The sequence below is a fragment of the Stigmatopora argus genome, chromosome 2, assembly GCF_051989625.1.
Source record: "Stigmatopora argus isolate UIUO_Sarg chromosome 2, RoL_Sarg_1.0, whole genome shotgun sequence".
NCBI lineage: Eukaryota > Metazoa > Chordata > Actinopteri > Syngnathiformes > Syngnathidae > Stigmatopora > Stigmatopora argus.
Genome location: NC_135388.1, coordinates 17,951,222 through 18,023,310, shown reverse-complemented (window position 1 = coordinate 18,023,310; position 72,089 = coordinate 17,951,222). Strand labels below are relative to the sequence as shown.

At 38.3% G+C, this 72,089-nt stretch overlaps 3 protein-coding genes and 1 long non-coding RNA gene across 5 annotated transcripts in view; 1 reads left to right on the top strand and 3 right to left on the bottom strand.

Moving 5' to 3' along the window:
* Positions 1-15,117, bottom strand: part of glceb (glucuronic acid epimerase b) — a 16,695-nt gene extending 1,578 nt beyond the window's left edge. The window contains exons 1-4 of the mRNA XM_077594813.1: positions 14,901-15,117; positions 8,119-8,636; positions 6,539-6,784; positions 1-158 (exon numbers count right to left, since the gene is read on the bottom strand). The exon at positions 1-158 is cut by the window's left edge and continues 135 nt beyond it. Coding sequence (XP_077450939.1) covers positions 1-158; positions 6,539-6,784; positions 8,119-8,626 — 912 coding nt within the window. The 5' untranslated portion in view covers positions 8,627-8,636; positions 14,901-15,117. The remainder of the gene's footprint in view (positions 159-6,538; positions 6,785-8,118; positions 8,637-14,900) is intronic.
* An 11,033-nt stretch (positions 15,118-26,150) lies between these two features.
* LOC144066930 (uncharacterized) lies at positions 26,151-29,955 on the bottom strand. The gene is made up of 2 exons (XR_013297791.1): positions 28,547-29,955; positions 26,151-27,395 (listed from the first exon to the last, which is right to left on the bottom strand). It is a non-coding gene; the product is annotated as an uncharacterized LOC144066930 (long non-coding RNA).
* anp32a (acidic (leucine-rich) nuclear phosphoprotein 32 family, member A) lies at positions 28,775-35,330 on the top strand. 2 transcript variants are annotated; one of them, XM_077590340.1, is made up of 7 exons: positions 28,775-28,940; positions 31,548-31,697; positions 31,780-31,902; positions 33,980-34,175; positions 34,312-34,394; positions 34,634-34,718; positions 34,828-35,330. In XM_077590340.1, the coding sequence occupies exons 1-7, from the start codon at positions 28,887-28,889 to the stop codon at positions 34,899-34,901; spliced, it is 765 nt and encodes a 254-aa protein (XP_077446466.1). In that variant the 5' UTR covers positions 28,775-28,886; the 3' UTR covers positions 34,902-35,330. The 2 variants fall into 2 exon arrangements, with proteins under 2 accessions (XP_077446466.1, XP_077446458.1); XM_077590332.1 differs by having other exon boundaries at positions 34,273-34,394.
* Positions 35,331-36,457: 1,127 nt separating this feature from the next.
* coro2ba (coronin, actin binding protein, 2Ba) lies at positions 36,458-60,759 on the bottom strand. The gene is made up of 12 exons (XM_077588012.1): positions 60,586-60,759; positions 47,388-47,588; positions 44,452-44,568; positions 43,650-43,799; positions 42,618-42,782; positions 41,907-42,023; positions 41,712-41,816; positions 40,131-40,227; positions 39,030-39,142; positions 38,865-38,955; positions 38,616-38,755; positions 36,458-38,475 (listed from the first exon to the last, which is right to left on the bottom strand). Exons 1-12 carry the CDS (start codon positions 60,598-60,600, stop codon positions 38,341-38,343), a joined length of 1,446 nt encoding a protein of 481 aa, XP_077444138.1. The 5' UTR covers positions 60,601-60,759; the 3' UTR covers positions 36,458-38,340.
* Between the last annotated feature and the right edge of the window lie 11,330 nt (positions 60,760-72,089).

Here is a 72,089-nt window from a genome sequence, read left to right as displayed (position 1 = left end):
GAGTTGAGTATTGGTAACATAGCGGATGGTGAAAGGGGAGCCCTTCTCTGTAGTGTCGAGGATCACAGACAAGCTGCCATTGGAGGTGAATTTGATGTCCAGGCTGAGGATGAAGTCTTTGCTGTTATCTAATGAGAGTGACACTGCCTCCAAAGACTCTGTTTAGGGAGGAAGTGATGTGTTAAATTGTAGGATAAGAACCAATCTATAAAAAAAAATCTAAAATGGATTTGTTGCAAGGGTATTAAGTGTGATCTTCCATTATTATTCGTTTCATTTAATTTATTTTTTCCTCAAACTTTGATTCAGGTTTGTGAGACTACTCGCATTGAAATTTGCCCAAAATATCTTTAAGTGATTAAATTGGTCTTGTTTGCTTGCTTTGCAAACAGCTGGATTCTCATTAAAATATGGCTGAATGGATTGAATTTGAATATAAAATATTTAAATCTAAATCATTTGCTATGAATCAACCTGGTTGTCTCCACAGCTAATGCACCTATCAAGAAGAAAAATTCAGTTGGGTATTTTCATCACTCTCACGTAAATCGTCGATGCACCGCCAAATCAACCAACGCCATGTATACACCTTGTCTGACTTTAGGGCTATTAAAATTTGCATAGATCATGCCAGGAAAGTTGATACGCTTTATGCATGCAAGCACACCCAATGTTACACTGACTCGCTTGAAACTTTGTGATGCATCGTCGTGTCCAATTAGGACACAATCGGCATAGGTGGTAGAGTAAAAACAAAAAGTGGAAGAGAAAATCGGGACTGGTGATGAGACATAATTATTACAGAAAACGGCCAAAACATTTGGTATATACTACCTTATAGTCACAACTTGGGACCCCTCTGCCACAGCACCAGGAAAAATGCACATTGTTTACCGTCAATCTAAATGGTTCTGAAATCCTTAGAGATTTTTTCCTAAATATGTTGAAGCCATTTATAAACTGGTCTAAGTTTGGCTGACTCTGGGGTAGATTACCTGTAAGTGTGGAAAAAGAATGACCTAAATTTCAAGAATACGAGTGATCTCAGATGACAACAGACTATTTCTACTCCCTTTTAGTGTTCCTAAGAACAAAACAGGACATGTCAAAAACATGACACACATCGTTACAAATCAAAGAACAATGGAAAGAACAATTTCCTCCACAATATAGTTCACTTATTTACTATTTATAACATTATTATTATAACAAAAAGAATAAAAAGGAGAGCAATATCGGCAAATTATGAATTCAAGTGGCAAAGCAGAAACTTTCCGTTCTGAATTTTCAGCCTAATGCTCATGTGCTGCTACCCCTCTTTCTCTGAATTAAGTCATTTTAAAGTCAGTGCAAGTAGATCAGAAGGTTTTGAGAATTCATTTCAATCCCCAGAAGTGCCAGCAGTTCTCAGAGTAATCCCCTCTTTGGAAATAATTCCTTGTGCTGCACAGCCAAAAAAAGATCAGAAAATTTCTCAGATGAAGCCCCTTAAAACTAGGTGAGGAAAAAAATGGTAAAAAGTAATAAAATAAATGGGTCACATAGCATGTATAATTGAATAAAGCCAGTCGGAAAGCAAACAGGATGGAAATGGGCCTAATGAGAAGACAATTGACTATAAGAGAAAGATTTTTCACAAAGCATACGCCAAGATAGTAGAACAAGGCGAGGGCCAGATACAAAAGGCACTCATCAGAGGAGAAATGAAGAGGAGGGAGAGACAGTCTGGCAGGAGCCTCTGGATGACTACGATTCTTTAATGCACTCATAAATCCATTACTTAAGGAAAATGCAGAGACTAAGTGGATTTGTACTGTGGCCATGTGATTACTGTGCCATCAATAAAGGATGGTTAAAGAATATAGACGAGATTCCACTTCACTGGAGCTGTTTAGCAGAAGGTGGCGGAAATGTCATGTAGTTATGCCCACTTTAAATTTAGCTGAGCTGACCATGTTCACAAGTATGTTAAGGCAGCCTAAATATCCAGATGACAACAGTCAATGTAGATGGGACTCATGGACAAGGCAGGACAGCTCTAGACTAGTGCCATTTAAAACTAATTACTTATACACTTAAATACACTTATAATTACTGCTGTATAATTTGTCATTGCGTGTAGAGTACGGGTGTAGATTTTCATTCTAACCGAAGAAAAGTATACATTTTCAGCAATCTAATGTCTTAAAAGTGAGTTTTCCACAGCGACGCACTCGAAACAGAACAAACAAATTTAAATTAAGTTAAATTAACATACAGACACTCAAAAATACGTTTAATGTAACTTTACACAACTGAATTCTAATTTTGTTTTATTATTTTTTTTACCTTTGTTCTCCGGGTTGACTCCACCCGGACATTCAGCGGGAGTTTGTAAAAGGAACGCATCAAGAGTTGTTTGTTATTGCCTTCCCTTCAAAATATTTCGAAAATGATGCGCACAAATTTCCTCACAATATGATAACACGCGACCACTTGCCAGCTTCTCAGGGTGCCTCTTTTCTACAAAATCAGAAAACTCTTTTGCCACTTCGCTAGCATGTCTTTGATATCCTTTGTTGCCAGGCGGCCCCCCTCTTCCACCTACTCCACGCTATGAGTTCCGCAACACCTCCAAATGTTCACTCTCCTGTAGCTCGATTAAATCCTGTGTCATCAGTTCTTCATGGTGCTCGGCAATTAGATCATTCACATCTGCCTTGTTAACCTCCAGCCTTTGCTCGGAATTTTCCTCGTATCTCGAGCATCTCGTAGGTAGAGCTGCTCGTATCTAGAGGTACCACTGTACAGCCAATAAGTATATTGCTGAGATGGTGCTTGCTAGTGATAAAGGGCAATTCCACATAATTTCTTTGGAGAAATTGGTTTTGGAATAAAATCAATTTGGACAGTGACCAGCTTCATTGAATAGATTACTATGCAGATCGGTTGCAATGTCAAATGGCATAATTAAATTAGTGAAGGCTTGATCTTAAAATGTTTAGGGGGAAAACGGGACGGGAGTGGGATATGTGCTAGCAGTAAAAATATCCCCCCGTTTAGAATTGTGCAATGATTTTTTTAAATTCACTTATCTTCCATGTCGCTTGTCTTTACGAGTAAATATCAAAAACCTGTCTGATTATGTTGTGATATGTATATTCTGGTTAATCTCTGTTGAGGGACTCCCAGTAAGGGCTACTCATGGAGTTGCTACCTGTAAACCAAACAATCTCGAATTTCCTCATGTTCTCCTAATAAACTCAACAACCACAATATATGATTCGTCCAATTGATTAAGTACAATGTATAAAATGGAAGGTAATTAAGACTCGCAATATGTATTGAAAATATTTTCATTAATAGACTGTTATAATGGCAATACCTACTAAATTATTGTCATAGTGCGGGCAACAATGGAAGTGACGAGTGACAAAATTGGTCCCCCATGGTATGCATCAGGGGTAGGGAACCTATGGCCATATGTGGCTCTTTCCATGGGTGCATATGGCGCTCCACTAACCTCTGAGGTAAGATCTGGAAATCACTAGTGAGATAGCGGAGTCCCGAATGCACTGTGGTGTTGACGCTACCTCTACCACCACTTTAATCATAATTTTGTTTTTTATTACTCTTCTGCATGCATATCATTGATAACACTTTATTAGCAAAAGCATAACAATGTTGTTAAAAGAATTCAGACTTTGTACTTTAAAAGTGGTGAAATGACAAAAAATATAATGTATTTTTACCTTTCAATTCTGAGAATGGCTCTCAAGAAATAACGTTAGAAAATATGAATTGTTTATGGCTCTGTCAAAAAGGTTCCTTGGTATATATTATTGGCACTGATGTGTGATATTCAGAGTTCCTTTTTATGACAATATGCATTTTTATGGCATGTCTTTTTTATAGTCAGATCTGACAAATGTTAATTACAGAATTTCTATTGAAGTAATTCAAAAAAATTCTTTAAAAATAAGAATGGTGCAGTGGATTCTGGCTGATTCAACCAACTGGGGAGCAATAAAGGTAGTCAGTGGTGGAGAGTACAAAAATCAGCAGCAGCTCAGTTACTGGGTTATCAGAGGAGCAACAATTTATCCTCTTGTCAGAGGAATTGAGATGGTGGGCAACACTTGCACCTAAGATAAAGTAACATAAAAAAGCAGAAGCAGACAACAAAAAGTGCCGATATCAGTGGAGGAAAACAATATTCCAAATTTAAAGAATGTTTTTTGATGAGATAGCAGACTATGGACTTGTAACAGATGGAGTAAGTGTGATTGCAAATTGCAATGTCTTGGCAGTAAAAAAAGGGCTGACAAGTAGTGGAGAAATCAGTAAACACTGCTAGACGAAAGCCTGAAATTTGCAGCTAGACAAAAGAGATAAATAGAGGCTAAAGAGTGCTGAGAAAACACTTGGGAGTAATGATGAAAACGCCAAGGCAAGAGAGCAATGGTTGTGAGTTGAGCCATAAACCAAGGTGAGCAAGGACAGGAGAGGGAGGGAAAAAATGTAGAGCTTGGCAACTGCAAAGAAAGTGTTGATGATGAAAGGCTGAAAAGGGAGGAGAGGGAAGTTACAGTACAGACAGCAGCACACTTGAAGACAAATACAGAAAAACAGCAGGTACTTTCGAGAATCATGGGAGCTCGCTTGCACACTAAGGTCTGCGTGGAAAAATGTCAGGTCACAATTTCCCAATACAACCGCTTAAAAGGCTCTATTACAGGGGCCACTTTACTGAATCCGAAAGAACAGTGTGTACAGAGTCGGAACCCGTCCTTTTCTTTCTAAAATAAACACACAAAAAAACGCAAAAAAAGTGATAATCTAATTTCACTTTTGGCCAGCGAGCCAGAGCCTGTTACCGGAAGCGAAGATACGTTTATTTTTGCGCCCTTATCTATTTAGTTTTATTGCTGTTGCGACCAGCATTTTATTTTGTATTTTTTTAAGCACATAGAACGAAGTGGACCACCCAGTGAGAAGCCTATTCTTTTGTTTTGCTCAAAACGATTCACTGAAAACTGCTTTGACTAATTAAAAATGATGTGTTGGCAATGAAAAGTTGTTAACAATGACACCTTATAGGTCAGTGTCCCTACTTGTGCTGCCAAGTCTACTGCTTTTAATGTTGTTTTTTCCCCTACCCGTCATTCCTCTTCCTTCAAAGCGGAGAGAAAGGCCACTTTTTTTTCACTCTTCCCAACCCATTGCTTTCATGTTCACACTGTTTCTAGAGTGCCGTCAATGGCGAGTCCAGAGGCAGCCTGGCCTATATCCCTCCAATGTAGTATGTGATATTATAACTGTCCAGTCGGGCCGTACGTGGAAGGCATTTCATTGTACTCATACAACCGCAATAAACTATCAATTCAGCGGAACAGAGACACCAAGGCACTAGCCGGTGTTTTGCATTCTAATTCGTCACGCGATAAAGACAATGATTAGTTGACTACTGTCAGAATCCTTACCTTGAATTATGCCATCAATTTCAACTTTGCTAAAGCAAAGCGATAAATTAATTTTTGTTTTACAATTTGGAGAGCTGATGTTTCCACTGAATGATTTTGCAACCGAAAGCACAGAACATAACTACTACATGCCATAGCCAACGGACCAACTCCAACACCTTTCCCTCAATGATGCTAATCAGACACATGGGGTGTTTTAGGAATGCCCAAAAACACAGCACTTATCACATCAACATTGCAACATGAGGCTTGTACTTTCACTGTTGGCAACATAAGGTCTGCATGACCACAAAACTGCATTCGAGAAAGGCTGTGTGTATGCGCAACAATTTAACTTTGGGCTAAATGCTGCATTTTCCTTATTGTGCACGGTATCTTCTTTGTCCGTTCTTTTTATGATGTTAGGTTTATTTTCCATGGCAATTGCTACTTTTTTTGGCTAAACCAAGAAGACCCTGTTATCTCCTTTAGGCCATATTGTGGGGGAAAAAATAGAACGAAAAAAGCAAAATACTCCTGGTGCACAAACCCAGACAAGCACTAACCATTAGCTAAGCAGAAACTATGGCGCAAGGGACTTAATGGCATATGAGGCACGGGCGTCGTAAAGTTAAAACGTCATAGGTCTAGGACATTGTAACCCGGTAGCATTGTGAGAAATTATAATTTTACTATAATGGATAATATTACTTGTTAGTTATAAAATATGAACTCATCAAGTCGTTTTCATTGACTACCATTTTTACACTATTGGTGGCAGAGCTCACTTCCTAATGTCTATGCATAACAGGTGGCTAACTGTCAATACTTTTGAGTGTCAAATTAGTTTTGCACTTATTGTAAATTGTCTGTATTTCTTTGATTAACATTATTTCTATGAATCTGCTATAATGCTATGAGCTCAGTGCATGCAAATAGTCTTCGGCTATCGAGACATTGTATCTGTGACCCACAGCATGCAGACAAACTATTCTGTCTTGAGGGCGTAACTCATATTGAACATCCTACAGCCACAGTTAACAAGTGATAAGCTCCCTACCCCAGGGTACGCCTGGGCTCGTGGAATGCTTACATACCTGGAGCACTGAACTGGCGAACTGAGGAAGCACGGCTTTTGTCCTGGACACGGCTGAGACTGCAGCCCTTTGGCACACTCCACATTGCTGTGCTGGCCCGGTTATCTCTCTCCTCAGCTGTATCATAAACAACCAGGTGGGGTGGTCGCTCTGTCAGATTTTTGCTATAATGACTCAAGCCATACTGAGCAATTTGGATGGCATAGAAGTAACCCTGAGGACCCCACTGAGTGGACAGAGGCACACCTTTAGAAGAGAAAAGAGTAGAAATGTTAACAGGACACCGTGACATTTTTTTTCAGAATCTTCAAATGCAGAAAGCCTTGTTATATAGTTCTCAGGCAAACCTGACAGTAGTGAAATTAACACCAGAAGAATGAACTCTTTGTAGTTAGAGTTCAGTCTTTTTTTATTAACAGTTTGATATTTCTTGTTTCCCAAATAGATTAGATTCTTTTCAGGACCTATGCTTCACTATGCACTGAATAAAATGTTTGTCATGACGGTGTATTTGGATTTCTTTCATTTTTTGTTGTTGTATTGTGCTAGTGTAGCTGATCATATAATGCCAAAGCATTTGCAACTAGCAGTGTGGAGCGAAACGTCGTCATGTGTCGCTTGTGTTTACGGAAGAAAATATATTTCTGTTGGAAAATAGAGGCTGTTACACCTTTGCGGATTTTATGCGAGCGAAGCCATCAAGCCATATCTTCGTGTGGAGTGAAGGAGCTTATCTGACTTTGCTCCTAGGTGTCTGTTTGTTTTGGTGAACAGTAGTAACACATTGCTTATCTTAGAATTACTTATTTTGTCGTATCCAACTTATATCCACATGAAAAAAGCCCTCCTCAGATGTGAAAAGAAAATGGACAGTTTTTACTCAAAGCACGCATCACATTATAATGATACACAAGTCATTGAAACACTGCCCTCCGCCGGTGACGTAAAACCTGACTTTGTCTACCAGATGGGGCACGAGAGCCCATTCTATTGGCTGGTGATCACACTTAGAAAAAAGAACTCAAGAAGAATGGAATCAAGTGTATGGTGAATCTGATGATGATGAATCAGACTTTGAAAAAATTAAAATACTATGATGATGAATTATACTTTAAGAATTTATAATTGTAAAATCAATTTGAGAATTGTGTTCATACTGGTAGTTTTACCAGGTTTCTGTACCATATGTTGGGAATAAATGTTTTGTCAAGGCGACAGGTGCTCAGCATTTGCCAGTTACCAGTCTAATCTTTAGTCACAAATTATGAGTGCGTGTTATACTCGAATAAATACGGTATCTATATATAAGATCATTTTTTATCTATGATGATGAGAGGATGATATATTGTGATTCAATTCAGTAATATCTTTGTACCCAAGGATTATTTTGCTGTTGAGGGCTTTCAAATAGGAGAACATTACAAAAATTTGCTCTTTATTAGCCGTATCAAGTGGTCTGATCATGGGATTAAACCAGAACCGTGTTGTCTCCAATTTAACAATGAAAGACCAACTGAAGTTATACACTGTCTGAAAAGTAAAACAACAACAACAATAACAATTTCTAAAAATAGCCTTACCTTCCACTCCACTTATGCACTTGACACGGTCCCGGACCTCCACATTGTAGCCCTCAAATGACATAAAGACGCCATCTGGGTGATAGGGCTCCCGTTGTGCATAAACCTTTGAGTAACTATGCTGAAACTCAAAGCGTTCATAGCCATCATACTGTACCATTTTTCCATACACCTCAAAGTATTTTTCCATCCAACTGAAGGGCATATAGATCTCTCCACCCTCACGTCTGCCTTTGATCGTGGATTCATCATTGATAAGGCAGTCAATGTCCTCATATTTGGTTCCTCCAACAACAGGTGGGGGTTCCGGAGGTTGTGGAGGGTGTTGTTGGCTGCCCAAGCTGCTGTCTGTCTCCCTTGGACTTGGTGCCACCAAAGCAGCTCGTGGTAAAAAACGTATGGAGGTGTTACTAGAGCAACGATTCCACAACAACACAGTGATGAGCGTGAAGAGTGCACAGATGACAATGAGGGTCTTATAGTTGACCCGAGCAGCCAGGCAACGCATGGTCACAACTCTGAAAGAAGAACAAGGGAAAAAATTAATTCAATAAACAACATTGGACTCCCAAAGGAGCTGTTGTAGATCCAACATAAATCTTACTGTGCTACCCATCAGCAATAAAGCGGAAGCCATATATGTCAAACTATGTTAAACTGAATTCTTTAAATTTGAGAACAAGACACAAACATCTTGTCAGTAGCTTGACTTGATAGCCAAATTTAGCATTGTAATTAAAAAAGCTGAACTTATCTGCTGGGAAAGGAATAATCAATCCGTCTCCGTGATCTTTCTCTAGCATATTGCAGAGCCAATAAAAATCAATTGCAAAGCTTTCACTGAGACAATAAATGCAAATTGCTCATTTAAAAAAAAAGTACACAAAGAAAGGAAAAATCATTAGCCAAATTCAGTTTAATCCTAAGAGATGCTAGTACTGCAGCAATAATCAACTTAAAACTGCATTGCTGTAACCAAGATGAACCAGGACAATAAATGCAAATAGCTCATTTAAAAAAGTACACAAAAAAGGGAAAATGAGTAACCAAATTAAGTTTAATCCTAAGAGATGCTAGTACTCCAGCAATAATCAACTCAAATCTGCATGGCTGTGACCAAGATAAACCCTATTCGATAGTTTCTTGTTTTATGATTCAGTGTACAGTACATTTCAGCCTGCATGATTTTCAAGCATCCAGGCCAAACACCTTTGAGTGTGTAGAGATTTGAATAAACTTTTCTTTTACCACAAAATTGTCCCTTTAAGTGTTTAGCAATTACACCACACAAGTCTGGGCTTCTTTTTGTTGCTTATCCATTATTTAATAACATAAAAGTGTGCATTTCCTCTACAAGATAACTCTGAATTCACAGTTGATTCGAGTAATTCTTCGATATGTTGACTTATCCAAACCCAGTTGGTTTTCAATATACTAGGCCAAGAATCATTATATTGTTTTAAACAGGTGACACTGTTTAATAAAGCAACTAACAGGCTGCCACTAAAACTTTCCACTGAACAAGTGTTTGTTAACTACTTCACTCCCAGCCATTTTTAACATCAACATCTTTTTTCAAGCACCACACAATAGTGTTCTAAAGTTACATGAACACAGAACATAAGATTAGATTCACGTCTTTTGCCATAAGGATGTTTTGTTTCTACATTCTTTAATTCTTTAGTCGTTATGAGCAACCGAACATCAATGTACCACTTCTATTTCAAACCTTACTTTGTTTCACTTCCATAAAAGCATGTATGGTCCATTGCCGTGCATATTAAGGTGGGTGGTCAATGAGATTCTCACATTTGATTGGCTAAAACAGTACTGTCTGACAACAGCTATTTAATCTACTTCCAAGAAATATTACCCTTCATTTACATTTTTCGCCACTATTATACAATGGAAAAATTATTATTTTTTTCACTTTACAAAACATGATTTTTTTCCACTGGGATGCACATGATATACAGTACTGTGTTTTCTTTCATTGCATCTTTTCAGCAGCATACTTTGTGACACCACTGTTGCTACTGGGCAGAATATTGGCACTAGTCGACTGCCACGTCCTGATGGCTATGGGTCTGTTTATTGTTTTTACGCAACTGAATGGGCAGCATTTTTACAACCGTCCAATGTTGTCAAGTGCAAATGTCACTGGCGCTGGTCTGTATAAGATAGTGGGGCTGAATGGATAGCTGGAGGAAGGAAGGATGAGGAGTAGTGACCATTTGGAAACCGTAGAAAATGAGGAATGTAATTCAGTGTTTTCAAAGTAGAGTGAGGCTGATCTACCGTAACTTGTGTTTTGCAGCCTGAAAAGACCATACACCAGTGAGTGTTGTTAAACATGCCAATGACTGTTCCTGACATTTTTGTGAATTTTGAGAATTGAATACAGTGACCCAACGGTCATTTGTGATACTGTATCTTTCATCTTTGGCATTATAGTAGTGTTTTTAGTGTTGTTTTGGGGGAAAAAATGATTGAGAAGCGTCTTTTATGTTTTGATGCATATACAGATTCTGATTCAAGCAAATACCCCCCAACAAAGCTACAGATACAATAGGACTGACTTACCCCAAGCTGTAAATGGGAATATTTTTTTAAATGCATAAGCAACTAGAATTAGTTTTAAAACAATGTACACCTATATGACCAGAAAGTCCATCAATCTAACCATGCTGATGACAAGCTCTGAACTTCTGTTACATCTTAATGGGATTCTGAAGAAGAGGGCTGTACTCCAGCTGCCTTTCATACTACAACAAGACTTGCATCTTCTGAGCCTTGTTACTTCAGTGAAAAAGGCACTGACTACTTTAGAATATTAAGCAGCTCATGCTGTTGGGTGTTCAAAAATTATTTTGGCAGAGAGCAGGAAGATTTAAAGAGCCTTTGAAGGTATATATATTGCTTTGTGTAGAGCAGATATGAATGAAAATATGAATACAAAGGACCCAAGGATGGATGAGGGTGGAAGAGGTTTTTTCCTTCCTCTCAAAAGTCTGCATAGACAAATATCACCATTCATCAGAAAGACATGCTCTTAAAAATGTAAAAACAAATTCAGGCTGATCTTTACTAACTAACTAGCATTTTTCCAATGTTTATCCTATTTAGGGTTGGGAGTCTGTTGGGTACTGCTACTGCCGTTTTCTGGCTTTAAAATGTTTATATAGAGATTTTGACCACTAATTTTAAATGAGTCTACATTATTGCCGTTATGTTTATGATATATTAACACCCAAACAACTGCACATACGGTGAAAATGTTACAAAGATCCTCCTATACAGCTGCAGACCAAGCCCCACAATCATTTTTTTTTACTTTGGAGCCAGCAAACAAGTGTGTATCTTTATTTTCCGGATTCGCTGTTGCCATCAAACATGAGGCCAATCCACGAAACAATTGCTGTAGATTTCTGTACCAGTTTCTCTGTGTAAACAGCCCCCAGTTGACGATATTCCAGATTGAACCAATAAAAGGGGATGGTACAGAGAAATAATTAGGGACAGAGCTTTGAAGCACGTCGGGGTTTGTGTGTATGCTGCTCTTTTTCATCATAGCTGCCTTCAATGTACGGGTCTAAAGAAAACATTTGTCAAACTGTGTCTCTCACAGGAAGCCTTGGCTCATGTAAAACACTGCTAAAATATAACACAATAAATAATCATCTCACTGGTCAGAAAGAGACACTGACTGTGGCAAACGTGGATAGTGTATTTATTGTTTTTTTGGCGGCGTACCATGGAATTTTCCAAATTTAGAAGCACTACTCAAATCCCCAAATTCACAATTCGGGATCCTAGGGCATTCTCAATATTAAATGTTTTTATGTGGTTACCACTCGCTTGGTGTCCTTGGAAAAGGATGTTGTTGCAGTTTACTGAATGTTCGCTTTCTTCTTGTTGCAACGAAAGGTAGATTCATTTTAGTCATAATGGCATGCTTACTTGGGGATAGTTATTGCCCGCCTTCACCATATCAAGCAACATCACTTTTTCGGTCACTGGCATGTTAAGTTTTTTCTTGAACTCATTGGATGCCTTAGATAGCGCAGGACCCCGATAGGCATTTTTGAAGAGTGATCTGAAATCCAAACAATGCTGGAATAGGCTAGGTGTGGTGTTCCTCCACGAGGTGATGTGCGCGATGCGAAATCCAATCCGAAAAAAAACAGGAAATGGCAAGATGTCGTCCTTCTCGGCCTTTTATAAGTTTTTAAGTTTCGCTTCTTTGGCGCTCAGTTGGGTGGCGGTGCCTGACTTCCGCCATTTTTCCTTTCCCGTCTTCCACTTTGCGAGTTTCAGGGTGAATTTTGATATTTCTATGAACATTTTTTATTTGGATACGTAATATAAAAATACCGCTGTACTGAGGCGGTAAATGTTGAAGCCGCGAAGTGGTGAAGGATGACAATATTCATTGTGCACCCTTAGTCCTTATGTGAATCTTTTAGACTGCACCAAAGAGAAAATACCGACATTCACAGTACACGAACATGGCCAAACGTTCCAAATACCATTTTATAATGAAGAGATGAGTGGGATTTCACACGCCACCCCATCACAAGTCAAATTATAATCCATGAAAAATGCCATATCAGATGATTACTGAGAAAAATCAAGCAAAAACATAAAAAGACAATAATGCCACATGACTGTAAATGTTAAGGCAAGGTTTGGATTCGGTAAGTACAAACGGCAACTCAAACACTGATGTGGTGTTCCAACTAGTAGGTAATGGCAGATTAGTCATGCATCAATAAAATAAATACTGTATTCTTGAGTCACACTTACTTTTCATATTTTGGATGGGACTCCAACTTATACTCAAGTGCGGGTTATACGTCTTATTTTTTTTCACTCTGACGGCCAACAAATTGCTGTTTTTTAATGTTGGAAACAAATTTTTCCCTTTCATTGTGCATTGAACTTTGGCTAGTGCAACTTATAGTCTGAAAAATATTGAAAGTACTTTTTTTTTTTTAATTGTTCTTCTGCACCTACCAATCTCAGCACAGAGCACTGACAAAAGCCATCTGTAGGTTGTCACTGAGCAACACTAGGCCTAGACGCTATAAATAATGCAGCATTTAAATTTATACATATGATTTTGCTGTGCTTCAGTACAATACTTTTGTCACAGCCTGTTCCTGTCTTTGTCACATTTTCCCCCGCAACACCCACCCTCTGTTCACCATCTAGCCAGCCGAGAGGCACTTGACTCTGCAAAAAGGGGTTCCTCTTGCCCGGTTCTCATTTTGATACACTTCTCTGGAAAAAGTCAACCTTATTACCTGGTGCTGGAACGCCTTGTTTTTGTGGCATATTGGCACCGCCCTAATTAATGAGAACTGTAATATTGCAGAAAGACAAAGAAAAATGACCTGCTTGCCAATGGTGATGTCTTCAGTTAATTTGATTTATTTCATATTGCACAGCATCTTTTGGTTTGAAGGCAAATTCAGAAACATAAGGATGCCTGTCAAAAATTCAGCAGGTTGTATTATCCATTACTTTTCAGTGTACAGGTAGTTGTCTTATCTTTATCGCACAATAGAACAACAAAAATACTTTTAAAAAAATCATATTTTATATTCTATTTTCTTATAAAATAAGGTAACAGCTACTTTCATAATTGAATAACGAGGAAAGTAATTGATTTACTTAATTGACAGCAGTTTGAAGTTTCAAATTTGAAAGAGACAAAGATGTAATAGTTATCATGATAATTATTAACTGATTTTTCTTTTATTTATGCATTTAATTAATCGTGAAAAAAAAATTGTCACATCGGCCAGGCCTACCTAAGGGACTACCTATGTATGGAGCTATGGGCAGCATGTTGGTGATCCCTGCTCTAAAATATAAATAATAAAAACGTATATGATTTTATATTTTTATTATTTGTATTTTAGATAATATATTTTTAACGTTTAATGCGATTTAAAAACACAGTGAAATACTTAATTCTTATGGGGCTATATTCCATATTTTCATCATTTGCTGCAGGCCATTAAAAACAAAAATTCTTGAACTAAATAACAATGTTGAATGGCGGAAAGCTAAGAAAATTGAATAATTTCCTTCAAGTGAATGAAGTACAGTAGCTTCAGTGAAATAACTACAATAGACAAACTATTGTACATTGGCAAGAAGTGTTGGTTTCCTTTAGTTTACATAAATGGAACAGCAACAGATTAGCAAGCAATTTGTGATTAAAATTCCGGATCATTTCGTGCATTTTGCAACGGGTCAGAATCAGAATGATTGCGGAGAGAAGAGATTAAAGTAAAAGCTAAGCCAGTGTGGCTTGACTTCCAGGAAATAAACAGGGGGAGAGAGAGGTAAGTTCGTATAGTTGTTGGCATTGAAGTACCATGTGTTGAACCTCCTGGTGTATCCCCATTACAACAGCGATTACCCCAATATATCGTTTCATAAGTGAACAAGAGGCAAAATACAATTATATTATGCCGTTAGCATGAAAGCTAAGGGTGGTTTGACATCCCCGGGAGGAACGGCAAGCTCTGAAGTTGCGGCATTCTTCTTCTTTGGGGTTCTGTTCATACATGCCTATGTGCTCGATGCTCTTATATACACGGGACATAAAGTCATTAAAAACATTTTGAGAGAGCAATAAGAGTTATATTTTGTTTGGTTTTGTTGTTGTTGTTTTTGCACTAGGTCGTTAAATATAAGTGTGACCCAGCTAGCTGTGCATATGAGTGTAAAAAAGGCAAGCCTATAAGGCGTGCTGTTTGCGACCTTACCTGCAGCATCAATGGCGATTACAGAGAAGAGCGGAGTCTTCTTCTGCTCTGGCAGTGATTGTTTTCGTGCGTTGTCTAGTTTACAAAATCCAGACTTCAGACCAGGGAGAGTCTAGTAAAAGAGGACAGACTGCACCGCCTCCAGCACGACAGCGACTGACCACCGCTCGGTGAAGGGTCTACTTGGTGGAGCTGCAAAGATTTTGACGATCGCGAGCGAGAACGTGAATATAACGGACCAATCAATATGGCCCGTTTCTTTGTCAACACCCATAGTGACCGCGTGTATAAATGCTAGATGTATAAAAGAGGCTTTAGCGGTGTATGTAATGAACGGCCATCTTGCGTCGGTGGATTTCCCAGCCAGGATTTTGGCTGGTACAACAGTTGCGGACGTAAATAATGAGTGATTTCCTCCATCCTCTTTTCTCACTGAATTTATGACATTCAAATTATGTTTTCATGTGGTTTGGCGTTTTCAAATTTCAAATAGCAGCAAGTCTCTTTCTGACCACCTAATCTGTATGATGAGATAGAGTAGTGGAGAGTGAATGACATTGTCGATATGAGTTTGTGTGTGTGCTTGTATACTTTGTGATTTGTGAACAAGTGTACTGCAATATAGTGAATTGTTTGTGTCAAATTATAGAGACCTCTTGAAACTTTGTGATTGATCTAATGTACTGTCTGTGACAATCAACGCCTGTGTAAAAAGCAGCAGCAAATTTCAGGCAGAGTAGCTTTTTGTGAGCTCATTTGGTGACAATCAAGCAATTAATGTCTGTTTTAGGAGGTTTTTGGTTCAGTGAGCCTGAGCTGCGCACAGCTCAACGAGAAGGTACTCTCTCATCTCATTTTATGAACCTATTTATCCTCATTTGGGTCGCGGGGGGTGCTGGAGCTTATCCCAGCTGACTCCAGGCCAGAGGCGGGAGACACCCTGAGTCGGTGGCCAACCGATCCCAGGGCACAAGGAGACGGAACACCATGCACACTCAAACCTATACCATGAGGCAATTTAGAGTGTCCAATCAGCCTATCGTGCATGTTTTTGGAATGTGGGAGGAAACCAAAGTACCCAGAAAAAAAGCCACACAGGCCCAGGGAGAACATGCAAACTCCACACAGGTGGACTGACCTGGATTTGAACCCAGGGCTGTGAGGCCAACACGCTAACCACTCGCACCACCGGGCCGCCCGAGAAGGTGCTGTGTTGTTCTTCAATTTTATACACTATAATTGCTGAATCTAGGTACATAATACATACATACATACTCTTGCTACTGTGACAACGAAATTTGCCGAATACGGGATGAATAAAGTTATCCAATCCAATCCAATAAGACTCAAAGACTTGCAAAGATTTTGCATATACGTATTTGTATTCCACATTTACCCTCTATTACAGATTGTCAACGGAGGTCTGATCAAGTTAACCATATGGTAAGTATGATGTCCAGTCCACATGATGAGTGATACAAACTTAACATTCATTTTCTGTTCTGCTTATCTTCACAAGGGTAGCAGGGGTGCTAGAGCCTTATTCCAGCCAACTGTGAGGAGTAAGACGAGGACCCCTGAATCGGTGGCCAGCCAATTCCAGGGCAATTAGTGTTGAAGCAGCCTATCATGCATGTTTTTGGGATGTGGGAGTAAACTGAAGAACCCGGAGAAAACCCACGCAGGCACGAGAAGAACACGCAAAGCCCACACAGGAAGGACATTTTTTTTTCTTCCTGGCACAGGGGCAAGGGGCCATCAGTGAGTGGATGCAAGGATCTTTACACATTAACTACTAAATAGTTGAAAGTTTTAAAAAGAGCAAGAAGAAAACATTTTTTGAATGTATTTTACATGAGGTAGCAAATGCACTTCTCCCAAGATTTAAATAATTAAAAATTTATAATCTTATGAATAATTCTGGGAGATAGAATAAACAAAAATATCATAATGTAGAGCACAAGTCATGCATGATAAAAAAAAATGAAAAAGAAAGTTGAGATAACAATGATGTCTTAAGTCTTATTTTTTAGGTGGCTTTAGCCTAGTTCTGTGGGGGGCGGGCAGGGGACATCGCTTGGACTCTTGGAGACTGGATAACTTAACGATATTTTGCTTGACTCTTATTTAAGTAGGGTACTTTCTGTTCTCCACATAGGACTTGAACCATTTTAGGACAGCACAAAAGGTGCCAATGCATATATTAATATGTAAAAATGTGAACTGTACGTATTATGTTAACGTGATTCAGGACGGTGAGTGAGTGGTCAGTGTGTGTGCCTCACTGTTCTGAGATCAAGGGTTCAATCACAATTGAGATTTCACTTGTGCCATCGTTTACACAGATGTCATTTGTTACCTGCAGTCTCAATTCTAAAATCAAAGCTGAAAAATAATTTTAAAAAGTGAGTTGAGCTAAATAACTTTGACAACAACCTGATTCAGGCTTGAAATGGGCAAATAAAGGCTAATCTTGTTTAGTAGTGAACAAATGACAGCAATTTTCAAGCTTATGGGAAATGGTCCGTATTAAACTAATATGTTAACCGTATGGGTAAATTGAGGCAACAAGCTGCTCAGTCTGGATTTTAGAAATTTTGTGTGCAGCCTGTCAAGGCAACGTATGGCTGATTAAAACTCATTGCAGTTAGAACTGGAAACAAATCCTAAAGGCAACAGAGCAGGTGGGTTTGTTGACCTGTTTGTTGTGCTAAATGGGGCATTGGTTAACTAATCATTACTATATGTGCCTCCAACCTTTATTAACCTAACAGTGGTCCTGAACAATCACTCATTCATTTTCAACACTGCTTATCCATGTAACGATCGCAGGGTGCTGGAGCCGATCCCAGCTGACTTCAAGCCAAAGGCCGACTATACCCCAGACTGGTCGCCAGTCGTAAGACGTACACAGCGAGAGACAAGACAGGACACATAGAGAGAAAGGACACAATCACTTCGCCACCGAGTAGGAATCGATCCCACGCTGTCCGCCCCAAAATCAGGCGAATTAACCACTGCACCAGGGAACAAATTGAGAATATTGTTAAACACATTGCTAACATGGGAGTAAATAGAATTCCTGTACTCTCAGCATTGCAACTAAGTAGCGTTGCAAGTCTAGTGGTTAGTATTAGTTTTACATAAAACATTTTTAAAGACAGGTTAAACTCAGCACATCTGCAAAGCTGGTGGCTGAGATTTTTAGTTTTTCTTTGAGAAGACATCTCCCAGCTCTATGTTGCACAAATGTGGACTCATTGAACTCATTTTAGAGGAATTTTAAACAGCTTTTGATTACTGTCAGAAATCATTCTAGAGTGACAGCAGCAGGGAAAAGGGATTAACAGATTTAACGCAATGCGTCAAAGTAAAATGCTCCACTGATTTCACAATTTAGATGTTACTACACCAGTAATGTATTATTTTCAGAGCAGTTTAAAATGTTGCATGGGTGAAAGACATGGAGTACCAAGATTGCACCAAGTTAACTATCTGGGAAGGTCACTTTCCTGTCCACGGATCTTTGTAGCAGGCTGTGACTGTGGAATGAGTGACTGAGAGAGATAAGCCAGTCACTATTTCTATCATTCATTTGATCTATGGCTCATTTGTATTCTAAGCCTGTCTCTCCTTTTGAGTTTTGAGAAAAAAAAGGACTCACTCTTCCTATCTGACATCAAACATTGGCATGAGGGAAAAAATAAATTGATGGACAGAGCTATATTCCCACAGAAATTGTGTGTATGTCTATGTGTGTAGTAGATAGTAGATGGAGACATTAATTTGATACTCCTTTCTCATAGCGCTATCACTATGAGATATTTGTCAGCTGTCGGGATATCCAAGTTTATTGAGAGACTATGAATTCAAGGTCGGTCCTCCTGTGTGGAGTTTGCATGTTCTCCCCGGGCCTGTGTGGGTTTTCTCCGGGTTCGCCAGTTTCCTCCCACATTCCTTAAACATGCATGGTAGGCTGGTTGGACACCCTAAATTGCCCGTAAGGATGTGTGAGCATGAATGGTTGTCTGTATTCTCGTGCCCTGCGATTGGCTGGCTACCGATTCAGGGTGTCCCCCGCCTTGTGCCAGAAAGTCAGCTGGGGTAGGCTCCAGAACCCCCCTCGACCCTTGTGAGGATAAAGTGGTTCAGAAAGTGGATCAATGAATATGAACATATATATATATATATATATATATATATATATGCTTATATGCGTGGGTTTTCTTTGGGTACTCTGGTTTCCTCCCACATTCCAAAAGGCTCCAGCACCCCCCACGACCGTAATGAGGATAAAGCGGTTCCGAAAATGAGATGAGATAATGCAAAGCTGCCTGGAGGATAGGGCATTTTACTTTCAGCATTGTCGCGAAAGTGCAGAGATTTCTCCAGTTCTCTAAAAATTTAAATACATGCAAGATGCAAATGATGGCACATACAAACAGCTGTTAAAGCAAGACAATGTAATAACAGTGTCCAACCAAGATAGATATCATTTTGAAAAAAATAATCACAATTCCTCTCCAGTCCCTTTTGTCCACTGTGATTTTACATGTGAGTCTGTTAGGGTTTGAGGCATGCGGAGCACGTAGTAGTAATCATCAGACAGGTTTAACTGATTTCAAGCCATGCTCAATGAAAAAAGGAGTTCCTTTAATTTTTCTGAGCAGTGTCTCTTTAGTGTATTTTTGTACACTTGGTCTTTGTCTGCTTTTGGGATCCACTTTCATGTCTTGACAGACGATTGGAAGTAATGAACAATAATTTCACCCTAGTTTACACAAGCGCTCACACAGACATACGGTAACATGTATGGTGAGAAAAAAATAGCATTGCTTTATCATTGCTGTTATGTGATGAAGATGATGTGAATATAAATATTACCATTACTGAGTATGGTGATTGTTGTAATTTGGTTGGTCTATATTGTTCAAGCACTTGCGAAGACATTTGGAGAAATTAACATGAAAGAGGAAAATAACATTCTGTTTAGATGACACACTCAGTTTTGCAAAGAGCCTGAAGGTGAGCTGCTTAAATTATGCCTACTTAAATCCAGTGGGCAAAGCTTGTTTTTCGATGCTTTGGAATGTAAGATAGTCTTCAGATCATTACTAGATTCTTTCTGAACCGCTTTATCCTCACTAGGATCGCAGGGGGTGCTGGAGCCTATCCCAGCTGAGGCCAGAGCTGGCGGACACCTTGAATTGGTGGCCAGGCAATCGCAGGGCACAAGGCGACAAACAACCATTTACGCTCACACTCATACGTAGGGGCAATTTAGAGTGTCCAATCAGCCTACCATGCATGTCTTTGGCATGTGGGAGGAAACCGGAGTACCTGGAGAAAACCCACGCAGGCCCGGGGAGAACATGCAAACCCCACACAGGTTGACCGACCTGGATTTGAACCTAGCTCCCGCACTGTGAGGTCGACGCGCTAACCACTCACCCGCCGGGCCGCCCCGCCGGGCAAGCACAGGAAAAAAAATAAATCATTATCATGTACTCCAGCCGAATTTGGAAAAAGTGTATTTTTAGTAGCAGTATGAAGAGAGAGCCATGGGCATTTGAGTGTTATGATTTCTCTGACCTTGTTAAGACTTGCTGCAGCAGTATAAGAATGATATAATGAGTAATGTTAACAAAACCTTCTGGAAAATTCCACTCAAAACTAGTCTCATCTCATCTGCTTGCATGTACCTGAGTTAATCAGATTGGTGTCAAATGCTCTGTTAACTGGTAATTAACATGAGGACACTGCTGCAGATTAGCACGTGATGAATATGTAATTATGCCCCATGATGTTGGAAATTCTATCAAGCACTGGCAGGAGTGTGTGTGCATGACTTTCTTTTACTCTGCACTCTCTCTCTGTCTGTCCCTGTCTCTCGTTCTGTCTCTGTCTATTTCTCTGTCTCTCTCTGTCTCTCTTTCTCTCTGCCTCTTTCTCTGTCTCTCTGTCTATCTCTCTTTTTATCTATCTGTGTCTATCTCTATCTAGCTACCCATCTATCTTCTCATCGCTCGATCTTCCTAAAACTCTATGTGCTGTATGTTGATGAATGTATCAAGTTTCACCTCACATTGTTCAAGCAGCGCCAATTTCCGAATGCTCAACAACAAAATTTGAAATCTTTGTTGCCGCAAATCCTTTTGTCAGCTGACATGCGGTGCATGCCTGGAAAAGGCTTGGTGGTGAAAGTAAGCATGAGAGTGGCTGCACATTACTGTAACGTCAAACTGCTCCAGTTGAGCTGAATAAGAGGCCTCATTAAAATTTAATTATCTCCCAGTGCCAGTGTATCACCATTTCTATCAAGATGCCTGCAACCCTCTTTGTTTCCTCACTCGCCTCTACCAAATGAGTGTCCATCTCATTTGTTGTCTTGTCATATTAGCAACTAGGTGATTAAATAAAAATGACTCTTCGTGGAAATATGGGCACAGTTTATCACAATTTTAATGGTGAAAATCTCAAAAGCTCTACAGTTTTGAGTGTTAAGCTTTTTATTTTACATTAATCTTCTGTGGCAGTTATGTTCCTTTACATTTGAGGTCTCAAAATGAAAATTTGGTAGGTATATTCTGGCGATGAATCAATCAGGAGCCGATTACTGTCATTCATTTATTCAGTTTCCGCACCGCACAAGGGTCGCAGAGGGTGCTAGAACCTATCCCAGCCAGGCGGGAGGTACCCTGAATTGGTGGCCAACCAATGGCAGGGCATAAGGAAATGGACAACCATACACGCTCACACTCTTAACTAGGTGCAATTTTGTGTGTTCAAACGGCCTACCATGCATCTTTTGTGGACGTGGGGGGAAACCAGAGTACCTGGAGAAAACCTACGCAAGCTCGGGGAGAACATGCAAACTCCACACAGAAAGGTCAGTACCCATCGGGTATTGAACCCTCGATCTCAGAAGTGTGAGGGGGACATGATAACCTCTTGCCCACTGTGCCGCGATAACTGTAATTAATTGTGAAATTATATTTGCCTTTAGGTTAAGTAGTTAGCTAGTAGAAGCTATGCACTCGCTTTGTCACTCGCTTTGTTTTATCAAAACATTCCACTCACTTAATTAAGCATTCATTCATTATCCGAGTCGCTTATCCCTCGGAGCGTCGCGCGGGAATTCTAAAGCCTATTCCAGCTAACCACATGTAGTCGGGAGGGTACACCCTGAATTGGTTGCCAGCCAATCACAGGGCAATAGGAGACAAACAACCATTCATACTCACACTCAAACCTAAAGCGATTTAGAATGATCAATCCGCCTACCATGCATGCTTTTGTGATGTGGAAGTAAACCAAAGTACTTGGACAAACTCTACAAAGGAAGGCCAGAGTCCGGGATTGGACCCTTGATTTTAGAACTGTGAGGCAGGCTTCCACCATGCCGGCCAGTTAATTATGATACTTCTTTTTTAATGTATCTCAGTTATAAATAACAAAGCAAAGCAATGTGGATGAACTCACTCAGAACCTCTGACAGAATTTGGGAACCTATGATGAACTGCAAGAATTAAGGAAAGCGAGTTTGCTTTATAAACGAGCAAAATGATGAAACTATGGAATAGATTTCATGCAGAACTTTGGCATTCACGCACTGAAATACAGTTTGTTCTGCTTCTTTTCTGACCACTATTTGATCCAATCTGATTTAATGGTCACGCCAAGAGATATTCCCAAAACAAAATATTTATGTTTGGTTTTCAGTGCTTTAGATCGCAGTTATACAGAGAGCTCTAATACTTTAGCATTTTAACTCATTTGCTTAGCTGTGTCTGAATGTGAGTTTATTTATTCACCCTTTCACATTTTCAATTGATTTAAGAAGTCAAAGTTCTTATTTAAGTGTCAGGCACCCAATAACCTTTTTTAATTGCTACTATACAAATCAGGGTGGGTCTTTGGTGTTAATTAAAGTAAATGTTTTCTCATATATTTCTAAATTTACCAATTTACTGTACTTAAATAATAGTTAGTACATTGCCAAATTGATGTTGGCATAGGATATTGATGTTGGCATAGGATATTGATGTTGGCATAGGATATTGTTGTTTGGCGTGTGCAGGGCTCAGTGTATGAAGTTTTGCACAACAAATAAAAGGCTTTCTCCTCTCTTTTATCACCACCACACACTGAACTCTAATTCCTTAAAGAGCAATTACGTCCAGGCCCTGCACTGGACATCACTGATCTCACCAATGGCCCCACAGAGTGTACCGCCGAAATACAGTATCCAATACAGAGGCTAACTTGCACAGGGCGGCCCACTGAAAGACATTTGCCGTTGTCTTGTGCTGGATGGGTGTTACATTACAAAGAACTGTCTCCAACCTGCCAAAATCAATTACAATGAATAATAAATGTCTTTTAAAGCTGGTGCGCTGATTATTTTGACAGAGCTGCCATCTTTATTGCACATGTACATTGGTTTAATGTTGCAGGCAGTCTATGGTACGTGAATTATTGCAATATAAAAACAGTGGACTCTTTCCCAAAATAATTGCTGCGATGTTGTTTACGTGACTCTTTTAAATGTATCATTACATTTACCTCTCGCTACACTTATGATAAAATTCATGAAGTTTTCTAACGCATACGCCTGATGGTGTAGTGCAGACGTGGCGAACAACTTATATACAAAGAGCCAAAATTTTAACCGTAAGAGTCAAACACCCATGCCTTATGTCACAAGCAGCATAAAAAAGTTGAATCTGCCAAATTATTGTTTAAATATAAGTTATTATTTGTTTTTATGGGCCTTAGATGAATTTGAGTGTGTTAGAAGAGAGAATAAAAATGAGAGAAACATGAAATGAGGCAAAGAGCCAGCGTATATACAAAATATGATAAGAAGCAAAAAGCCACATTCTTTTTGGCAGGGAGCCGCATGTGGCTCGGGAGCCACGTGTTCGCCACCCCTGGTGTAGTGGTTCACTCACTTGACTTGGGTGCGGGCAGACATGGGCTCAATTCCCACCAGTGGCAGTATGATTGTGAGTGTGAATGGTCGTCGGTCTCTCTGTGGGCCCTATGGCTGACTGGCGACCAGTCTAGGGCATAGTCTGCCTTTCGCCCAAAATCAGCTGGGATAAGCCCCCCCAGTACAGAAGACGGATTCTAATGTAATTGTTCAAGATGGATAATGTGTTTAAATGTTTTCAAATGAGCTGAAATGGTGTAGGGGTTCACTCGCCAGATTACAGTGCGGACAAGCCCGGGCTCGATACCTGCTGGTGGAAGTATGATTGAGGTGCGGATGGTTGTTTATCTCTCTGTGTGCCCTACGACTGACTGGTGATCAGTACTCTAGGGCAGGGGTCGGGAACCTTTTTGACGAAGAGAGCCATAAACAATTCATATTTTCTAATTTTCTTCCTTCAGAGCCATACTCCGAATTTAAAAGTCAAAATACATGAAAATGTGTGCCTTTTTAGTCACTTCACCACTTTTAGAGTACAAAAAGTCACTGAATTCTTTGGACAACATTGTTATGTTGTTGCTAATCAACGAGTATCAATGAGAATATCCATACAGAAGAGTGTAATGAAAAAAAATATGATAGTGGAAGTAGTGTCAATGCTATGATACCAACGTAACGCTCCTATTCCTGCACTTTCTCACCAGCAGTTTCCATAGTTTACCTCACAGGTTAGCGTAGAGCCATATGCACCCATCAAAAGAGCCACATGTGGCTCCCGAGCCATAGGTTCCCTACCCCTGCTCTAGGGTGTAGTCTGCCTTTCGCACGACAACAGCTGGGTTAGGCTCCGGCAACCGCCACAACCCTGTCGAGGATGGGCGGTATAGAAGATGAATGAAAAAACTGAGCTGAAAACAACACACTTGCTAACTTCCATCACTTTTTAATGCTATTAAGATATAATACTGAATATCCCTTTGTGTCACTGTTTTGTTACTGCCAATTTCATTGCCAACCATAGAGGATGTGTCTCCTTAATTCACATCACCCTCTTGTGGCGCACTAATCCTTTTGCAAGTGCACCCTTATGTTTACCTTTTAATTCATTCAAATCAATTTGTTACTAGTATTTCCATTATTTCGACATTTGCAAAATATGATAGCATGGATTTCTTGTTATAATATTCCACGTCTGCTTTACAATTCACTGGCTGAGAGTTTATGTATTCAGCGTGGATTTTTCTATGCGAAGTTTGAATGTCCTTAAGATTTGCTTGGCTTTCCTTTTTATTCCAAAACTGGTAGTTACAATATTTGAAAAGTGAATGTTCTGCAGGTGTAAATTGTTTAGTAGTTAGTTTAACATCCAAACTAATGTGTAACTGACCTCTCCTCCAAAGTAATTTGGGACATGCTGATGATAAGCATTCCAAAATATGATTTTATGGATTTATGTAAAATAACTGATGAATCTTCTTTTTAAAATTATATTGCTACCCATGTATTGCTAATAGAACCCTTTATTTAATTCTTAACTGTCTATCTATTGCAAATGGAAAGTCAGAACTTTGATATTGGTCCTATATGTGTGTTTGTGTGTTTAACTTACAAGAGTAAACACACACACACACACACACACACACACACACACACACACACACACACACTCACATACACATACACATTCACATACACATTCACATACACATTCACATACACATACACATACACATACACATACACATTCACATTCACATACACATTCACATACACATACACATACACGTACACATACACGTACACATTCACATACACATACATACACACACATACACTCACATTCACATACACATACACATACACACACAAAACCCACTCATGCTCTCAGTATTGTGCTTGAATGACTAAGATTGTGGCTTCCATAACCAAAGAAACAAATTATTTGTTTTAATAATCCAGTAAGTAGTTTTTCAAGTTTAAGGCTTGTTGCAAACCAAGGAATCCAGTCAATAGCATCTGAACTCTAAAATACGCCACGGTTTAGTTACTAGTATTTTCAATAGTCTCCAGTCACACAGCCAATAGTTTTGCAAAGTTGCATAATGTTTATGTATCAACACGCTGTTAATCAAAATGCATATAGACTTTTATTATCAGACACAGTAAAAATACATTTCCAGTATTTAATTGACTTAATTGACCACTGCAATACTGACCAAACATTCATTCATTTTCAAAACCACTTATCTAGTCAGGGCCGTGGGTAATGTATACATACTGCATATTGTTATTTACAAAAATACTCATCCACATGATTGAATTGAATTAAATCTTTTATTGTCATTATGCATGTGAATATATGCATATACATATAGTACATTATACATATGAAATTGTACCTGTCAAATATGGACAATAAGAGTGAGTATATGTTGATACAGGTAATTTTCATTCAAATGTAACCTGATAAAATACAGTTTTTCTTCAATTTTGATTAACATAATGAAAATCTATTGATATGGTGTCTACACCTATTCACAAAATACATATTTTATGTAACTCAAACATTAAAATGAACAAATGATTCAAATAAATATTAAATAAAACAGTACTAAATGTCATTGAAAAGATCTGGTAATACCAGTTTTCAAGGAATGCAGTAAAGTGTAAAGAATTTAAATACAGGAAAGTGCTTCAAGGAATATTTGAATATGCCAACTTTTTATGCAGAAATGCTAATAAAATTTTGGAACAACAAAAGCACTTGTACTGAAATGTGCTAAACACTGCCAGTGTCATCTTTATATTTTCTTCCTACACTGGAAATGGTGATTTGCTTATTTTTGCTACTCATTTTTAACCTTTAAGTAAAGATTATAATGTTAATTGAAGTCAAAAGTGTCAAACAAATTTGAACCCAACAGAGTGTTGATTAATGGAAAATGTCATTTTGGTTGTCACACGTAGTAGCTCTTCTGAGATTAACCATACGCATGTACTGATTATACTAATTTAATTACATAGATAATTATATAGTAATAGTGCACAGCTAGATAATGCATGTCAAATTCAATGTATCTGACCTTTAATAGAAAGAAGAAAAACAACAACTCATAATCACCAAATAGCTTTGTTCATCCAAAACTCAAAGCCCTGTTAGAATACAAAATGCAATCCAAGTCTTAACGATTAATCAAGTCATTTTAAAATGAAAGGACATGAATGTATAGGATGTAGCTTTGTAAAAAAGGGCCTAAAGGCATAAATACATATACTACTACTAATATATAAGAAAAACATGGGGCGGCCCGGCGGCTGAGCGGTTAGGGCGTCGGCCTCAGTGGGGGACCTGGGTTCAAATCCAGGTCAGTCCACCCATGTGGAGTTTGCATATTCTCCCAGGCCTGTGTGGGTTTTCTCTGGGTGCTCCGGTTTCCTCCCCCATTCCAAAGATATGCATTTGTCTCCTTGTGCCCTGCGGTTGACTGGCCACCAATTCAGGGTGTCCCCCGCCTCTGGCCCGAAGTCAGCCGGGATAGGCTCCAGCACCCCCCGCGACCCTGGTGAGGATAAAGAGGTTCAGAAAATGAGATGAGAAGAAGTACATGGCCCCAAAATTCCTGTGCCTCTGGTAATTAAATAACACTTGAATAAAATAGATGCAAGTTGCCTGATAGTGAAGTCGTACACTCGCCTGACTTCAGTGGGGGCTGGATTTCCGCTGGTGGCGGTATGATTGTGAGTGTGAATGGTCATCTGTCTCTCTGTGTGCCCTACGGCTGACCAGTGTAAAGTGTATTCTATCTTTTGCCTGAATTCGGCTAGGATAGGCTCTGGCAAACCCTACAACCCTTATAAGGATGTGTGCTGTGGTATATGAATAAAATAGATGCAATGGCCTAACTTTAAGTATGCAAATGTGGATACTAGAGCCTATCCCAACTGAGTTCGGGTACCAGGATAGCCTGAATTGTCGGCCAGCCAATCCCAGACAACGATTATTATTCATAATAAAAATAATACAATAATGAGACCCGGCATGCAAATGTGTGGACATCATATTTTGGGTCATGTAGGCCACTCTGGTATAACAAATATTAATAGAGTGGCCTTAGTGATCCAAAATATGATGTCGATATAAGTGGACGCCAGGTCTTTATGAGGTAAATTCATGTATAGGCTAGGATAGGCTCTGGCAAACCCCACAACCCTTATGAGGATGTGTGCTGTGGTATATGAATAAATTAGATGCAATGGCCTAACTTTAAGTATGCAAATGTGGATACTAGAGCCTATCTCATAGATTTTAAATAAAATTTTATTGAATTAAAAAGTCACCCTACAAAGATTTGAGGAAAGTGGTATGGAAAATTGAATTATGGGTGATTTTTTTTGGAGGGGAACATAGTTATGTAGATATTTTGGGTCACGTAGGCCCCTCTAGTATAACAAATATTAATATATAGTGGCCTATATGATCCAAAATATGATATCGATAAAAGTGGACGCCAGGTCCTTATAAGGTAAATTCATGTATTTAATTGATATTTTAAATAAAATTTTATTGAATTTAAAGTCACCCTACAAAGATTTCAGGAGTGGTATAAAAAATTGAAATATGGGTGTTTTTTTAACATACAGTTATTAGATGTTTTTTTCATGGAAATACCATTTCATTTTTCACGTGTGTGATGATTAAGGATGTACGTACTATAGTATTTTCTTGTGAGGGTGGGGTGCCGTGCTGTCACTGGGGGTATCATTTCACAGTGGAATTGGGAGTTGAGGACAGCCTCAAAGCGCCGGCCGTCGACAATAAATCCCCACCCAATTCGATGAGAAGGCATTCCATTGGTTCGCGCCTATGTAGATCACCTCACAAAAACAATTGGGCTTCTCTGATTGGTCGACGGTGACGACAATCACAACCCTGCGCCCCCGCCCACCTAGCGGATCAAGTTTGAATGAACTGCAACAGCCTTGCTCTGGAGGTGCCAGGATCATTTGCGGTAATTATTTAAAGTGTGTATCATAAGGCGCGCCGAACCAGGATGGAAATGAAAAAGAGAATTCACCTAGAACTGCGGAACCGTACACCGTCGGACGTAAGTTATCACGCGTACCATCGCCTCTCTCGTGACCGGACGGTGAACCAACCATTTCGTGTGCCTTCTTGGCGTGGCGGAGAGAGAAAGAGATACAAAGTTTGTCAAGTCTGAGAAGGATGCGGACGTCTTACTGCGTTGTGGCGAACATGTTGATAAGTGACAGTGACAAGTGCTGCAGGCGCGTCAACTCCATCACCGGTGTGGCCGCAGCGGACTATTTTGCCATGTGTGGTCGTGGAAATACACAAGGAAAGCTGCGCGAGAAGCCATATTAGTAACTTTGATCTGCAAAAACGCTCGTACTTGTTAATATCGAAACCATGCCGTTAACACGAGCATCATTTTTTTGTACATTAAAAAAAAACGATGTTATAACTATATTGTGTCTCGCAATAGTGAGCCATACTGTGATAGAGCGCTACTAAGGCAAGGAAACACCGTCTACTAATTACGTACTCGCCTAAGCCATGTGGCAAAATACGACGACAGCCTCTTTAAATTCGCACCAGTGGTGTTAGTTGCGGACTTTGCAGATGTCGTGCTATATTCCATCCATTGAACACCACACCGGAATACCGGTTGTTTCTCGAAGTAGGACAAACGCCGCCATTTTACCGTTATACAAGGTCCTGCTCAGAAACGCTGCTACGCCGCGTTTATTCGACAGAAACACGGAGCGATTGATAATACCTGTTTATAAATCGTAACCTATGAATGTCCATCGGTCCTATCTGCGTTTGTTTGTCGTATTAAACAGCGAGGAGGAATGTTCGATTGGCGGCGACGTAATCCGCTTTAGTTGCCCCGCCTTCTCACAAATGACCCTGCGGACTAGGCGCTTTGGCTCCGATTTTGGCGTCGTTCACGCGCATGTAGCTCTATCAAAGAAATGAAGTAAATTTATATTCTCCCCGAAAATTAAATGTATAATCAAATTCGGCAATGACTCAAATCGCCACGAAAACAACTGCGTCGGACAGATTGCTGTCAGCGGAATAATCCTTTGTGCTATTTGGGCTATTTTCCGGATGTCGATGTGATTGGTTAACATCGAATGCCTCAGCACTTATGTGGATATCCATCCGCTCAAACCTGCTCTATTTTGGGAGGGCAAACTATACGTCCTTTAGTAATAATCGGTGCTTTAACCTATTATCAGCGTCAATCTCATTGCCATATTGTAGTTATCCCTTAATGACTGTGAACCCATATTCTAGATGCATGATAGACTCATTTCTCGTGTTACAACAGCGTACATAGTAGAAATGTACGGGTAATAGAATAATCTGTCAGCAATAGTGACCTGTCTCCCAATGAAAAATGTATGGTGCATTATGAAGTGTAAATGCGACCCCAGACTGTTGAACAGATAAAACAGTATATCAAGCAAAAATGGATATAATATAATAATAATAATTCGACCCACAAATCTTCAACAGTTAGTGTCCTCAGTTCCCAAATGTTTATTCAATATTGTTAAAATAGAAAAAAAGAAAGTCATAAATGATACAGTTCCAATGATTTTGCAATGTGTTGCAGCAGTAAAATTCCAAGTTAATTATTATTTGCTAAAAAAAATCAGTTTATCAGTTTTAACATTAAATATCTTGTCTTAGTACTCTTTTCAAATAATTTAATTAAATATATTTTGAAAATAATTTTCAAAACTTAATATATTATTCTTTTTGTTTATATTTAAAGGTGAACGGAACGAACCGTTGGAGCTTATCCCAATAAAACTGTGGGCAAGCTGTCTAAGGTTGAACTTTAAATGTAGTGAAACAATAACTTACCACCAAAATTGCGTATTCAAAATCAGGCCTGAACTTTACCACTAAATGGAAGATGCAAGTGGGTCGTAATGGTAGGCATTGTCGACAAACGGTGCTTATTTGTAAAAAAAGAAAAGAAATTGGTTCTCAAATTTTGTTTTTAGGCCCTATCTGTATGTATAAGTACGTGTGAATGGCTGTTTGTGTCATTTAGGCTCTAGCACCCCCACAACTCTGGTAAGGATAAGCGGCTCTGGAGGAGGAAACTGTATTCCTAGCCAGCATTGACACTAAACCATGCAACGGAATTAAGACTTCAAGCCTCGGCTTTATTAGTGCATCTCTAACAAGTCTGGCGGGGCGGGACTAAATCTTCTATAGTGTCTTTCCACCTTTACACGTAAATCCTGCACGAGAGGACACATGAGAGATGTAGCTGTAGCTACCATTCAACAAAGAACATGAAAACAATAGTAAAATGTACCTTTTTGATAAAAAGCACGGTTTCAGTGGATAAACATTGCCAAGTTGTTGTGACAATTAAAAAAATCCATGCCTGCAATGGCCATCCTCTTTGTGAATTGGTCTAAAATATATAACAATCATTTGCATACAAAGTAAGTAGCGTCAAGCGACAAATTATTTTGCCATCACAGCATCAATGTTGCATCTTTTTTTTAAAGCCTTGAGGTTTTGGGAACATATTCCATTGCATACAGCAAAGAATAGTTTAATGTGGGTTAAAACAAAGTATAGCCTATGTACATAATTTGGCAATGTTATATTTGTGGTTTTCAAAAAATTACTAGATTTTAATGTGTTCACTCTGCAGGTCAAAGAGCTTGTTCTTGACAGCTGTCGTTCCAATGATGGCAAGATCGAAGGTCTGACAGATGAATTTGAGGAGCTGGAATTCTTGAGCATAGTGGGAGTTGGACTGACAACCATTGCCCACTTGCCAAAACTAAAAAAACTCAAAAAGGTTTTTCTCATTTGGTTTTTACTTTTGAGTTTACATACAACAACAACTTTAAATCAGTGTATATTTCAATTATCATGTACAGCTTGAACTCAGCGATAACAAGATCGCAGGGGGCTTGGAAGTACTAGCCGAGAAATGTCCCAACCTCAGACACCTCCACCTAAGTGACAACAGGATTAAAGACCTCAGGACTATTGAACCACTGGTGAGTAAATCATAATTTAGTTGGCTAGTACAGTATGTATTGTTTGTGGTCCATTATGTATAGCAGTGTAAATTCTGTAATTCAGTACATTACACGAACTTAAACCCACTTCAGACCATGCAATCAGGCTTTTGAAAAAAACTAAACATGCCTCTTACCCAAGAGACGCAATGTGCGAACATTCCAGTCGTGAATAAAAAATATCATATTTACATTAGTAACTTAAATAGCAGACTAAATGATTTCTGCTGTTGAAAAAGACCCTCCGCATCACCTATACAGCCACCTTCTAGGGAAATAGTAGTCATTGAATTGATAAAGCATGTTGTTACCACCTTTATTCATTCATTATCCATACCGCTTAACCTCACAAAGGTCACAGTGGGTGCTGGAGCCTAAACCAGCACTATACCAGGCAAACTCCACACATTAGGGTCGGAACCCACCAGGGAATGAACCCTCCATCTCAGAACTATGAGGCTGCTGCACTAACCACTCGTCCAACCACACCATCTGTTATATTTCATTTATTTTTTTATTGAAGTCCATACATGTTACAAATAAAGATCTCCAATTCTTAGTCACCCAATAATAGTGTTTTACTATTTATAACTCCACTATAACCACAATAGATCTAATAAATCTATTTGATTCAATGGCCTTTACCATTTTTTTTAAAATGGCCCAAAAATATCACCAATTAATGTGAGAAAATAGTACGTTTTTTTTTCATCAAAATTCATATAGAGCAGGGGTGTCAGACTCTGGTAGTTCTCTAGTGCGAAATCTGCATTTTAAATGCCCAGATTATGGTGCAACTGTATACCGGTGACATACCTAGATAGAAATGCTACATTTTGTTATTTCTTATTAATAATCTCGATCATACTAAAGCAAGGGTGTCAGCCTCGGGTTGGTTCGCGAGCCGCGTTAATGTCAACTAGATTTCATGTGGGCCGGACAATTTTAGATATAAGATTTAGATTTTTTTAATAAATGGATGAAAAGAACTGTATTAAAAGCCCTGAATATTCAGTTTTTTATAGATCTAAAACAATGTTTATTTGAGCTTTTTTGATATATTTTGAGATTTTACAAAATGATTTTTGAACTAAAAACACAGAAAAAAATAATTAAGAAATTACAATTATTGATTTAAAAGAGGAAAAATCAGGAAATTTAATATACATCTATACTCTTCATTTTAATTTGATCCTAAAACAGAAATTCGGCACTCATGATTTACTTTCCCGGGCCACACAAAATGATGCGGCGGGCCAGATTTGGCCCCCGGGCCGCCACTTTGACACATGTGATATAGAGTTTCTGAATATAGTCACCACATGTTGATATCCATTGCTTTTTAAAGACCACTCTCAGCCAATTGGACCATTCGAGCTATAATTCCAACCCAGTAGCACGTTACTGCAGCCAGGTGGCAGTCACGTTTCTTTTCATTCGGCAGAATGTTTCTCCTAGACGTGTTTTGATAGTTTTCTTTTAAAAAATGAATTTGAAATTGATTTTCTCTTGGTGGATGCAGGATGTCACCATATGAGCAATTGGTGTTCCTGTCAAATTTGAAATGAACTCTCACAGAAAATATGTTTGTTGGAGAAGAAATTTCACAGGCAGGAAGGAAAGCTCAAAGTATTACATTATTGCACTGATGTTTACATATTTTACTGGTACATGCTGCTGATATTTCCAATGTGCATGCTTTTATATGTGCAAGTCATTACTATAACCTGGTGCAAGATTTATTTATTTATGTCTAAAATGTCTTTTCCTGTGTCTGTATTCTCACCCTCTTGATACTGTGACAGTGAAATTTCCCGAATACGGGAAGAATAAAGTTATGTAATCTAATCTAATCTAATCTAAAATGGTCTTGATTTGGCATGTGTTAATATTGGCCATTGTATAGATGAGCCATTGTTGTTAAGATATTTTTAACAAAACAGAAGTGTAACAATTCACACATTTTCAGAAACTGTAGAAAAAATAGCATACTGTATATCGTTTTTATTGTTGTAAAATGAATGAGTTGTTTTCATGAGATTTATCCTTGTGACAGAAAGACGTTTCGACCCTGAAAAGTCTCGAGCTGTTCTCCTGTGAGGTAACAAACCTGAGCGAGTACAGAGACGGAGTTTTTAAGCTACTTCCACAGCTGATCTATCTGGACGGATACGACAAAGATGACAGAGATTCGGATTCGGATCATGATCTTTACTTGGAAGACTGGGGACATGGCAATGAAAATGTCGATGGTATGACTGTGACACAATATGAATCAATTTACATTACAAATTATACTGTTAGATGTGTCCATTTTGCGAAAGTCCCTTTGTTTTAACCCTGATGTAGATGTAGAGGATTATGATGATGACGATGATGCACCTTCAGGAGAGGAGGGAGAGGAGGAAGAGGAGGAGGAAGCAGATGACGATGAAGAGGAGAATGAAGAGGGAGGAGCCCTCAGTGGAGAAGTATGTCTTGAAAATGTTATTATATTGGTAAATTTATTTTTGAATGGCATTGGAAAAAGTGTTTTGGCAACTCGCAAAATATAAAGGATCATTATCTTTCATGTTTTTGCTATGCATATTGAAATGTTTTGTGATCAAATTTCTAGGTATTTTTTGTTCTCCAAGTTTCATTTTAGATATTTAGCATAAAGAAAAGAGTTTGGTCTATTTTGAAGTAAGGCAACAACTTAAATGGACAGGAGGAAGATGAGGAGGACAAAGATGAGGAGGACAAAGAAGTAGATGACGATGAAGAGGCGGAGGAGGAGGACGAGGAAGAGGATGGTGAGAAGGAATGGCTTACAAATAAAAAGCAGAATTGCTTTTTTTTTCAATGAATGAAAAAATTACAACGCTTCTTCTCGGATCCTAACAATAACTGTGGTTCCAATAGAGCAAGAGCGGGGTCAGAAGAGAAAACGGGAACTGAATGAAGAAGGAGAAGACGACGACGATGATGATGACTGAAGGGAATTTCGAGACCTAATGTGAACTGTTTGAACTTATATTTTCCAAACTCTTCCCAGTAACCAAGTGTGTTTACCTGCTTAAGGAGCGCTTTGGTCCTTTGCTCTTTTGTCACAGGCTCTGCACCTTTGTGTACCCTAAAGCTCTTTACAGTCCACTTTTAACAACTTTGCAGAGACACATTTTGTAAGCTAGGCAAGGAGAAATCTTTTAAAAGATTTTTGGGGTGTTTTCTCGCTCTTTGTATGAGATCAGTTTGTCAATACACGTGCATTTTAAGCCCCTCACTTATACCTAGTTCGAAGTCAAAATCCAGTAGTAGTTCAGATGTGTGAGCTGGGATCCAATAATCATTCTCAGAACTTTCCTTTCTTTGTCATAGTTTTGCACTGTATTTTATTTCCTAGAAATAAACGGTGTACTATGCTATCTTGATGTTACCGCACTGAAGATGACCCCCTGGTGGCATTGCAGCCATAGCAGAAGTCGATCCCCTTGACTAAGCAACTCCACCATGTCAAATCCCTAAGCTTTGCTAGTTTGGATAGTACGAGTTCTTGTAAATATTAACCAAATCTATTTTTTGTATTCTCTTTGAAGGCAGCAGACTTTGCGCATATAACTGATGTGAAACCATGTGATTATATATATATATATATATATATATATATATATATATATATACATATATGCATATATACATATATACATATATACATATATATAACTTACATATATATACATACACATATATATGTATATATATTCATCCATTCATTGAATCGCTTATCCTCACAAGGGTCACGGGGCTACTGGAGCCTATCCCAGCCAATTATGGGCAACAGAGTTCACTCTGAAATGGTGGCAAGCCAATCGCAGAGCACAAGGAGACGGAAAACCATTAACACTCACACCTAGGGGCAATTTAGTGTGTTCACCCAGCCTACCATCCACGTCTTTGGGATGTGGGAGGAAACCGCAGTACCCTGAGGGAACATGCAAGGTCCACACAGGAGGGTCAGAACCCACTCACTGAACTCAGTTCTGTGTACCTGCGTGGGGTTTCTCCGGGTATTCCGGTTTCCTCCCACATCCCAAAAACATGCAGGAAAATGAATGTATGAATATATATATATATATATATATATATATATATATATATATATATATATATATATATATATATATATATATATATATATATCATATACACACACAGACAGGTATGACTTCTATAAAACCCGAGCAGAATGAGAAGTGTGACCCTTAGATATAGAAAATCTCTCCCAAAATTATATGATACATCAAAATTATGTCTGTGTCTGTCTATTTTCTTTACGGTGACAGACCAAGTAATATTGATAAATTTTTCAAGGAGTACAAAGAATTGTTATCACCAGTTATCATATTGGAATTTTCACTATTGTACTACATGTTCAAATTAGACTTTATAAATTCATATTCAAATCATTTTTCTTTTTCTCTTCCAATTTAAAATATTAAAAAAAGTTTATATATCAATACTATAATTTGTGTTATTTTTTCCAGCATGAGGATTTAAGTTTTACACTTTATTTTAATTAACTTGACATTATATCAGTATGTCCTTCGAGAAGGCAATTGTTGCTGTAACCACACCCATAAATTAAACACTATTCGGGTTAGTCTTTTCTGTGTGGCTAATACATTAAATTCGCAAATCAACTTGACACAACACACTGAAACTTTTAGCAGGGTTTATATTACTACCATATTTGACCTCCATCAGATATCTGGCTAAAGTAAAGTCAATCTTTTGCACATTGAATGAGGTAGAAGATAATATGGTTCACTTTAGTTGTGTTTAGTTTTAAACCTGCTAACACCCATTTAGAATCTGATAATGTTTAACTCTGGTGTTGGATTTTATGGTGTGCCACTGAAAGAGACCTTTCAGTTTCACCATATTACAATGATGTTTACTCTTAAGACATTATTTTAGGAATGCTGCAACAGCTTTTGGAATGTTACAATGGAAAAACAAACCACAAAATAGTGACACACAAATAAGCACTCAAAATGAAAGGCTGTAGAAGAGTCAACCTTTACTAAAACTGACTGAAAGTTCATATTTCATCCTAGTTACACATGCCAACTCAATCTTGCTCTTTCTTTGTCCACCAGTGACAGGGTCAGTTTGAAGATGTTTTTAAATTGCCAAGGAAAAAAACAAACAAGAAAAACACTGGTTTTAAACAATAAGCTTTTAGAACGATTTAAAGATAGGATTTTTCTTAGTATCAGAGTCATAATGACAGATCTACTTATATTATACATGGTTTATCATACCAATTATATGTGGTTACCTAAGATCGAATTTTTGAGAATATACCTCGTATATACAGGTCTACATTGCCTGTAGTTATTGTGTCACTGCCAACAAACAACAAAGAGCCAATTTCGCAACCATCTTGTGAACCATACAGTGAAACCAAACAGTTGTTACTTTCCTAGCTACATTATTATTAACAATATGAGAAAAAAAAGTTAAATAAATAAAAGTACACATATAATACAATCCCTATCCTTGTGTTTACGCCTAAAACCAAATAAGTGTCAACAAAATTTCTCTTAAGGCTTGGCTGCAGACTTCACACCAGCTTGACAATTAATGCCTTTGGTTGGAAGAAGACGGTTCTTGAGCCCTTCTGTACACAAATGCACGTCAGTTATTTTGAGATTACACTGTAGCTCCCAATAAACAAGCTCAAGTAACATTCAAATCCTTCAACAAGAATATGTGACTATAGTATTTTAAACACAAATTTGGGCTCAGTAAGTAACACGTCGCTGTTCATCAATACTTGTGGAGAATATGATCTCGAGGCATTTTCGATAAAGCATAGTAGTTGACACTGAGACAAAGATTGACGAAAGGCGAACTAAAAATGTGCAGTAATTTATCACTGTTTCCAATTTAATACATTCATAACCTGGAAAATGAGCCATCTGATGGTGTAGTGGTTCACTCGCCTGACTTTGATGCGAGCAGATGTGGGCTTGATTCCCGCTGATGGTGGTATGATTGTGAGTGCGAATGGTTGTCTGTCTCTCTGTTTGCCCTATGGATAACTTGCGACCATTCTGGGGTGTAACTGGTCTTTTGCCCAAAGTCAGCTGGGATAGGCTCCAGTAACTCACACAACCTTTATGAGGATGCATGGTATGGAAGGTGAATGAATGAATAACCTGAAAAATATTTTCAATTATTGCAATCTTTCCTTCAACATGGAAATCCTGACCCTGCTTCTTATTTGTCATTATTAAAATACAGCATTAATAATAATAATAATAAAATGTCCAGTAACCATAGAGTGTGTGAGGAATGGCAGCAGGAGTTAGGCTGTGGTATCTGGTCAAGTGTGAAGGGGGGATCCGAAGGTTTTTGAAAGTGGGGAGCTCAGATGTTATTTGAGCTCACATTCTTCATGTTGTTAAGTTCCAGCTCCAATTGACGTATTCGGACATCCTTGGAGTTCAACTCTTCCTTCAGCCTCCGCAACTCATCCTGCTGCCGGAAGAACATCCGCAGAAGCTGTATTTGAAAAAGGGTAAAAAATAAATTAAAAAAGGAAGCAAATTGGAAGAGTCAAGGAAAGAAAAAATCACCTACCAAAGCAATTTTACTTAAGTACATGTACTATTACTCTGTCAAAAATTAAGAGTTGATTTTACCTCATTTTCAGTCCTGGGTGGAATATTCTCGAGCAAGTCGATACCATTCACGACAACATTTTTCTTCTCCTTCACTGGGGCTTTAAACACTAGCTTGTTTGGTCGATGATAGCCATCCTTCAGGGACATTAAGACTGGATCTTTAATTACCAAAAAGCCCACACAGTGAGATTGCCCACCACAAAATCATAACATCAACAGTGACATCTGTGACATTTGAATCTACTGCAAATGAAAAGTGATCCCTACCCTTGTCAATACCACTGAGCCACTCCTCGGCTGAAAGGGCCGGTTCTGTTCCTGGAGTCATGGGGTAAATGTCTTCTTGGTAAGTGTCTGACTATAAAACAGATACAGCACATTTACTATGGTTGCAGAGTATTGAATCCATGAAGATTTAGATGAAAAACTGACCCTTCTTGGTACGATCATAGAAATGGGCTCTATCAAGCCTTTCAATGTAACCAGCTTGTAAAAGCGGAACACCTCGCAGGCTCCCACATCCAGACCACGCTTTGGCATTACGCCTATAAAGGATAGCAAAGAATGTATCACAAACCAGATCATACTAGATGCATCGGATAAATTGGGGTTTAGGGAGCATTCTCTTAACATGATTCGTCATTACATACCTGTCAACCTCTCCCGATAACTGCCCTTATAAATGATTATGATTCCCCTTACAAACCCCCCAAAAAACGTATATCTACGCATGCGCATGTCATCCTTTATCGATATTGCCGTACGCACCACTAAAAAAATACATACGATTGAGGATAATTTTTGCTGGTATACCGTGACAATAGTAACGATCGATGACAATAGCGTCGTTGGCTACCAGCCTACGAGACTATCTGGATTTTAGCCAAAACGGTCTTGTTGAGATCGGTTTTCATAAATATTGGCGATTTTTTTTCCCCGTACAAAAGTCGGTGTACGGCGTACATGATTTGAAATGGTAAAAAAACGTATAAAATACGTATAAAACGTACAAGTTGACAGGTATGTCATCATCTTTCAGATAGTGTTAGGGTTAGTCGGGGTTTTGTTTGGTTTGTTTGCTTTTTGCCTCTTGTATCCCTCCGGGATTCCCTTCCTCTTGTAAGCAGCTGCGTGTATTTTGTAATCAACCCTTGTCTGTCTATTTAACCCCCGTGTGTTGGTTAGTCATTGTCGGATCGTCTGCTTTGTTTACTCCATGCCATGTTAGCATGCCATGTTCCATGTTCCTCCTTTTCTTATTTAATTCTAATACCTTGGTTTTTTTTTTCGTGAAACCCCTCGCGCCTTAAGAATTAAAGTTTTGTTAGAGCTCTCCATTCCATATCCTTGCTTGTTTCCCTGCATTTGGGTCCAACTATGATGCCACGCTTACAGTTAGTAATGTTTGCTCACATCTTCTATGCTCTTACAGAACACCTTTGTACATTTACTTGTCACAATGGACTAATTTCTTTTGAGCGGAGTTCCTTCCAGTTAGAGCAATGATGAGTAGCAGATCATTGAATAACTTACCCAATCCTTTCTGAGGTGATGGAGATCGGAACTCCATTAGGTATTGGATGTATGGTTTCTCTGTTGTAATCTCAAAGTAGCGGATGTTGCCATCTCCCTAAAACACATCATTCCACGATCAAATGTTTGATTATTTCTTCTTTCTGTATCTGTTGTTTATTATCTTGGACATACAGAATGTTAAATTTGAATACATTTTAGGGCTGTAACAGTTTCAATAAGGCACAGGGGAATTTGGTACAGTCACCACATTGCAACATGGATCCACAAAAATATATGTGAAAGGTTTATGGTGCAAGAACAATACTAAAAAGGCTAGGCACGATTGGAGATTATTTTACTGGCCACTAAAGTGAGTTTGGCCACTGAGGGAGTTAAAACATAGTAGAGCAAGGGGTTTAAATGGCCAAATAATATTAAATTCACACTATAAATACACTGTCCTTGCATCGCTGTTATTCATATATTGCGGCAGGTCTTGGAACCTATTAACTGCGATAAATGAGGTATTACTGTATATACGTCCTTTGTTGTGGGATTTATTCAAAACAATGCAGCTGGAGAGAAGGCGGTTTAAGGGGAAACACAGAAAAAAATGAAACAGAGGACTGGTTATAAAGACACATGATTAAATAGTAGAGGGAAGGAAGTTTCTGGCTCATATAGACTTTCCTTTACCAACACCATTTGGACTAAATCTCTTGACTGAGGAAACAATAAGAGGGAAGACAGGACCGATTTGGGTGTGACCAGGCAGGGCAAGTTTTCAAGCAATGCTAATAATGTGCAGTGGGGAGCTAAGTATTAAGACTGTAAAGATTAGTGAGTTGTCATCCTAATATTTACAGTTTTGTTAGTATTACTACTACTTCCTTTAGTACACAGGTGTCAAAGTTGCAGCCCGGGGCCTAAATCTGGCCCGCCGCATCATTTTGTGTGGCCCGGAAAAGTAAATTATGAGTGCCGACTTTCTGTTTTAGGATCAAATTCAAATGAAGATTATAGATGTACATTACATTTCCTGATTTTCCCCCCTTTAAATCAATAATTGAAAAATTTCATTCCATTTTTTTCTTGGTTTTTGGTTCAAAAATCATTTTGTAAAATCTAAAAATATATAAAAATATTTTCTGTTTTCCACTTTAATATGGAACATAATTAAAGAAAAAAATTGTTTCCTTTTCCAATGAAAAACAAATGATTAAATAAATGATTTTCCCTTACTAAGAAAAAAAAATCAAATAAACATTGTTTTAGATCTATAAAAAACAGAATATTCGGGGCTTTTGATCCAGTTCTTTTAATCCATTTATAAAAAGAAAAATCTAAATATTATATCTAAAATGGTCCGGCCCACATGAAATCGAGTTAACGTTAATGCGGCTCGCGAACCAACCCGAGGCTGACACCCTTGCTTTAGTATGATCGAGATTATTAATAAGAAATAACAAAATGTAGCATTTCTATCTAGGTATGGCACTGGTATACAGTTGCACCATAATCTGGGCATTTAAAATGCAGATTTCGCACTAGAGAACTACCAGGAAAATATATTCTGCGACTGAAGGGAGCACTGCTGACCTTGCCTGCTAGGTACAACATCTGAGTGTCACTATCATAGAAGGGAAACAACAATCCTGAGAGACCATCAATATCCTCCTCCATCACTGGCATCGACAAATCCTCCTGGGAAGAGCAACACACACACATTGATGCGAACAATGGCACACACTTGGCCATCCTACTCAGAAACTGCCATATGGAGGTTTACCAGACCTGATCCCAAAGTGCAATCTGACGGGTGTTCCAACGAGAGACGCCTGTGGTGAGCAGCCGCTTGAGGTTACCCAGGAAAACAACTCGGTTTACACGGTGGTTCTTGTAGCTGGCTTGCTGGGAAAAGAGCACAAATACAGAGTGTACATGTGTGTATGGGAGGAGCTTCTTAAACCAATTTTGAGATATGATCGAGACATTGACCGACATGTGTTTTTCAGGACCGATACCGATTTATAGTAGTTAGAGGAGGCCGATATTTGGAGCTGTAATTCAATTGCAGTGAAAGGGAAAATAATTGTGTAAAAAATTAATACGTAATGCAAGCCCTGAACCCCATAGAACTTCATGTGGATAATGATTACTCGCCTGTGGCCCGGTGGCCGAGTGGTCGTTGGTTCGATTCCAGGGCTGGTCCTCACTGTGTGGAGTTTGCCTGTTCTCCCTGGTCTTGCGTGGGTTTTCTCCGGGTACTCCGGTTTCCTCCCACATCCCAAAAACCCAAAGGGTAGGCTGGTTGACCACTCTACATTGCCTCTAGGTATGACTGTGAATGTGAATGGTTCTCTGTCTCCTTGTGATTGGTTGGCCACTGTTTCAGGGTTCAGGTAGTTAGCTAGGATTGGCTCCAGCACCCCTACAACTCTTGTGAGGATAAGCAGTTCGGAAAATGAATGAATGAAAGTATTACTCGACTTTGTTCTAACTCACCTGAAGAACTCTCCCAGAGCGTGGCTCAATTACTCGCAGCTTCTTGTCCTTACAGCTGGTGGCCATTAGGCTGCCGTCTGTGTTGAAGGACATACTAAGGATCACGTCTGTGTGGCAGTCAATCATTTTTACTGGCTCTCCAATCTCCAAGTTCCAGATAAGGATCTGACAGTAAAAATAATGTGCGGGTGATGTTGATAGCTTGTGAAATGCATTTGAATTTATAACCTCAGGCAAAAGACCATAGGGAAGGCCAGTGCGGTAATTTGAGTTGTGGGAGTATACAGTGAGGTCCATAAATATTGGGACATCCACCGACTGCTCATCATTATTGTTGCACTAAACAATGCCAATAAGTACAATGTGACTGGTTCCCTTGGGATTATTGTTCAAGTGAAAACAGCATGAAGAATTATCATGAGCTCTGATTCAGCCAAATGCTTCACAGCACAATAGATGGTAATTTACAGTGACACTGGTCTAATGTGGAAAATAAAGGAAAGGAAAATAAGCAAAATGCTCAACAATGCACAAGTCGATTACCAGACATAAATGTGAATACAAAATGGGGCCGATAACAAACAAGGGCTATTCTCCAAAAACAAATTTAAAAAGTACATATTTGCGAACAAGTTATACAAAGTGAACCTTCGACTCCCTGTAAACTGTTCAATTACTTTTAGTACCTTTAGAAGTAGAAGGAATAGTGTGAACTATTGTCATTCCAGCAAATTCACCTATTTGAATATAATAAATACAATTTAATTACAGCTGAGAGATTTTAACTGGTATGTTTCTTTTCCAAAACTCATTTGGTGGTGCGTGGGGGCCAAAGACCAAAACTTTGTCAATGTATCACCACTGCACATACACAGTATATTTGCCGTAATAATGTTGTTGACAATAAAAACATTGTTTCGTCAAGTGGAAATAAAAAAAGGTTAATATTTTTTTTAATCCTATAATGGACACATAATGGCCCTGAAAATATTTTGTGATAATGACCCTGCCACGCAATTGAGCTACTGATACCTTATAATCGTAGCCAGCGCTGAAAAGGATGCCACTACTGGTGGGATGCCACTCGATCAGACCCACCCGTCTGCTGTGACCATATAGCTCCAGCACTGCCTCGGTCATATTGCGTTTCAGTCCGGCCTCTGGGATCTCCCATATTCGCACCTATTATATTCACATGTCAGACTGATTCATGAGCCAGTTGAACATAAACAGAAAAAGGCACTGTATGTGAATTACTATATTCTTGTTAGGTAAGGCATACATAAATTCAGTGTGCTTTTATAATTGTCTAAATAAAGATCCCTTGATTAGTGTACATATAGTCCATTGCTTTCACATGAGACTGGATTACATCTATGGCTGGAATCTCTCTGACGAAGCAGGGGGATAATTCATCAACGATGTAACTACTCCTTATACAACACATGCTATATTTTCATGTCTTCATTGATCTTACATTTCCAGTAATGCAAGAATCAATGTGCATATGCACAGTTTTCAGGACAATACGTATTTTAAGAAGCTTATAATAATTACATTTCTCAAATGTCTTTTGAGCAAACTACCTTAAAAAAGTAGACAGAATTTAACAAGGTCAAAATGCTTTTTTTCTATATAAGTATAGTAACACTGTTATTTCACACTTCCTATCTAAGGCAAGAATGGAGGTGCAAGGGGAAAATGGGTCACATACAATATTTACTGTACATGAGGTTAATGTCAGGCCCAAAATTTCACCTGAGAGAAAAATATAGTCTAGATTCAAGGCGCAAGTGAAAGAATGGATGGGTAAAAAATAAGGAAGTTCACTTGCCGAGCTATCTTCTGAACAGGAAGCTATGATGTTTTCAAAGAAAGGGTTCCACTTGATGTCCAGCACCTTGCCTTGGTGCCCACATACCTTTGGGTAGTGAGAATCGAGACGACCTGACTGCAAAGAAGAGAGAGACATTAACCTTTCTCATTTATAGAATATCAAGTATGCACATTGCACAATTCCAAAATGTCACTCTCATATTTAATGTGAACAATGAAGATTCCTCTTCCAATGCGGTCAAAAGTTGAAGATATGCCCACTTGAGCACTGCCTTGAAATAAGACTTAATTTTGCATACGTGCATAATAAAACCGAATCAATACAATTACTACATGCAGACCGACTGACTAACCGTTGTTGCAATAACCCCATATCTCCACTGTGAGGCACAGACACATGCCAACCAGATATTGTAGAAAGCTGTCAGGCTCTTTAACAAAACAAATGGCTGAATGTTAAGACCTACCGTATGCATGCATGTACATTTATGTGTATGTATGTATATATGTACTTATATATGTATGTGTATGTATGTATATATGTACTTATATATGTATGTGTATGTATGTATATATGTACTTATATATGTATGTGTATGTATGTATATATATGTGTATGTATACGTGTGTATACATGTATACATATATATGTATTTCAGCAACACGCTTATTTATCTATATATTTATTCATGTATTTATTTATTAACTTACTTATTACCTATCTATTTATGTCTAAAATGCCTTTCCTATTTCAACATCCTCACCCTCTTGCTACTGTGACAACGAAATTTCCCGAATACGGGATGAATAAAGTTATCCAATCCAACCCAATCCAAAAGCGATGTGAGTGATGTCATAAATGTTTGATGTCACTTTAGTCCACTGACCTCCTTTTAAATCCCGGATTTAAGATTTTCTGTTACATCACATTCAGTGAAATTGGAGATTGTGAGTGTTCTGTTTGTTGATGCCACGCCAAAACATGTACTGTATGTACCCTCTGAGCTAGAAGAGTAAATGCAACACATTTTTGACACTAGGTCAAGTATCCTCAATTATGTCCTTTAAGTGGAGTACAAGCAAACAGTACCAGCAGTTTATGTATTGCCTGTTTTTCAGCAACTTTGCAAAATTCGCATTTTTCTCATTTTTGTTGTCATGTACTGCGTTAAATATACATCCCTTGAAGAATTGCGCTTATAGTCAGCATTGCCAAGTTATAATCTCCTGCCCTTTTTCTACCGTGACCGGACGTTTCGTCGACGGACACTTCGTCCCCGGACGTTTTCGTCAAACGGACGCTGTTCTCGTTTATGATCTCCTTCCTTGTGTAGGTAATAAGTGGCTTGCTTTGTTTTTTATTCGTATACTTCTCTTGTGGCACTATATCCATTGTCTAAGTTACCTTCTTTATAAGGATCCTCTTTGATCTTCTGTCATGGACCCTTTTGTGTACTTCCATCCTGTTTTTGGGTGTGGGGGGGTTCTAATTCTATCTATATATTGTGACACGTCACCTTGGTTTGAGTTGTCTACTTGGGATTCCAAGCTTAATTCCGCTTCTCTGAGTTTACAAAGTCACGATGGTTATCAATTATTGCTGCCCCTTTGTTAAAGAATTCAATATTTGTGGGTGAATTTATCTTGATGTGCTTACTGTAAGTCCATTGACAGCAGTAACTACAAATAACAAAGACTCTTTGGCTGAGGTGTTAGTTAGCCCATGTGTCACGCTCTATGTCCTTCTGTGAGGCAGGTGGTGGAAGCAGTAGCCATTCCTCCTCCCTGTGTCTTTGTCTGAGGGGAAGCTGTGAGGCCGTCACAGTTGCTGTCGTTCTTCAGCCATGATGAAGGGCATGACCTTCGCAATGACATCAGGGCAGAAAAGGAGTCATTAACTAAAAGCTTCCTTCTGGAGCAACACATCCGTGAGACTCACTATGCATCACAAATTTTCCATTCAACTTCTGTGTCGTATTTTGTCTTGTGTATTTTACTTGGAGTGCTGGGCTCACTTCTGCTTTATCATCATAATGGCGGTGTCATGTGACTTTTCAAGGGCAGAAATCAAAAGAGACTGTCAAATGGGTGCGATGCAATCTCTCTGAGCGAGTTAATCCAGCCAGAGAAAGTACCGGGATATGAGCAAGTACTGCTTCAACCCAATGCAGTCTTTGTACAGTACGAGAAAAATGAGTAGTATATTATCATCTAAATATGGAGAATGAAAGGTTTATCAGATGTAATAATGTTAAAATGGATGATCCTGATGCCTTTGCCCTTAAAATTTAGTTGTTTTTTTAGATTATATCAGATTAGATTAGATAACTTTATTCATCCCGTATTCGAGAAAAAAATTCATTGTCACAGTAGCAAGAGGGTGAGAATACAGAAACAGGAAAAGACATTTTAGACATAAATAAATAGGTAATTACTAAGTTAATAAATAAATAAATATATAAATTAATCAATTAATAAATATATATATATATATATATGAATAAAATTTTACATTTAATTTCACTTAAATTAAAATTTTAAAATAACTTTTCAAATAGTGCATTCACATTTACTGTGACCAAAATCCAAAAATCGTCAAAAGAAATTCCGACAGTCAAAGAAATGTAATTCCAAATTTACTTCATTGAGTCCCTTTTATAATGATTCTGACTAGAATACACATTCATTTATGAGAAATGAAACCTTATATATGTGTTTCACTTTGGATAATATGCACGTATATTGTTTTCCTGTTATTTCCTACTTTAATAAAAAGGAGACTTTTAAGTACAATACCTTGAGATTCAAAACTTTCAAAGAATCTTTCATGTTTGGTTTCATGTATCTTTGGGGTCACCACAGAGAGACGCACCAAATTCAATTGTGAATTCAAAACTGTTTTTACATGAGGCTTCTCCCAACAGCAAGCGTTACCTGGGAAACAGGAATGATGATGAATGAGCCCCCTCCAGCGCTCTCAGTGACCACAGCCAGGAACTTGGAGTTAACAGCACAGAAGTGGTTGTCATGGACGTTCTTGGTGATGGGGATGCCGTCATAGCAGTGCTCCCGACTCCCCACTTTTCCATAGACGTTTCGAAACTTGGAGCTTCGGTAGGTTGGGCGCCATGACATCTGACATGAATAGAATATAATGGGCATTAAGCAATGTATTAGGATCTGGGTTTGATGCTGCTGTCTGATTAATATTGTTTCCGATTTACAATCTGATTTTTTTGGGGGGGGACTGTTTGTCAGGAAATGAGTTTCTGTTCATGTCCATCTTTCCTGTACAAGGCTGGTTTAGCAGTAAGATTTTTTTAGTAGCTTGATTTTTGTTTGCACTATTGGTATTTTTGGCGGGAGAAGGTTTTTGTTAAATCAATATTTTAAAATTTTGTGCTAACAACCCCAAAAATAGGGTCCTCTCCTCGCCAGATGAGAAATGTAATCCTGTTCAAAATGCAATAACAAATGGGACTCATAAGTATTTATTCACCTGTGCCTTTCAGACAGAAAACACGAAAAATGCGTCTCTTCTGTTATAGCTCTGACGGTTTCTTAGATATTAAATCAAAGACTTTCAGTAACTTCTCATGTTCTAATGGCACATTTATACAAAGCTTCCCTCTGAGAATCATCTTAGGCTGAAGAGATAATTTGTCACATATTCATCAGACAAAACCACAGTTACAGGGCGAGCTTTCACATCTCCCTTTGTCTGAGCACAGTCGTACATGAAGTGGTGAGAAATATTACATTGATGGGAGACTGGATGGATGCTATCTTGCACTGATTGATAGAACTGGTTAAGCTAAACTTTGATGAAAACATTGAAAATAGTATTTGGTATTATATTCATCAGAGAAACAAATTATTTTTTTTAAATTACTAGCATTCAAGCACAATTCTCATGCCCTTAGACCATGGTAGGACTTTTGTAATTTCATGTTTCTTTCAAACTATACAGAAGTGGCATCCGATAACTATTTAAGGAATATAGAAATTAAAAAGATTTAACAAAAAAAGTTCATTCATTCATTCACCTATCATACCGCACATCCTCGAAAGGGTTACGGGGATTGCTGGACCCTAACCCAACTGACCTTGGGCAAAAGGCAGACGACACCCTAGACTGGTCGCCACTCAGCCGTAGGGCACACATAGAGACAAACTACTATACTAACAAAAAAGTTGTTATTAAATTTCTGTTTGTAGCAGAATGTAATGTTTTTGTTGGTTTATTCGTTTTAACCGTTTACTCAGGATATCCATATCCAATCAGGTACTTGATCCAAACAACTACATAATAACATCTTGATAATTTATTTAGTGTAGCATAAAATATGGATGAAAGTGGACAGAAATTACAGAATGATCTGTTTTGGGTTTTTTGATTTATACAGTTGTGGTCAGAAGTTTACATACACTTGTGAAGAACATAATGTCATGGCTCTCTTGAGTTTCCAGTTATTTCTACAACACTGATTTTTCTCTGATTGAGTGATTGGAACAGATACTTCTTTGTCACAAAAACATTCATGAAGTTTGGTTCTTTTATGACTTCATTATGGGTTAACAGAAAAAGTGATCAAATCTGCTGGGTCAAAAATTATACATACAGCAACACGAATTTGCAATTTTGGTGACGTAGAAAGTTGTGTCAGTGAAAAGAGCTTCGTAGCAGGGCCTCTTAACGTCTTGTGAGTGATTATGAGTGACTACAGCTGGTGACTTCTCTGAGGCCATTTAAATAGGGCTCATTTGATGCAAATGCCCTCAACCGCTACAATGGGAAAGTCAAAGGAGCTCATCATGGATCTGAAATAGCGAATCCTTGACTTGAACAAGTCAGGAAAGTCACTTGGAGCCATTTCAAAGCAGCTGCAGGTCCCAAGAGCAACAGTGCAAACAATTGTTTGTAAGTCTAAATTGCATGGCACTGTTTTCTCACATCAAATTTAACTGAACTGCACCAATTCTGTCAAGAGGGGCAGTCCAAGATCCAACCAGAAGCTTGCCAGAAGCTTGTGGATGGCTACCAAAAGCGCCTAATTGAAGTGAAGATGGCCAAGGGACATGTTACCAAATATTAGCGCTGCTGTATGTATATTTTTGACCCAGCAGATCTGATCGCTTTTTCTGTTAACCCATAATAAAGTCATAAAAGAACCAAACTTCATGAATGCTTTTGTAACAAAGAAGTATCTGTTCCAATCACTCTATCAGAGAAAAATCAGAGGTGTAGAAATAACTGGAAACTCAAGAGAGACATGACATTATGTTCTTCACAAGTGTATGTAAACTTTTGACCACAACTGTATATATATATATATATATATATATATATATATATATATATATATATATATATATATATATATATATATATATATATATATATATATATATATAGATCCAATCATTACTGTGTGCTTAATAAGCCTCTTCCCTCATATTTTTACAAAACCTTGCTTTAAATGTTGCCCACCCACCCATGCCCGCCTGCAAGCTACCAGTCAATTACCCACCCTCCGACTCCACAGTATGTCCACAGCTCCTTACATCCTGACTATCCCCTGTGGAGAGTAATAATAGCCTTGGAATAGTCGACATTTGGACTGTATCCTCACCTCCTGTATCTTGCGGAACTATAATTCCCAACCTTAGTACCAGGAGTTATCACACATTTCACTTAGTAAACATCCTGTTTCTGCCAAGTTTTATATGGAACATAGCTGGAGATGACATTTTGTCTCTTCTAATAAGGTTAGCCAATAACAAATTGAATTAAAGTATGACATCATATTGTATATTATGCGCTGGCAGGAGCTGGAAGTGCAGTCCAATCTAATAAATTAATGCTCAGAAATCACTAATGCAGTATCAGACAAAAGAGATGTATATGAAAACAACAAAAACACAGAAAACCACAGAAGTCTTCCTTTTGATTGAAGATGTTAATGAAATCGAATAAAGTTAATTAATGACAAGCACAAGCAAGAAAATCCCCAACATGGTTAAGGAAACAAAACAAACAAAAAATCTATACTGCTACTTGTCCAGATGACATGAAAAATTCAACAGACACACAAAAGAAATACATGACAATAACTCATTTTTCAAAGGCAGAGTCGCAGGGGGTGCTGGAGCCTATCCCATCCGGGCCAGAGGGGGGGGGGGACACCCTGAATCGGAGGCCAGCCGATCGCAAGGCACAAGGAGATCGACAACCATGCAAACTCTCACCCATACGAAGGGCAATTCAGAGTGTCCAATCAGCATACCATGCATGTTTTTGGAATGTGGGAGGAAACCGGAGTACCCGGAGGAAACCTACGCAGGCCCGGGGAGAACATCCAAACTCCACACAGGTGAACCGACCTGGATTTGAACCCAGGTCCCCCCACTGTGAGGCCGACGCGCTAACCACTCACTCCGCCGGGCTGCCCAAGTTGGGAATTCAGTATGCCAAAATAATTACACTCAAATACTTGAGATGGACAACAACACCCTGTTTTTATCTTGTAGCTCATCAATTACCCACATTTAACATCACTCTTTTCCTGTACAGTCTAAAGCACCTGTGTCAAAGTGGCGGCCCGGGGGCCAAATCTGGCCCGCCGCATCATTTTGTGTGGCCCGGGAAAGTAAATCATGAGTGCCAACTTTCTGTTTTAGGATCAAATTAAAATGAAGAGTATAGATGTATATTAAATTTCCTGATTTTCCCCCTTTTAAATCAAGAATTTTAATTTTTTAATCGTTTTTTTCTGTGTTTTTAGTTCAAAAATCATTTTGTAAAATCTAAAAATATATTTAAAAAAAGCTAAAATAAACATTGTTTTAGATCTATAAAAAATTGAATATTCAGGGCTTTTAATCCAGTTCTTTTAATCCATTTATAAAAAAAAATCTAAATATATCTAAAACCAACCCGAGTCTGACACCCTTGGTCTAAAGCCTCCCATCTTTGACTCTCCTTTCCATCACTGATGGAGATGAAGTGAAATAAAGAAAAGACTAGGTGGGTGTAAATGCGGCATGGTAGAGAGTGGTTAGCAAGTCCGCCTCACAGTTCAGGCTGAAGAGTTCAATCCTAGGCATGCTCTAACCGTGCTTGGGTGTTTTTTTTCTGGGTATTCTGACTTCCACAAAAAATGTGTCGAATGCCGATTGTCCACTTCAAATTGTTCCTAGGTTGGGCATTTATCTCCTTATGCCCTCCAATAGGCTGGCAACCAATGCAGAGTTAGTTGGGACAAGCTACAGCACTTAGTGTTTCAGCTTCTTGTGCAGGCCATATTCAATGATAATTTCATCATTTGCTGCAGGCCAATAAAAACTGGGCTGAGCTGGCCCACGACCCGTTGTTTGGCCACCCCTGTTAGATACGGTATCTATTCAAAGATCACTCATGCACATCTTTCCAGTCTGTTGCATTGATCTGTTTATTGAAGGCCTGTCAACTGGACTTCGATGGTACAGTAATGCTGTGTGTCCCACTAGCCTCTTTACACAACAGTCTTTGGACAAATACAATATTCAATTTTCAAAATGTTATTTTTATTTTTATTTAATTTTATTTTTGGGTTTTTTGGGTATATGTCTTTCTTTTGTGCTTGTGTTTATACTCTATGGGATGTGAAGTGATTCAAGATGAATGATCGTAATCATTTTACAGCAAATTATGAATGTATTTACCATTTTATATCATTTAGATATGCTTGACAGCCCCAGGGGAAGTGCTGTTGTTGTGACAACAACAACTGGGAATAGCTTAAGTTACATCCACTTTTGTTGGGAACTCTATACTCAATATGTACACCCTGACACTTTCACATTGGAAAAACCATTAAGCGGTCCCGTAATCTGGTTGATTGAGTTTAAAACTTTCCCATAAATTCTAATAATTGTAATTTTAGGAGACACAGCAGTACTGCTGACATGCACCATGACTGCTGGTCAATGAATTTCAATATACCCTTGTTTTAAGAGGGTTTCTTTCAACAAAACATATTTTTAAAAAAACAGAATTACTGCCACATGATGCCAAAGCTGTGAATGAAAATGTATGTAGCTACCACAATGAACCATCAGCAAATGGATCAATAATATTTGTGTAAATCATTTTACTCGACCAATAAAATATAAACCATCACAAAAAGCAAGAGGGAGCATAACCATCTCAGAGAAAACACATTACGTGCTGCTTCGAGAGTAATTTCTATATTTACTCTGGTATAAGAGCCCATAGGCATAATACCAGGCTGAGTTTGACCTTGAGCATGTGTGTGTGCTGGCATGCCAGCATGTGTGGGTTGCCTGCATCATTCACCATTGATGTGCTCTCTCCACTCAGCACTCGCTAATGTTCACTCAGCTCTCTAGTGCTGGCATCTTAGCCTATAATGTATGTAATGATATGTTGTGTATTACATTTTAAATCTTGCTTTTGTAAAAACGAGAAACGAGGTGAAACAAGCAAACCATGAGCTGCGAAAAAGCAGGCAATAGAGTAGATTTTTCCTAAGGATGTGCAAAAACACATAACAGAGTTAAAGTATTGCTATTTTGAGCTTGGTGCATGACATAAGAATGTGAAATTGTTTCACATTCTTATGTTATGCATCAATTTTCACTGAAGATACATAAAATCCGACAAGATTTTTATGAAGGAAACTACTGTTTCAGTGTATGAACAACCCCAGATGTAAATCAGGATCACAACAGCCCTCAAAGTTAACATCCACTTATCCATGCATTGTCACTAGTATACTATAAATAGACTGCAAAACTTCATCAATTTCACAAACAAGCTGCACGATAAGACGCAAATATTTCAACCACATAATAACACCAATAAAATGTGATGTCATTGATTCATTTACTCGCTCGTGCAGTTGCATGATTGTTTTTATTAATGGCTTAATGGCATTAGATATAAGATACTGTAAATTCTGATATAATTCGGTTTGGAACGGAAAGGCTCTGGTGTACATCTTGCGTTAGGATATGATTTAAACTTTTCTTTTTATAACTGCCCTGTACCAGTTTTCAATAAAAATGAATTCTCACAAACCATTGAACTGTGCGCTTTTCACATTTAGTTCCAGTCCTTCAAAGTGAAGTCTATCACTGTCAAAATGTGAATGCTTTCAGCATGTGGTTGAATGATATTGTATATGCAGACATCACAACTGGAGACTTTTCCTTCTCACATGGAAATGCACTTGAGTCTTTTCATAAAGACTTGAATTGTACAGTTTTACAGACCCACCAACTAGGAATAGAATAGGAAATGAGCTCATGAGATCTGAATTCTTTCCAATGCATAAAGCCTTTTGTATGCCTCACTCCAAACCATTTATCTCTTTTTCCTCTTTTGTTTCCTCTTTTCTTTACCCATTTACTGATTCATCCAGGCAGTGAAATTTAAAAAGGCCCAATAAGATTAAGTGTGGTTTTGGTAGTTTTAACCTGTTTAAGTAGTGACTTTGAGAAACCCTGAAAATAGGATATTTTGCTTTGCTGAATCACTGATTAAGATTCAGATTTTTGCATGCCAATTTGCAATTTGTGAATGACTGTTGTTGCTTAGACAGTTGTCAGAATGAAGTGCATTTTTGAGATGGTTTGCGGGAGAATGCTAACAAACACGCGCAGACACACATTTATACATGGAAATATATACTAAATCTAATGTAAAGCTTTTCAAGATGCAACATGCAAAAAGAACTTAGATTATTACAAGTTATAATTATTTTTAAAGCCTTGCAGTAACTACCACTAGCTTTACCATAAACACACATCTCTTCTCCTTCAAACCACATATGAGTGAATGACGTCAGAACGGCAAAAGTCTCGTTCGTAATTGGGGTGTTTGCTGATATACAGGATAATTGCAAGCACACAACACAGCTGGAAAAGCACTTTGAATTTGACAGCTCTCACACCACTGGTAAAGCTTTAACTATAAACAAATGTGTTTATGCTTATGGTATAGGACTTCATGCTCTTATAGAAAGAAGACCTCCCCGAATATGAGCAAAACTGGTTGCCCAGTTTTTAGGTCTGCAGTCAAGGATTCTGCTTCTAGTATGAGCTCATAGTAATGATGCCCTGGAAAATGGAATTCTATTTTGTTTTTAATTTCCAAAAAGAAAATGGAAATGATTTTTGTATTTATTGAAGGTTTTGTTAAAAATATCAATTTCCATAGAAGCCAAAAAGATGGTAAGGATAATAAAGGGTAAATGGCAGAAAAGACACAGCAAGACACACAGGGAAAAACATACTCAATCACCAAACCCCAACAAAACATCACAGAAATTGGTTGGAACATGAGCCAGACATCTTTTGTGCCTTCAACACTGACCTTCTTAAGACAAAGTCCAGTCAGACAGTGTACTGGAAACAATTTTGTACAAAGAAGTCTTTTTGTGGCCAATATGTCCCTCCCTTTAAAGCAGGGGTCACCAAACTACGGCCCGCGGGCCGGATACGGCCCGCCGGCACATTTGGACCGGCCCTCTGAACAATACCAGAGACGCTATCGGAATATTTTTTTATTTTTTATTTTTTTTATTTTTTTTTATTTTTTATTTTTTTTGGATGCGCCCCGCCGGCACATTTGGACCGGCCCTCTGAACAATACCAGAGACGCTATCGGATTTATTTTCCTATTTGGCCTTGAAGACTGGGACATTTTAATCTTGTGTTTGGTTCATTGCACCCCTGCTGAGCCCACAAATCATCACAGTGAAGCGGGGCTTCGCATTGCTTCTTTGGTGACACGCGCGGGGAGAGTGTTTCCCTTTGATGCATGCGGGCACGTCCACCGTTACATTCACGAGCAGTGTTACCGAGACATCTGGACGATCGCAGGTGAGGGCGGAGCCCTGGGACCATCGCGGACTATTCAAGCATATTAAAACTGCAACCTGTTTGAGAACGGAATAATGGCGAAAAAGTTAGGTGAGAGAAAAATTGATTCAGAATGCAGGATATTTAACCTGGAGTGGACAAACGATTATTTTTTTGTTCAATGCAAAGAAAAGGCTGTTTGTCTCATTTGTCAAGAGACGGTGGCGGTATTCAAAGAATACAATCTTTGCCGACACTATGAATCCCGTCACAAAGACAAGTACGATAGATTGCAAGGCCAAATACGAGCAGACAAACTCTCAAAGCGAAAAAGTGGACTACTATCTCAGCAGAACCAGGCATCCGTTCGGGCCAGCTTTTGGGTTGCTAAATTGATAGCAAGCAGCGGTAAGCCTTTCACTGACGGAGAGTTTGTTAAGAAATGTATGGATACTGTCGCGGAGGAGGTGTGTCCCGAGAAGAAAGATGCATTTAATGCCGTAAGTTTGTCGGTGAGTACAATGACCAGACGCGTTGAAGAAATCGGGAGTAATGTATATGCCCAGCTGCAGCAGAAGACGAAATAATTTGAATTTTTTTCATTAGCACTGGATGAAAGCACGGACGTGCAAGACACAGCGCAACTGCTCATTTTTATTCGTGGAGTTAGCGCAAACTTTGAGATTTGCGAGGATCTGGCAGCCCTCCAAAGTCTCAAAGGGACTACAACGGGAGAGGATATTTTTGACAAAGTGTGCCAAACCATGGAGAAGTTGGACCTGGACTGGTCAAAGCTAGCTAGCATCACGACTGACGGGGCTCGCGGTCTAATAATGGGACGCATGAACCGGGAGTTGGAAAAAAGGGGTCTCACCGCCCCGCTACGAGTCCACTGCCAAATTCACCACCAAGCACTGTGCTGCAAAATGTTGACGTGGGATTCTGTAATGACGGTTGTGGTGTCGTGCATAAACTTCAGAGCAAAGGGAGAAGATTGTGCATGGCACAACAGAAAGTTAATGTTCCATGGCTTTTTCTGTTACAAACTGACACCGGCCCCCCATCAGAGAAGGGAAAAGTTATGTGGCCCTCACAAGAAAAAGTTTGGGGACCCCTGCTTTAAAGCATAACAGGAAAATTGACTATGTATAACAATTAGCACAGAATATAGGCCTTGGTTGATGGAAACTAATGGCTTCCTACTGAAAGAATTTGAAAACACCATATGGGTTTTCTTCTTCCCACTTCTATATTACATAAAAAAGGAGATGCAAGCTGTGAGGTTTTATTTAGAAGCCTTGAGGATGTCCACACAGATTTAGGTCATAAAACAGAAAAAAAAAATCACCAGATCACAGGTTCTTGAATATACTACACCAGGAGAAGTGGAAGTCATTTGCCCACGTACATAATATTTTTCTGCCAAAACACAGTTTGCCCTCTCCTACACACACACAAGCATGCGTAAAAGCACACACACAAAAATGCACATGTATCTCATACAAAGAAATAGTAGTCCCATTCTGAGCCCTGACTGGTATGACTCACCACTTTTTGTAAATGGCAGGAAACACTTTCTACTTTTACTACTGCAGTAAAAAACACATTCATTAAATCGCAATATTAAATAAACAATTTTTATCCAAAGTTTAATTTCAATATTGCACAGTTTTGGACCATCAACTTTCCCATTTCAGGGCTCAGTGGTAGTACACTAATAAAACGTTTGTGCATGTTAGACATTCTAGTTTTGTCAAAATGATTTTTTTAAATAGGAATTAAAGCCACCATTACTATCCATTTTAATTTGAACGTCTGTGGCTAGTTTTCTTATCGATTTATCATGTCTTTAAAGGCAAATCCCGTTTCTGCATTCATACATTAGCTCAAGGTCCATGCTCAAAGAAAATGGACCACAGTGTCAGTCTTAAAAGGTTAAAGAGCTTAAACTCCTGTCTGGCTCACAAATGCCTCCCAAGTAAGGCCATGTTAAACGCAAAGGCGAGGAATTACAATTGCAATGACCTATTTTCTTGGCGCCCGCCATTTTTCTTCAGAAAGAGAGGGCAGTCCATATATACTACTTCCTGTTTTGTTTATATATATGCATATATATATGGATATCTATATGTGTATATATATATATATATATATGGAAAAAAAAATGTAAAGTTGATAAACACTGTAGTACCTCACTTTTTTTTTACAAGCGTTATACTAGCCTTGCTAAGAGGCACATATAGAGTTACGTATAAATATGTTGGCGAGTAAGAAGAAAATTATATTTTATTTAGTTTAAACAAATGAAATTAATTTGTAGAATTTTGTTTTCAGTATGAGTTTGGGATTTCGGGTTTGTTGTTGAAGGATGCAGCCGTGATTATTATGGTAGATTAAATTGCTGATCCATCCTATTACATAATAAAGTGGTTTGTCAAAGTCGTTCCAAAATACAGATTTTAGGATGACTGCTGGAGTTTGATTCCTATCATTTCATCATTTTGTGAAGTACATAAATCCGGGGATAATCCTTTGCATCTCCTGACCAGTACAAAAAGCACTTTGCTTCTCTCATTTCATTTGACAGTATCTCTAATATACAGAAAGATATTTTATTGGATACATATGCCACAATTTAAACCCTATTATGGTTGAATAATGATAATCTTACCCTTTTGCAAATTTCTGATGTAATCTAATCCATAAACATCTATACTGGTTGCTTCTTCCGATTTGTAACAACTTTATTTTCTCAATGGGTTGTTCCAATTGCTCATACTATTCACATTATATATATTTTTTCCTTTAGGGAAATCATCCTGTATCATGATTATGGTCTTAACGGAAGGAGAGCAATAAAAAGCCTGTCCACAATATTGTCATTATGTGCCTGGGGATGGAGAGCAATTCAGCTCTGTCAGCTTGGTAGTGCTTGTCCTGCATCCCTCCCCAAGGTGACTTCATGCTGCCTGCTGTTGGCAGGCAGAGCCTTGAAAACGGCTCATTTCCATCTTTGGCCCACTCCTCCCACACATACTTCATCAACATTTAGACAACACTTAATGCCCCCATGCCACCATGCTTCTTTTTTCTTCTGAATACTGAACAAGCGAATGATCATTTTTGCAAAATGGAAAAGCAAAATTGTCTGCAAATTGCGGCATTGGCTTTTTAACAAAAGGAGCACGTGGCCTTTTCCCATTTCACTTGTTATAGTGTAGAACACAGGTGTCAAAGTGGCGGCCCGGGGGCCAAATCTGGCCCGTCGCATCATTTTGTGAGGCCCGAGAAAGTAAATCATGAGTGCCGATTTTCTGTTTTAGGATCAAATTCAAATGGTTATAGATGTACATTACATTTCCTGATTTTCCCCTTTTTAAAATCAATCATTGCAATATTTTCAATCCAATTTTATTTCTTTTGTGTTTTTAGTTCAAAGCGCATTTTGTAAGATCTGAAAATGAATATATAGATATTTTCCGTTTTCCACTTTAATATTGAACATAATTAAAAATATATTTTGTTTCCATTTGAAATGAAAAACATGATTAAAAGAAATTTTCCATTACTAAGAAAAAAAGATCAAATAAACATTGCTTTAGATCTATAAAAACTGACTATTTAGGGCTTTTGATCCAATTTTTAAAAATATAGCTAAATATTAGATCTAAAATGGTCCGGCCCACATGAAATGGAGTTGCCGTTAATGTGGCCCGCGAACCAACCCGAGATTGACACCCCTGGACTGTAGAACTTTCACAGAAGCACTCACACTTCCCACGCAATATCTCACATAGCAAAATAATTTGTAGTTTGAAAGTGTTGAGATTACATGTCTGCGTGCTGAAACAGTTTTATATTCAACTGATCATTTTCTAAGTACAGGACACAGGTACTGGAAAATGAGCCCATTGTCCTGTATCTGCACTAGGTCATCTATTTTAGACCAGTTTTATTCTCCTCATGGGTGTAGGTGTACTAATTTCCTTAAATTTTCTTCTGACCCGCTTCCTCGCTCACATTGTCTTGCTCTCACTCAGTTTATTGAGTAAGAGGATTCATCGTGTTGCTGCAGTGTTAAGTACACGAAAAATCTTTGACTCCATGTAAACAATCAGATCAACCAATGAGTAATCACGCACTTGTTGATCACAGACGTTGCAGCAGGGCAGGGAACTCAAGCAATTACCTAGGCCTAGCGCTAAGGGGGACCAAGAGGACCAGCTGACACTGGACAATGTACATATTACAAATGACAAACAGTGGCGCAGACTTAGACACATTTGAAAATTCATGCAACATGCTTATTCATTTACTTATTTATTACCTATTTATTTATGTCTAAAATGTATTTTCCTGTGTCAGTATTCTCACCCTCTTGCTACTGTGACAGTGAAATTTCCTGAATACGGGATGAATAAAGTTATGCAATTTAATCTAATCTATAATCTAAATGTGTCCGAATTCCCTAGCATGTGGCTACTCACAAGATATTGCCAGCTAGTGGCTAAAAAGGAGCCTGTTGACAAATAATATTTGTTTACTGTATGTCAATTGCTGTCATCCTCTTTGTTTGGTGACCCCAGGTGCTCTAAGAATACCTCATCTCTGAACTTTGGTCAAACCCCAAACTTGGTGGATTGCTTCATGTGATGGGTATCAAACCTACATCCTGTGGGCTGTTTTTGCTGCACAAGACCATCCAAACAATTCTAAATACAAACAAACATATTGGAGGAACTGTTTTGAAAAAGTGTAATGTGATAGTAAACCAAACAATTCTTATATTTATATATTCTTATATTAAACATTAATATTACTTAAACTTTCAGAAATTTAGTATGACTGTTGAAGGATTCCATACAAACCCAACGATCTGATCATTAATTAAGGTGATTAGTCACTGTGATCCAGTCATTTCCAATAGATCCAGTATTATCACCTATAGCTAATTTGGATTACGAGCAAAGGATGCTAGCATGCAAAAATGTAAAAAAGTTGCTTTTGTTCATACAGTGTAAACAATTGGTAGATTTCAAATTAGAAAGGGTATCTTCTGAGACTTCAAAGCCTAATGTTGGTGAAAACTTGCAAGTGATTGCAGGTGAACCGTCATCCCACAATTTCTGCCATGTAAACAATATCATCCTGCACACTCTTCATGCACTTCATTAGAATCAACCACAGCTCAATGTGCTCAACTTCCCCAGCCCTTTCCAAACTATAGATCATAATCGAAGCAAATATGTCCCACGGCAAAGATTACCTTTGTGACAGTCATGCAGAATCAGTGGGTGAGCTGCAGGCTAGTGCCCCGTAGAAACAGAGATCAATGCTGCGGAAGTGGCAGAGTGATGAGGAGGAGAGGGGGAAGAGCGAGCGAGCAAAAGGGAGTAGGATAGAGAGAGAGAGAAAGAGAGAGAGAAAGAGAGAGAGAGAGAGAGAGAGAGAGAGAGAGAGTAAGAGAGAGCAAGGGAGAGAGAGAGAGTAAGAGAAAGCAAGGGAGAGAGAGAGATGGAAAAAGAGGAGGAGACAAACAGGTTCTGTGGCTAGCCCACTAAGCCTAAGTACAGAGATGGGGATTGCTGCTGCAGTGAAGTCCCGGCTGCCAATCTGCATGCACTTGGTTCCTAACAGAGGGAAAAGCTTCCCCGCACTCTGCAGGGCACACCCCTTCCTCTTGGCTCACCACATCCACACACTGAAAACACACACACACACACACACACGCAAACTGGGATGATGCACACTGATGCTGTACTGCTTCATTTAATGATGACTAAATTATTACTTATTTTTATTCGAATGGTTTTATACAGATAGATATTTCAGAGACAGGCAGTGGCTGGAGAAGTGACCTTGCAAAACCACAATGACATGTTGTAGACACCATGTCGCACTGCGTTGCATAGCTGAGAAAATGAATGCATTTTTTTTTCACGACATGGTTATGGGGACAGTAAGTGACAGTAATGACAATTGTTCTCCATTTGATACCCGCTCAGATTTGTGGCTCTGAGCTACCCTTGCACTTACTTAAAAGAAAAAAACAACAACTTGATGTTTGGTGCTCACCTCTCTCCCAAGATTGTGACAGGTACTTATCCGCTCACCCATGTACTGTATGAGTTTGGATCAATAGGTATGCAATGCTACTTTTATTTTAGTCAGACAATTGAACGTGAGTCATAGGGACACAACTATGATAACTTGAAACTTAACTACTTGGAGGGCCCAAGATTTGACTGGATTTAGGAGCAATGACTCGAGAATCGTCTCGACTTAGGAGGCAATGACTCGAGACTCGTCTTGACTTAGGAGGCAATGACTCCAGACTCGACAAGCTGACTCAGAAATACTTGACGCAGATATCCTGAGGCGTATAACTCTTGCCATCTGCTGCCGAAGCTCTCGAAGACCGCCACTGCAAGATCCTCAGTCTCGGGCACTGTCAACAGCCAGTGAGTTCTGCTATCCAATACTTCCATTTCTATGCAAAACGCATTAAGGACAAATGCTAGACGTGCGGCGAGCGCTTAGCAACCCAAAAACTTTCATTTAGTCTGCTGTTGGATGGTTATTTCCTTAATTATTTATTATTATTATTATTATTATTATTATTATTATTATTATTGTTATTATTATTATTATTATTGTTATTATTATTATTATTATTATTGTTATTATTATTATTATTATTATTATTATTATTATTATTTTCATAATCATTATTATTATTATTATTAATATTTCCCCATTTTATGCAAATGTTATGGAAAAAGTAAAAATATAAAACTTGGGTTCAATTGTATTAAGTTCAAGTTGATGTTTTTTTAAATGGCCAAGCGAGATACATTTTCATCATTTCTTTTTGTGAGGCTGAAAATAGTCTGCTTGGTATGATCATGTCTTCAGTTGATTATTTTGTTTATTTCAGATAGCACAGCAACTTTTGGTTTGAAGGCAAATTTATGAAAATATAGATGCTTCTCAAACTTTCTGCAGGTTTTATTATTAATTACTTTTCATAGTGTAAGGAGGAAGTTGCCTTATCTCTATTTCACAACAGAACAAAAAAACCCACTTTTTAAAATCACCATGGTTTTATGTTCTCTTTTTTTAAGTAAGGTGAGGTTGTTGTTTTTTTGGCGTGATGACATTTTATGTTTTCTCGCCCAGGCCTACTATGTTATTTTGCATTCTGGGAGAATGGGGTTGCTTGTTTTACCATAAAAACGTATAAGCACAAAGCTACAGATTTGATTTACATTCTCTAGCTAATCAATTCCTATGGTAGCCGAAATGTTGATTGTCACAATTTGGATAGGGATCATTGTCAAACCCTAAACAGTGCAAATAATTCATTTAGATATAATATTTAGATATTTTTTTTATATAAATGGATTAAAAGAACTGGATTAAAAGCCCTGAATATTCAGTTATTTTATAGATCTTAAACAATGTTTATTTTAGCTTTTTTATATATTATTAGATTTTACAAAATTATTTTTGAACTAAAAACACAGAAAAAATGGATTAAAAAATTACAATTATTGATTTAAAAGGGGGAAAATCAGGAAATTTAATATACATCTCTACTCTTCATTTTAATTTTTATCCTAAAACAGAAAGTCGGCACTCATGATTTACTTTCTCGGGCCACACAAAATGATGCGGGGGGGGGGCAGATTTGGCCCCCGGGCCGCCACTTTGACACAGGTGGTCTACATCCTCATTGACGGAAATGAGTCGGGTAGCACAACGTCCCATTGGCGATTCCTGTAGTAAATACATCGCACCATAAAATCAGTTGAAAATTCGTTTGCACAGCTAAAATGGCAAGGCTCAATATACCAATATTTCAGCCAAGGAAAAGGCTAGCGGCACAATTAAAATAGCATTATACAGTGGTACCTCGTCATACGACCGTTCGTCATACGGAATGCTCGTCTTACGGGGGAAATTTCGATCGAATAATTCGCCCGTGATGCGGTCAAAATTTCATGATGCGACCAAGCCAGGTTGCCATGGCATTTTTTTTGGCATATCTTTCGTGTATAACAATATTTACGAGCACCGGATGAGCTATTCAGACCAGGAAACGCACAACGCGCATGCGCGGGGAAAAGAGGGCTTTCTGGGTAATGAAGTATACTCATGCTCGCAAAAGCATCCCCGGTAGCAACTCTATCATAGGCGCCGTTTGAGGGGGTGCGAACACAGATGCTACAAGCTAAAAGGGAGCCGCTAGCCAGCGCCCCCGAAGCTCCCATGAGCAGCGGTGCGATCGCTGATAAGACTGCTGCTCGTTGGCAAGTGGTCGTGCGTTCTCCGATTGTGAGGACATTTGTGTGCATCATTTTCGGAATATTTTGAAGGGAATAGTACGACAGCAAACAGCCCATCGATAGCGAACGTGAGGGTGGAGTGTTTGTTCTGTTTACGAGTGCGTCGTGTGGAAAACAAACCGAAGCCCCCCGCCCCTTTTGTGCGTCTCTCTCTCCCCTCGGCGAAATCCGCCCAATTTTAGTTAGATTAAACACTTTATTTCTATTAAACCACTCGTTATTTATTACTTTGTCAATATATGGCGAATTATAAGAAATAAAACATTTTTTTCAATCCAATATCCTGTTTTTGGTGTTTTTTTCAGAGAGTTGGAACGAATTAATTTGTTTCCCATTCATTTCAATGGGAAACTTTACCTCGAGTTACGAGAATCTTGTCATACGAGCTCAGTCCCGGAACGGATTAAGCTCGTATCTCGAGGTACCACTGTATTATAATAATTTCCTGGCAGTCTTCCACCCACGTACCTACGTCTCACCCCTGGCTACTGACTGACGAAAAGAAAGAAGGAGCAATGCTCATAACCACCTCAAGCCTCAGGTCTGTTTATTTGGTAATATTAGTACGATTATTTTAATTTTATTTTATTTTTTAGAGGTTGGAAAAAAAGAGCAGGCAAAAATTCTTGAGCATTTTAAGCTGTTAGCATCTCAATCGATACCTGGTGAACGTCAACACTTTTTTTGCATTTGTCATGAAGTCAGGGTATTTATTATTTAATATAATTTAATTGAAAATAATATACTGAATGTCTATAATAATAAAAAGAACCGCGGCATTCAAAGGTTTAAACACAACTAGCATTTCATCTCGTTAAAAGTGAAAAACTGTTCTCAAATCACAACTCATTTCATAGTAAAAGTATAGATGAGAGAGATGTGGTCCTAATTTAGAGCTGGTTTGAACCTGGATTAGATTCTAATAGATGCCGTACATTTTTCAAAATGTATGCTGTCTATTATTACTTACATTTAATTTAATGTGCAAAAAGAAAAAAATATTTACTGTATAATACGTACGTTTACTTCATTCCACGAATTCCCACACTAAATTCAGGTACTATTAGTAACTCTCTGCTTCTCTCTCGTGGTGAAAATGAGCTATTACGGAGCTTTTGAACTAGTTGACACATAATACAGTACATATACATTTAAACACACGATTGTAATCTGGCCCAAACACATGTACATAAGGGAAAAATGTAAGAAAGGGCTCAAGGACAGTGGTGACTAAAGTCCTAAGCTAATCAAAAGTTGCCATTTAAGACCTTTAACCTTTTATACAGCAATTTCACTAAAATGACACTTATGACTCGTAACCCTTTATGGCAGGGGTAGGGAACCTATGGCCCGGGAGCCACATGTGGCTCTTTTGATGGGGGCATCTGGCTCTTTGCTAACCTGTGAGCTAAAATATGGAAATCGCTGGTGACAGAACTGAGATATTACATCTAGAACTGCTTTAATCTTCTTCTTTTTTGCAGTAGACTCTTCTGGAATGCATCCTCATTGATTAGCAACAGCATAAGAAACTTTTAAAAAATATTCAGTTTTTTCCACTTTAAAAGTGATGAAATTACCAAAAAAAATTGAAAGGGCACTCGTTTACATGTATGTATTTTGACTTTTAAATTCGTAGTATGGCTCACAAGGAATAACATTGGAAAATATGAATTGTTTGTGGCTCTCTTCGTCAAAAAGGTTCCCGACCCCTGCTTCATGGGACAATATATTAACAATTATTCATTATACTTTAAAAAAAATCTCCCCACAGCATTTTCAAAATGTGTTATTATTAGTAATTATTATTAAACTGTGTTATTATTATTGTTATTATCGCCATTATTATTATTATTATCATCATTATTATCATTATTATCATTATTATTATCATTATTATTATCATTATTATTATCATTATTATTATCATTATTATTATCATTATTATCATCATTATTATTATCATTATTATTATTATTGTTATTATTATTATTTTTTTATTATCCCCGTTATTATTATTAATACATAATAATAACGATGATAATAAAAATAATAAAAATAAAATAATAATAAAAATAAAATAATAATAATAATAATTATTATTAAATAATTTAATATATTTATTAATACATAATAATAATACCAATAATAATAATAATTTTATTGTTATTATTATTATTATCATCATTATTTTTATTTTTATTTTACTTATTCAGTGCCAATGACCGACAGACGTAGACAGATGTAGAATCTGAGTTTACTGGGAAAGCTGCTCTCCTGGCGTGATTCAAATGTGCGTCTAAAATATTCATGGATTAAAAAATATTGCAACTTCAAAAAAAGAGATCTGAAAGTGTGTGAAATTTGAACACTAATCTCTAACGGAGTTTTCCACCACAAGCTATTTTTATATGCCTGCTCTTCATCAAAGCTAATGTTGGATTCGCTGTGTTGAAACCCCCAAACCACTCCTCTGTCTCTAAATTGCTGTGTTTTTATTTTTCAGTGATGGCATGACACAAATCAATAAAGAAAAAACAATTCAACAACATTGTGCGGTCAGATTTGAATACACGACCACGTCACAAAAAAGATCAGGCTTCATGCAGTTTGCATAGAGTCCACCAGGGGGAGACTTTCCAGGCTGTAATAATGTACCTTGATAAATATCACCCCTAACAAAGTCCCCCAAACCCTCCTTCACCACCACCTCCACCATTTTCCTTCTGAGAAACTGCTGCTCTATTGGAACATTTAATGTACAGCTGCTCAAATTTCAGCTCCTGGAGCTGACGACACAGTGTTCCAGTCAGCCGCAGTCTGCACACAAAAACACTTCCTCTTGTCTCAGCAAAAAGAAGAAAAAGAGCAGAGCGGAGGGAAGGGGAGGATAGTGAGAAGGACAGAAAAGAAAAGCTAGAGGAAAGTATGTGACATAGGTTGACAGAAGTAGGAAGTGTGGGAGACAGTCAGAGTAAGTGCCATTGCAATTCAATGGCATTTAGACTCACAGCTGCCTTGACCTTTCTATAGTTGAGGCATTTATTTTGTCGCTGCACTCTCAACATTTCTCGCTACTTGCTGAAGTATGAAAGGGTCCTCAAATATTGTTGGCATCACAAAGCCTCTTGTTTTTTCACCTGGTGGTCATTTCTTCTGATTTGTCATCTCCTATGAGGGAAGCAAAAACGACTTCAACCCACATAGGCTGTGATTTCCATTCTTCCAATCAGTCATTTAGTGAACCCCTTATCCTCACGAAGGTCGGGGGTTCTATCCCAGCTAAATTTGGGCACCAGGCAGGGGACAATCTGAATCGGTGGCCATCCAATCGCAGGACACAAGGAGACGGACAGCTATTCAAAGGATTTACAGTAATCCCTCGATTATCGCGGTTAATGTAGACCAGACATGGCCGTGATAAACGAAAAACCATGAAGTAGGGTCACCCCTATTTAAAAAAAAATTTTTTTACATCAGTGCTGAGTTCTAGTAGCAAGTGGAGGAAAGGGGAGTGGCTTCCGCTTGTGAGTTTCAGCATGGATTTTCACATTTTTCTAAACTTTTAAAAAATGTTTTTTTTTTACTTTAGTGCTGAGTTCTAGTAGCAAGCAGAGGACAGGTTAGTAGCTTCCGCTTGCAAGTTTGGATGTTTGTGTGGATTTTCACATTTTATGAACTTAATGAAAACATTTTTAAAAAATCCCCCAGAAAAAAATCCACGATGTAGTGAAAGCGCAAAAGTTGAAGCCACGATATTCGAGGGGTTACTGTACGAGGTCGAAAACAAACAAGGCTAATACAAAAGGGGCACAGAAGATGTAAATATGGAGGGTAGAAGAGGAGCAAAGTTGTCGGAAAGGAGTGCTAGTACAAAAGACGTCTGAAATGCAGCGCGGGGCTAGGTTGTGAATAGCTTGGAAGGGGCTCGGAGTGATCTTGTCATTAATTCTTTGTTTCACTAGAAGCCAGTGAAGATGAGGCAGGATGGGAGCGGTTGGGTCCGGGTTCGTGTGATGACATGTGTCATTGAGTTTTGCAGGAGCTGCAATTTCTGGATGGATTTGTTAGGGAGACCAAAGAACAGCCAATTGCAATAGTTGATCCTGGTGGTGAACGACTGCCGACAAGAGTGATTGAGGTGTAGGAAGCGCAGACGTCAATTTACAACAACTTTGAATGCATTTGATTGTTGTCACTTTTTGCTAAATATAATTTGAGGAAGTTGTTTGGTCCTCTGTTGCGGTGATAATGTCACAAAAACAGCAGTGAAGTGAATGTTGTTGTGTGGTCCTCCTTTTTCCATAGTGCTGAGAAAATACAGGCCAGCTTCTGGTTCAGTACTAAATCCAAAACTCTTTCTTCAATTAGTGAAGCTCCTGGCATTGCTTACACAGCTTGCTGGCAGGTCTGACGTTTTCACTCCCTCATTCAACACTAACAGATTTGGGATTATTAAAAAACTGATGGAATGCTGTTGAACCTTTTGATCTATAATTGTAAATATGTAGCAGTGAATTGAAAGAGATTCAACACACTTTGTCCTTAAATACACTCTAGTGGGCTATTTATACATATACAAGATATTTAACACATACAAGAGGGTTATATACCTAAATACAAGGCAAGATAGACACAGAATAGTGAAGAACTGTAGAATTATAAAAGTGAAAATATACTACAATTTGTTTGCCTAAATTGAGCGTTTTTATTTCACTGTGCTCAATTATCTAATATGAATAAACAAACTGTTTGAATTTGATTCCCAACTTGAATGCCTGGTAATCTTAAATTTGGAGTGCATGATAACTGCCAGCCGCCTGAAATTAGTGGCATAATTCCAACACATGGAACTAGCGACAGCAGAATGGTGAAAGCGGTTCAGAATTTTATTTGGGAACTTTCTGTTTTCCTGCATCCAGGACACTACATCCTCCTATTTTGTTTTAAATATATTAAATATGCTTGACGAACGCGGCTTGGCGGGGCGAGTGGTTAGCGCGTCGGCATCACAGCTTTGGGTCCTGGGTTCGAATCCAGGTCGGTCCACCTGTGTGGAGTTTGCATGTTCTCCCCAGGCCTGCGTGGCTTTCCTCCAGGTACTCCGGTTTCCTCCCACATTCCAAAAACATGCATGGTAGGCTGATTAGACACTCTAAATTGCCCCTAGGTATGAATGTGAATGGTTGTTTGTCTCCTAGTGCCCTGCGATCCTTGTGCCCTTGTGCCCTGACATAACTTTAAGTGTGGCAACAGCTGGGAAGAGGGAAAAAGAATCAATCTAGTTCAAAGATAGGAGCTTGAAATTGAAAAAGAAACCAGAAATAGAAAATTTATATCCAGATTCCTATTTTGTTGTCTGCTTTTTTCATGAAACATCTTCAGAAGGTGCAGAATTATCTGTACTTCAAATTATCTGTTGCTTCAAAACAGTGGAATGTATTATTATCCTCTTAAGCACCTCTATATCAAGGTCCTCATTTTATGATTTGGTACGCAATACACTAACCGACAAGATTATTTTTGTATCTCGGTGATGAAAGCTTTGTTCTTGTGCGGTGTAGATGATATAGTTAAACTAGTCAGCAGTAAGAGCAATATGTAAGACTTGTGACCAACCTGGTACAACTGCAACATTGACCAAAAAGTGCACAATATCCCCTTCCCCTTTAGGCTAGCAGATATGCACTTTGCAATGGAAAATAATGTTGCATTATCATACCAATGTTGCATTGAAATCAGAAAAAACGGGCTTATCAAACAGTAACGTCAAGAATACTCATGTGAATATACCCAGTAAGTAGTATTTCAGCCATGTCTCTGACGCATCCAAAATAATGAGTACACACTGCAATTTTCAAACATAAAAGTTTCAAATATCACCTATGTTCATTTGGTGCACAAATGAAAAAAATATTAGCTAACCCAGAAGAAAAAAAGGCAAATGACGAGCTGCACATTAGTTTCTTTCATCACGACGGGAGGCGAAATACCATGTTTTTCTACACTATTACACTATCACACTAGTACACAATTATACTATTCAATTACACTATATTGGGTCAATGGACCCAGATGCTAGACAACATTAGCAGAGACATGGCAACTTTATGCAAACTCCACAGGTCATATTACTATACAGGAAAGTAATATAGAACAACTCAAAAAAGTACATCACCTTTTGAGAAGTCGTGCAACTTTGTCGTCTGACGTCAGTTTTTCCTCACCTCAATAGTTGACTTAACTTATTTTGTTTCTAAATTTGTCATGGCTTATTTGACATTCTGGATGAGATTTTCTTGCTCTATTGTGTATGTATGTATATTTATAATATGTATGTATATGTATCTATATGTATGTGTATGTATATAATATATACAGTGGCGGTCCGTGCATTTCCTAGTGACGCCTTCAGCAAAAACTATTTTATGGCTATAAAACCACTACTGCAGCTTCAGCTGCGACACATAAAAAATAATCAATAATAACATACAATTGAAATATTATTTAGGAATATAGCCATATTTTACTCACCAAAAACCCTTTTTTAACTGTACACAATATCCATCCTCCTTTCTTTCTTCCTTCTTTTCTATCGCCATCGAAGCTAATGCTGAAAGTCGAGCCTGTCCTGTCGTATTTCTGGCATACGTTTTTATTCGATTTAGTGCTGAAAATGTTCGTTCCCGGTTGTGACAGGCTTTCTTGCTTTGGAGTTGTCCGACCTTTCTTAATGTTGTCCAGCTTTTTTTTCTTGAAAAGTCCATCTTGAAAATGGGTTTAAATCAACACAGCAATATATTTGCTTGTGCAGCTCGCTCTAGATACAGTTTGGTAACTCTGGCTAGTCCACTCTATCACTAGCCAATCATAGTTGGTGAATGCGATGACGTATCCCTACGCCTGCGAGAAGACAATGACGTATTCCTACGCCTGTGAGAAGGCATTGTGGTGTTGCCAACTCAAAATCTGATTGGTTAAAGCAACAGTCTTATCGACGCTTGTTTAATGCAGCAGAGCCTGCAGAACTGATTGTGAAGGCCTTGAGGCAGATTTCTGACCCTGGCAACAAATAATGGCTGAAATGTGATTGGTTAAATGCTTCAATATGAAAACACACATCTGGAAGCAGTACAACCAGGGGAAAAAGCAATGAAAGGAAGCTAACAGACAATTTGGAATTATTTAATAAGTATTCATGGACAAAATATAATTAACATCAGTCTGTGATTCAGATATTTCTTAGGCCAGCAGAGAAGGCCTTGAAGGCCCTGACGGCACTGGTATATATATATATTTCTGCAACACGCTTATTTTTATATATATATATATATATATATATATATATATATATATATATATATATATATATATATATATATATATATATATATATATATATATATATATATATATATATATATATATATATATATATATATATATATATAAAATTACTTATGACCTATTTATGTCCAAAATGTATTTTCCTGTGTCTGTATTCTCGCCCTCTTGCTACTGTGATAATGAAATTTCCCAAATATGGGATGAATAAAGTTATCTAATCTATTGTGGCCGACAGAGCTGTGGCAACCTGGATGAAGTCAAAGAACTGATCTTGTACTTGGCTTATGGTGGAGGTGGGGACATCAGTTTAAACAAAGAATCAAGGCAATAACAACTTTTACGGGTTGGCAATTCATTTTCAGAATGGGAAAATCTCTGCTTAACCATTGTGTTGGAACTCTTTCCCCTCCAAAACATGTCTTTAGAAATATCAGAGCCATTTAACCTCCTATGACCTGGCATCCACGTGTGGACATCACATTTTTGGTTGTCAAAGACTACAATGTTAAATTCTGGACTACAAGGGCCTGGCGTCCACTTATGATGTGGACATAATTTTACTCAGAAACTACATCATGTAAAAAGATAACTCTTTGTTTTTACACCAATCAAGTCCCAATTAGCCTAAATATTAAAGAAAAAAATAAAATGCATGCCTTGCAAGAGTCTGGGTCTTGATCAGGTGCAAATCCTGCATTTTGCTCTTTCAACTTCATAGATAAACAGTGCTGCATTGATCTTTCTGGGTTTCATAGATAAACTTGAGATAAAAGGCACAACAACATATTGTTGGCGAGTCAGTGGCTTAGGCGGTGTTGTTTTGTGATGTGTCCATGTGCAACAAAAATGCTTTGATTGTCTGGGTGCTCTCATGTGCCCACTTTGTGCTCAAGTAGAATCAGGAAAGGGGTGCGGAACAACTAAACACGTTCTGGACATAAATACATTTTAAGGCTAAAGGTCAACATAAATAATTTGTTACCTATTTTATTCTATTTAATTCCTTTAACCCTAGTGGTTCTTTTTGTTTGGTTCAATGAGCTTTAAAAATGAGAAAAAAAATTGTATCTTTGAA

Coding starts and splice junctions, on each gene's coding strand:
- anp32a (XM_077590332.1), top strand. CDS start 28,887: ATGGAAATGAAAAAGAGAATTCACCTAGAACTGCGGAACCGTACACCG. Junction 34,176..34,272: donor TGGCAATGAAAATGTCGATG/GTATGACTGTGA, acceptor ACCCTGATGTAG/ATGTAGAGGATTATGATGAT. Junction 34,719..34,827: donor GGAGGACGAGGAAGAGGATG/GTGAGAAGGAAT, acceptor TGGTTCCAATAG/AGCAAGAGCGGGGTCAGAAG.
- coro2ba (XM_077588012.1), bottom strand. Junction 42,024..42,617: donor GCTCTGGGAGAGTTCTTCAG/GTGAGTTAGAAC, acceptor CTCTTTTCCCAG/CAAGCCAGCTACAAGAACCA. Junction 41,817..41,906: donor AGATTGCACTTTGGGATCAG/GTCTGGTAAACC, acceptor TGCTCTTCCCAG/GAGGATTTGTCGATGCCAGT.